Source organism: Cyclopterus lumpus, chromosome 14 (assembly GCF_009769545.1).
Source record: "Cyclopterus lumpus isolate fCycLum1 chromosome 14, fCycLum1.pri, whole genome shotgun sequence".
Taxonomy (NCBI): Eukaryota; Metazoa; Chordata; class Actinopteri; order Perciformes; family Cyclopteridae; genus Cyclopterus; species Cyclopterus lumpus.
In genome coordinates this window covers 11,492,980-11,565,068 of record NC_046979.1, presented here as the reverse complement: position 1 = coordinate 11,565,068, position 72,089 = coordinate 11,492,980, and the positions used below count along the sequence as shown (strand labels likewise).

The following is a 72,089-nucleotide window of genomic DNA, read 5'->3' as shown; positions in this document are numbered from 1 at the left end:
TATCTTACAACTAAAGATGATATATTTTGTCCTTGTTTTCTGGCATTTCAAAATACTGAATGGCCTAATGGTGTTCAAATAAAAGGTCAATTTATTTGACTTTCAAAGGCCATTGCTGCTACACCAACAGCCTGGTTTACACCATGATGACAGATGTTTGTTAATTATTGTGTGTGTGTGTGTGTGTGTGTGGAAGGTGGGAAGCTGATGCTTATTCTTCCCGTGAATCAATGAGACTTCTATTTTGTTCAGTTGTGTACTCCGTCTTCAACTCTGTCTTTGCCGTGACGTGTCAGCGTTATAATCCTTTATCTGTTTAATTTCCAGGAGGAAACCCGCGGGGCGTGTTTGGCCTGGCTCTTGTGCAGGCAGAGTGGAAGGTTTACGTGAGCGGTCTGCTGGATCGGGAGCAGCAGGACTGGTATCTGCTCAACATCACAGCCAGCGATGGCCTATATGTCGCTCGCACTGCAGTGGAAGTTACCGTCATCGATGCCAACGACAACAGTCCCATCTGCAACCAGGTCAGGGATACAGACACATTGAGATGTGCTAAGCAAACAAATATGGATTAGACTGGAATTTAGGACGATGAATTATTATTTCTCCTGTTTATGATTCATGATGACTAATTGCCCGCTTTATCCGCTGTTTGTGTCCAGGCTAACCACATTCCACTTCAAGTTTTGTCTAAAAATAGAAAGAAAACATCCCTTTTGATTAAATGGCATGATAACAGTCAATGTGTAGTAAAAAGGTGTAGTAGTGAAAAGGGTAAAAATTAAAAACATTTTGTGATTTACCGTATCTTGCAAAAAATGAGGGCAACAAACAGCAACTGCACATTTTTAAATACTGTTATAATGTTTACATTTGCAAAGTACAGCCTAAATCTGAAACCGTAGCTATAAAATATTGATTCTCTGTTCTCCAGTATACCAAAGTGCAAACTCAACATGGATTGGTTTAAACTAAGTATCCTTCAACTATATGTCAGGGAATGTACTGGGATTTGAGAATAACTGGGTTTTACATAGCTTTTATATAGCATATGATATGATTAGATCTTTTGAAATACCCCAAAAATAATGATCCTAAAATTAAATAAATGACACAAATGAATGAATCAGTGAAAGAAACATTTGCTCAATGTGCCAATTTCTACCTCATAACTTTAAGACTCGTACTAAAATGAGTCTATTGTGGCAAAAGCTGATCTATAAAGGAAATCTTCTTGGTAAATCCCTCCTCATTTAGTAATACTTTTGCAATTCTTAAATTTCACATAATTAGTTGATGACTTTTCTTTCTCCCTCTAAACTCCTAGTTCTCTTTAAAATCTCCCGTCTCCCTGTTCTCTTCTTATATCTTTGTTCCGAGACAAGTTAGGCCTGTGTAACTACAACGTGGTTAGTCTGGCGAGGAGCACCATCAAATCTATCAAAAGACAAAGATTCACACACTGTACTGTAACATTGTTATCATGTTTTTTTTTGGTATTGTAACAAATGCTTGTAGTATTAGTAGAAGTAGAGGTTGCAGTGATAGTAGTACCTGTTTATCTCGTAGTAACAATCGAAGCAATAGCATTTCTACTTTCTACTAGTGATGGTAACAGTCAGTTGTAAAAGTGGAAGTAGCAATAATGGCAGTAAAAATACACGTCTGCTACTACCTGTAGTGTTAGGCATGCAGCACAGGAACTATTATAGATCTTTATATTGGTAATAGGAGGACTAATATTGGTGGTAGCCATAGTAGTTCCAATAGTTAGTTTGAAGCAGTATTTTCAGCAATTGCAGCAGTAATTGTTTGATGACCATTATTTTATTAGCAACTCAAGGGTATTGATTATTTTCATCCTCAATTAATCCCGGCAGTTTTTTATTTTGTTTTGCTTAAATGATTATAAATCACAATAGTCCGATTTTCTGTTGATTAAATGATCTGTTAATTGACTTGTCATTTCAGCTCTAAGTATGCAGCACAAAAGCAGCAGGGCAGGATATACTGCAGTAGTTTTCCCATTGTGCTGGTCTGTCATCGGTGAAGTAGTGAGGTCACAAAGTTATTTTCTAGAGGCAAAGTGAAGGCAGTGTCAGAAAAAGGGCATTAAACTCGTTTGTGCTCTCTCTATCACCAGGAATAATGGATGCAGCGCCCAACAGTTGAATGAGCTTTTTGATGTGTTCAGCAGAACTTTTGTTTTGTTTTTCAGCCACTCTGGTTTTACTTTGTTCTTGTATATCTGTGTGCGCTGTGCCAGGCGGTGTATAGTGCCTCTTTTCCTGAGGACATTGCCACTAACAAGGGCATTCTGACGGTGGGTGCAACAGATGCTGACTCAGGCTCCAGCGCTGAGATCCAATATTCACTATTTGGCATTGGTGTAGAAGATTTCTACATGGATGCAAACACTGGTACATTCAATTATTATTTTCCTTTAGTTTTTTTTGTCAAAACAACATCAGCTTGACAGATAAAACATCCCTTCTCCAGCTTTTATACCCCTCTCTATTTGTGTTGTAAGGTGAGCTGCGTACGTCCACAGTCATGGACCGAGAAATGACGGCCACCTACAAACTCATTGCCCAGGCAACTGATGGAGGAGGGCTGTTCTGCCGCTCTGATATTTCTCTCAAAGTGTTGGACGTAAATGACAATGCCCCGTCTTTCTCCTCTACTCATTACCTGGCCAGTGTATATGAAAACGCCGCCCCCAAGGCTTTGCTTACCCGGTTGCAAGCCAGTGACCCTGATGAAGGTGGGTCAATATGATGTTATAAGCTGGATTTTTAACATGTTACACTGAATGCAGGTTTAATTATTCTTACCAAAGAGATTTCCTGTTTAAGGAAAAGAGACAACATCATATGTGATTATGTAATACAAAAAAAGATTACCCGATTGGGAAATATTTGCTTTCTATTCTCTCCAGGTCTTAATCGTACAGTAGTCTATTCTCTCGTGGACTCAGTCAACGGATTATTTTCCATTGACCCGATATCTGGGATGGTAATTCTGGAGAAATCTCTGGACAGAGAGAGCCGAGACTCCTATCGTGTGCGTGTCCAGGCCACTGACCAAGTTGGGCAACAGGGGGCACTGTCCTCACAGGTTGGTGGTTCTAGTGACACAATCAATCCAGTTGTATTAGTTTGACATGCAATCTATGTCCACTAAACCTAACTATTATGATTAAGTATTATTCCCAAAAAAGTTCACAATACCCCCCAAAAAACTGGTACTCACCCTGAAATAATTTCTAGCTGGGAAAAAACAGTACTTGTATTTATATTTCAGGAGATATAATCATTGTTTTCTAAGTAATTAAATCAGATATGGAGTAATAAAGACAGAGTTATGCACCAATTACATATCAATTACATATTAATTGCATACCAATTATTTCAAACAACACAAATAGATATTATTTTGTGAGTAAACCATTTACCACAATCATACAATTATAATTGACAAATTAGAAGGTGCATAAATCAGCTATGGAGTCATCTATCTTGGGATGTGCAATCTGTATTTCTTTCCATACACATGACTAAGAAAATGCAATGAATAAAAACATGTTGTTTTCTGAAGAGATCAGATAAGGAACCTATTAGATTTAATCAAGATAAATCGTCATCAGATTGGGCAGTGCGGGGATGGGAAAGACAGGGAAGGTGATAGTTGTAAACCAAAGGCAATGCAGCAAAACACTCACTAGGTTTCTCTTTTCTTTGGTTAACAAGCCAATAGCTGAATATAAATGCCAGGCAAAAGTGAGGTCAGATGTGGTTGTTTTGGACGCATTTTGTAGCAGTTGGCATCATTACCACTGCTAATACAAAAATAAATAGTTTTAGCTGTAATAGCAATTGTAGTGATATTAGTGATTTCAGGAGTTGGAGCCATATCTGCACCAGGCTCATTAATATAATAGCAGTAATACTTTGGCTTCCCTTGCAGTAAGTGGACCTGGGCTTAAGTCTTAAGTCTTCTCTTCTATGACTCAGTACCATATGCTGCTTGTGGATGCCAGGAAAGACGAGTGGGGCAGATATGATGAAGGTCTTATGACGAGACTAATGCAGATAGAAAGCAGCAGGTCCTGTTATCCATCTCAGCAATTTTCCATTGAACCATTCCTTAGATCAGCCAATTCATATTTCTAACTATAAATAGAGTTAACCATCTGAAGAAATACTAAGATGTAACCATTTTTTGCCTCGAAGAAAACAACCACAACAAATGCACACACACACACATACATCAAAAGACACTTTATTATAAGGTAATATAACTTTGTTTTAGCTTTGTTTTTCGCACCTCCCTCCAAAAAAGCAAAAACAAAATGACCGTACCAGAAAACGTTAAGACGGGAGCAATGCAGATAATCGAGTTGGTGTCTTCCTCAGGTTGATTTGACCATTCTGGTGCTGGATGTGAATGACAACGCCCCAGTCTTCCAGAGGAGGAACTATGCTGTCACTGTCCCCGAGGATGTAGCCGGGGGAACCGAGGTGCTGCGAGTGTTGGCGACAAGCGTTGACATTGGACCGAATGCTGAGATCACCTACAAAATCCGGTCGGGCAACGAGTTAAGAAAATTCACCATAGACAGAAACCTGGGTGAGCAGAGGTCCTTGAATGTTGTTACTTTCAGGCCTAAATGCAAAACTAAAAGCAGAACGTCTTAAATTGAATCCTATATAAATGCCGTACTATGTGTATGTTTTAGGCTCTATTTCTGTGGCTGATGATTTGGACTTTGAGGTGTGTAAGGACTACTACCTCACCATTGAGGCCTGGGACAGCGGGAATCCTCCTCTCAGCACAGCTACCATGGTGACCATTGAACTCATGGATGTCAACGACAACGCTCCAGCCTTCAGTCAGGGCATCTACAATGTGTTGGTCAGCGAGGATACGTCTTTTGGGCAGACAATTACAAGGGTAAAATTCAATTTCTTCCCTATCTTTATATATTACCTTCAGTTTTTCCTTTAAGTTTTCCTTCACTTTGTGTTCGTTTTCTAGGTATTAGCAGAAGACCTGGACAGCCAGGTGAACGGGCGAATCACCTACTCTATCTTGAAAGGTGACCGTAGCAACCACTTCTGGATTGACCCTGTTACAGGACTTCTTAAAGTCAATAAGCGGCTCGACAGAGAACTCGTAAGGATGCATCCATAAGTACAATATCTCATAAACAATCAATAGTAATGTTCTGGTTCATGAGCACAGAAAATGCGAAGCCCGCTCAAGGTCAACACTTAATGAAGTCTCATATAATGCAAGCATACCAGTGCATGTCACATTGCCTGATACATACAGATGCTATGGCACTCTCCCCCTCCTGCTCCAGGTATCCAGGTACACTCTGTCGGTGCAGGCGTTTGACAGTGGCTCTCCTGCCATGTCCTCCACTGTCACCCTTAACATCGACATATCCGACGTTAACGACAACCCTCCTGTCTTCACTCCTCCCAACTCTAGTGCAGTCATACAGGTAACAGTCTCTGTGTGTTTGTATACATTCATGTGTTTTCGTGCAAGGGTCATCTCAACTCCTCTCTCCCCATACTTCCAGCTAAACCAAGCTGCTGGCACCACCCTGCTGAAGCTGTCAATCAGCGATAAAGACTCCCCTAGAAATGGCCCTCCCTTTGAGTTCCGCATCGTGTCAGGAAATGAGAGAAATTTCTTCTCCCTGGACCAGACTGGAACTCTGAGGTCCAACCGTGTGTTTGGCCCTGAAGCCCCCAGAGAGTTCACTCTTGAAATCCAGGTTAGCAACAGGTGTTTTTGTTGAACCATTATGTATGTAGGAAACCTTGACGGATAAATACATTGTGTTAGCATGGTTACACACAGTCAGCATGAGGAGCCGCCCATTACTCTCGGGCTATTACAGTCTTGGGTTTTAAAGTGACCTTATATAAACTCATTTACACAATGGAGACACTATTTACACCACTAATATGGTGACATTGAAGGGGGTGCTGTGCTTTCATTTTTTCAGTTCCAGCTACATGACCCAGGTTTTCTTTATTTTTATTGTTTGGTTATATGGCTGCCAGAAGTGTCTGAGTGTAAGCCTTGTAAAATGACCTTATTTTAACTATCTTTACGCTACAACCATCTTTTCACCTTTTCCTCTGTAAGAAATTCTACCCAAATGCACCCAATAGTAATTATTTATTTTGTAATCTCCGTTTTCTATTTTAATCAGAGTTAATTAATATTTTACTGTATTTTTGTTTTTGTCTCTTAGGCAAGTGACTCCGGTAAGCCAAGTCTTACCTCTTCCTCCTGGATATTTATGAGAGTCATCGGGAACAGTCAGTACAAACCCACCGTCTCCCCCCTGGAAATATTCATCGTCATGGTAACGGATACCTTCCAGGGAGGCCCAATTGGTCAGATCTATGCAACCGACCGTGACCCCAACGACGTGCTGTCATTTACCCAGAAGCCTCAGCGCATGTTTAAGATAAACAGACAGGATGGCAGCGTTGTGGCTCTACCGGGCCTGGAACCTGGCAGGTACACACCAAACAGACACACAACTCACCCTCGAGCACACACACAGAACTGTTTGATATGTAAACCATAACTTTTGTCAAAACAAAACACATTTATTTTGCTCTCTCAGATACCAAATGAATGCCACAGTGAGTGACGGACGTTTTGCTGTGATAGCGGATGTGTCCGTCCAGGTCGAACAGGTGACAGATGTGCTGCTGCGTAGCGCCGTGACCTTACGTTTCAACTCCCTGTCCCCGGAAGACCTGCTTGGTCGCTACCTGAACCAGATCAAACTAATGTTGCGGGGACTAGCCGGCTGGAATTGGTCACCAGGACAACAGGATCCCCTCCACTTACTCAGTGTACAGCCAGTTATGGGGACATCTGATGTGAATTTGCTTCTAGCTATGGAGATGCCAGAGATATCAGGCAGCGGAAGGATGGGTGGGATCTACTCCCAGCAGGAGTTGTCTGCAAAGCTGGAGGAAGCTGCAGCAAGGGGCCATATTCGAGGGGTCCTTGCTGGGGCAGTGGTGGTGAGCAACACTTGTTCTGGGGAGCTGGAGTGTGGGGACAAGGTGTGCGAACAGAGACTGGTGATGGAGGGTGACTCACCTTTCACTTACAGCACAGAGAGGGTCAGCTTGGTGTCACCAAGGTTCAGCCCGACAGAGACCTGCACCTGCCCTGGTGAGCACTCCACTCATTGACGCACTTGCAATCAAATGTAGACCAGCTCACATAGATAGTGTCCTGTATATCTATCACAGCTGCTTGTTATGTATGTGCCTCTTTCCAAACAGGAGGGACATGCCCCACTCCTGTCGTGCTTTGTGAAGGTCAGTCCTGTCCAGCAGACATGCAGTGTGTCCGTTCTGGTCCTGCAGCGCCCTCTGCCTGCCAGTGTCAGACTGAGAGACTAGACGAGTGTGCAGGTATGATTTCATCCTTCTTTATGCTTGAAGTTTGGACCTGTGTATAAGATCCAGGTAGCCACATTTTAAATATTTGATTATGTAAATTGCCTTTCTAACTTTATCCTGTATGTATATCCGTGTTATGTGAATATGCAGGCCAAACCTCTCTAAGTTTCTCTGGAAACAGTTACATTAAGTACAGAGTGACAGAGAGTGGCCAAAGTGGAGAAATGAGGCTCGGCCTGAGGATCAGAACCCTTCAGAGAAGAGGAGTCATTATGTTCACCCGTGTTAACCCCTGCACCATGCTGAAGGTAAACACATTAACATCCCAATGGTACACTTTTCCCCGTTGTTTCCCAATGCCAGATGTGCTCATAAAAGCGTGTGCTGTATTTGAGTGGTTATTCCTTTTCCTTCCATAGATTGAAGGGGGTCGACTCTGGTTCCAGTTGGACTGTGACAACACCCTTGGCATTATGGGTATCTCTGGCAGACCAATAAACGACGGCCTCTGGCATGCTGTTGTCTTGGAGCTGACTAGGAACTACACCCTCCTGTCATTGGATGACAGCTATGTAGAGCGTCGGCGAGCAGCCCGAGCCCCTGTCCGCCTTTGGCCTCTGGCCCCAGATTCATCCTTTTTTTTCGGGGCCCAAGTAAGGCTACCGAGCGGGCAGGACGAGAGGCCAAGCCCAGGGCCATGGAGAGGCCAGGGAGGGCAAGAAACCGGGGACCGTGGATCGAAGGCCCCGCCAAGAGCCCAGGATGGCTTCCAGGGATGCCTGGGCTCACTGATGCTGAACGGTAACGAGCTCCCACTACAGAATAAGAGGAGCCGTTATGCTGAGATAGCCGGGCTGAGCGAGGTCAAGTTGGGCTGCGTGCTTTATCCAGATCCATGCGTCAGTCAGCCCTGCCTCAACGGAGCCATCTGCAGCAGCCTGTCCTCTGGAGGTCTGTGTAGATGTCAGTGTGAATGAGTGTGGGTTAGTCGTCTTGTTGTATAAATAAGTTACATAAATAACTTCCTTATGAAAGTAGATTTACTCCGTTTTTTATAGCTTAAGTGTCAGTTTCAGAGTTTTTGTTTTTGCCTCATTTTAATTTGATGGCTTGTTTGTCCAGTATTGACGATTGGTTATATTGTTGTTGCATTGTATTGTTGCACTACATGATATTAAGGGGAGACACAAACAAAAAATACTTATAGATATCACCGTGAAACTTTCACAGTTTACTTAAATTAAGACAATTATTTAAGGTATAACAAGTTTTATGAAAATATATCTTTAATATATGCAAATTAGGCATTGTATTATTAAATGTGCGCTAATTTGCATATACTCCCAGAACAGGGAAATCTAAACTTTGGATAAGCCAGGTTCAAAATTATTGTCAACATTTTTTACTGAAGGACTTTTCGATACCTACTCCATAAATCAGAAATGACAACAGCCATAAAAAAACATTTTCCCCATGTGTTTTGAAATACAATATGATATAAATAAGGCTATGAATGATTTATGAGCAAGCCCCTCTTTAAAAACCTTTTGGTTTGGCGTATGTGAGTTCTACTGAAGTGGAGATTTATGGCTTCTGGAGTACAGTTTTCTTTTAAAGAAAGATTTTGAGAAAATGCCCTTTAAAAATATGTAAAAATCCATACATTTTGCAAGATACTACAGGGCAATAGGGTAACAACAATGTATATACTGTATATATCACCATGAAACATCCCCAGTTGATTACTTACATATTTCAGAAATGTTGTGTGTAAATATGCAAATTAGGCATTATCTGCTAACTTTGATTAATTTAGGAGAAAACTACAAATGCAAAAAGACAACGTGGATTGAAAGACACACCTAAATGTGTATTTTGGATATTGTGTGTTACTATTTATGGTTATGCACATTATTTATTGACACATTTTTTAATCTGTCTCCAACAGGCTTCTCGTGCAGTTGCAGTGCTGGCTTCACTGGGGGGCGATGTGAAATGGAACTGACATCCTGCATGCCGAACCCATGCCAGAATGGTGCGGCCTGTAAGCCTGTCGGCAGCGCATTCCTCTGTGGCTGTCCTCGAGGACTCGGGGGACTTATGTAAGATAAAAGAGTCTGCACCCACCCTCTTAGACCTTTAAGACACGATTACAGACTATGAAAACAGTGTTGTATGTCCTCAATGACAGTCATGGTCGTGTTAATAGAGACACACTCAAACATGAAATAATGTGTGTGGGTGTGTGTGACTCAGCAAACACACACACAGTCTCACTCATTAGCCCACATTAGCACCCACTATGTTGTTTTAGTTGTTATTACGTGAGATAAATGGGTGTTTCTAATTTAATTCAATATCATTTTGGTTGAAAAGCCTGTAATCATTCTCTAGCTGGCTTTTTAATTACAGCTCAGTAATTGCCTTTGAAATAACCTCCCTGCTTACGTGGTTGTTCAAGGAGCCGCCACCAGAGAGCAGTTTCCCCTCATTGGAGAAAATGTCTCTGCTCTTTTATGATTTTTACAAAAATGTAACATTGTTTTTGTTCAAGTTGAATTAAATTAAATTTACCTGAATATGAAAATCTAGGTGTTTTCTAGATGTTTTCTTCAGGCAGCAGATTGTTATGATCATCAACATTTAATAATAAATATAGATTGAAACCATAAAGCAAATTATATATTTGGCTACAAATAAGTGTTTAATTGACAAAAAAAATATATAACCATTTAAATAATAGTTAAATATAGTACATTCAAATAAAAAATTGCCTGAAAACAGGGAAATATCCCTTTAAAAGCTGAATCATTGACTCAGAAATACAAGTAAGCTTGCGGAATTCTTGAAGTTTGTAAAGGGTATAGGGTATTCAGTATTCATGAGCAGATATCACTGGCCGATATATCCAGGCCTCGTTGGGTAAACTATCTATCGTTCCAAGCAAAACGTTGCTTAGTTTTACAAGAAAGCTCCCAAAAAATACTCAGAAATGCTTTTTCTTATATCAGACCCACTTTTGTAAAGTCTTTTTAAAATCTCATCTATAAAAAGTAATTGAAAAGAAAAAATACGTGTTTTTCTATCTCCATCACAGCAGGGCACAATGTTTGAAATGTCAAGATTCACAACTAAGTGTGTGGAGGAAAATGTATTGTGTGACGTTCAGTTGTAATTGACGTCACACAATATTTTGATGTGTGTGTGTGTGTGTGTGTGTGTGTGGAGAGTATGGAGATTGCATTCAAACCATATTTCTTTAAGTCAGAACCATATAAGTGAGGATAATAGAAAATCCGTAAAGATAATCCCTTGATTGAGCAAAAGAGACGCCCTCTCAAAAGATGATTTCCAAAGTATTTATTTTCTCTTTTCATGCTTTCATCTTTGATTCTTCTCTTTCACTTTGATACGGCACATCTTCACCACTCCCATGCATAGTAATTTCTTTGTGTCTCTGCTTCTGCAGATGTGATGGGGATGTCAATGAGTGCGACCAGGAAGGGTGTGGAAATGCAGGAGAGTGTGTCAACACGTTTGGGTCCTTCTACTGTAACTGTTCAGAGGGCTACGAGGGTCAGTTTTGTGATGATCAGGCACCGGGGGATGATACGCAGGTATAGTATGAGCAACGCTGACTTTATGTCAGAGTAAACCTTACAGAATATACTGTTATCCAAAAGATTCTGCACTTTTAGTTTACTTCTTATTGGACTTGGCATACTCAGTGAAGTAGTATTGTAGAATTGTGCATGGGACCCCCTGGGGGTTCGTTCACCAGCTTGGTATCTTCGCAGTAGATGAATGAAAGTGTTTATAATGGGGAAATCATAGTTTCCATTTGAAGTTGTCACACTATTGACTTTATACCTTGTATTAACACTGTAAGCGCAATTAATGTTTCAAGTTGCTTTCATTATTTTCTAGAATACTGTCATTAGCAGAGAGGCAACCCCAGTCGACAAAACCTATTAGGCTGCTTTCACAACAAATTGATACTTAGCTTAGTTTGTTGTGTTTAAGGACATTTAAACGGGTAGGAAAATAAAGCCTTTACTCCTGGAGCTTACTCCTACTATATCCAATTAAAACACACATCTGTAGATTGAATCATTTCCTCCATGGCTGCCTGGAGAGTTTTTACATAATTGGCACCAAGTTTTACCTTGAGACCTTTTTTTCAGATATAAATGGCATTTACTTAGGAAATGTGTGTTTGTTCTTTATCTGAATGGAAGTGTATGCTAAACAAGATAATCCCCATATTACATGTTCAAGATATACCTCATATTTATTTACATAACATTCATGATATGTAAATGTTATGTTTCCCAGGCGGAGCCCCTATCTTACGTCGGCCCAGGAGAGATAATTGGCATCGGGGTCCTTGCCTTTGTCATCATTCTCCTCCTCATACTCTTCATCGCCTTCAGGAAGAAAATCAAATTTAGGAAAGACTCGGACCCGGGCCCAGGGACTCAGGCTGTGATGGGTGTGTCAGCTATTTCCACAGAAACTAGCTACATGCTGCACAAGACTGGCATGGGGGCAGAAGGGATTGAGTTTAAGGCTGTGCGTGTGTCGGGATCTCCAGGGCCCACGAGCACCTATGGGGAGGTTGGAGGGAGCATCATGGGCCCTCCCCAGGTCATGGTGCGACCAACTGCCCACTCCCATCTACCAGGAGGACTCAGCATCCAGGGCATGAGGAGTGGAGATGGTGACAATACCACCTTTAGTGAGGGCAGTCAGGTATGCAAAAGTGTGCCTGTGTGTTAATGATGTATTCATATATATTTATTACATGTGTCTTTTGAATCATAAGATGACTTTATAGGATACAGAGACTGTGGTATGGCAGTTTTAGTTGAAATGAAGATGAGTTTTATTTCAAATAAAGAATGATTCCATATTTCCACACAATATACTTATAAGAGAATAATAACTTGCATTCAAATGGCATCTTTCTAGATTTCTGATCACTCAAACTGCTTCACACTACCACATTCACACACTGATAGCAGAGGCTGCCATGAAAGGTGTCTCCTGCCCATCAGTATATAAGCCGGTGTGCGAAATACGGGGGTCTCGGGTAATTTGAGAACCCTTAATAGACACTTGAGAATAAAGTATTAGAGATAGACTTGTCATTGGATTTGTTAGCAAAACAAAATGCGACTAGACAATAATTTTTTGCGCATTACTGTTTTCTTTTGTCGCTACAGATGAGCAGCTTCCTCTCAGACGTGTCTACTGTCCGAGGCGTGGCCAATAGGAGGGGCATCGCTGTTTGCAGCGTGGCACCCAATCTCCCTTCTGCATCAGCCTGCCGCTCAGAGCACAGTCCAGCCCACAAAGTGTCCTGGGAGGGAGAGGAAACAAGGGAGGAAGGGCTGGAGAGAGGGAGAGATGAAAGAGAGGAGGAATGGGGGCAGAGAGCTTTTGAGTTGGAGAGAACACAGAGGGATAACAGTCCACAGGGTAAGACTGCCATCATGGGCATGCACATTCACACACTCGCATGCACAAACAGTGTCTGACCACAAAGTACACAGGCCATGAACTCATTGTGTTACACCCACACCATCATCTCCACTGAGAGAGCGTATTTCACAGTGATCTATGCCTTTTGATCACACACACACACACACACATCAAAGAAAGTGTGGTTCATATTTTTTTATTTTTTTATAATGAAATTTGAGTTTTCAAAATTTACTTGCTGGGAGCCGTAAATAATAATATAACGCACTTTCCTTTTACACTGCTCAAATTGGCAATTGTGTCCTCTTCTATCTGGATAACTGTTACATCTCATGTGCACTTCTGTTTGAATGGTCAAGGTAATCAGCCAGAAGTGATCTCCTATGTTCTTGTCCTACTTTTGATCAAAGGAAGTTAAGACAAAATCAAAGTAATTAGAACACTGCCACTCAATTAAACTTTTCATGTCAAGTTTTCTACCATTTTCTTTTTCATCCAAGTGTACCTTTGTCACCTGAGAGGATCACAAACTGAGGGTGAGGGGTGAGAAGTTTGATGCTGCCAATGCTGTCAACAGCAGGAACCCAGTTCACTGTTTGTTCTCCATTAGTGAAATAACTATGTTCCATGTCTTTGCTAAGGTAGACGTCACACATTTTGATTCTCTGTCCAACTAATTGTTTAAATAATACAGCTTATGGGAACTTCCTGCCTGTTAATTATTGATTCCTTCCTGTGGGAATGGGAATTAGGTTATTTAATTTCTTCTGCTCCCCTGTTGAGTGTATGCACATTAAAAGAAAGACATATGCCCCTTGGGGTCAAAGTTACATCACAGCCCGTTAATTAAAATGTAATTTATCGAAATAATATTCATAGTATTGGTTGAATGACTATTCTACTTATTTAATTTAATTATTAACTTATATAATCAATTGGAAACAGATTGGCAATTTATTTTCACCACGGCAACCACAAACAAGTATATTCATTAATATTTAATATTTAATTAATAAAAAGATGGGCATAAATCAATACCTGGGGAAACATATCGGTTGTTTTTCTGTCACTACTTGCTGCTCATGAATAAATTAAATGTCATAAATAATGAAATAACTGGAAAATAAGTGAACAAATCAGTTTCAATGTTGCTCAGTTTTAGTTTTTTGTGCCCTCAAGTATAGGATGTCTAGGAATAATCATGTTGATCTTCATTATGTTTTAAAAGAAAATAGTTTTATTTAAAAAGGTTAATGATTTAATGACTTTGACAACTAAGGCCTCACAGAAACACCATAACACCAGTTCCTCTTATAATGTGTAGATGGAGGAAACTACTGAGGCTTTTCAGTCAAAATGCTACAACTATTACTGTATGACAGGACACATTACAAGACATTTGTGAAGATGTTTTTGTTTAGTTCAAATTATTTATATTATATTCAAGCTTATTAGCGGTAATACATATTTCCAATAAAAAATAATGTAAACTGATGTGAATGGAAACATCTGAAAATAATGGAATTAGTGAGCCTAATGGCTCTTACAATTGAGAAAACTGTCAGGGATTTTAAAAGTTTGGCGCCGGGATGAGAACCTGGTTTGGCTACTGCTTGCAGTAGGATTAGAGCAGGGGTCGGGTCCGTAACTTCATACATGGCTGCCAAGGTTGGCACATGGCAGGGGAGTCACTGGCACAATATCAAAGGAATAATAAGAACTGGATTATGTTGAGAGGTGTCCCATCACCTGCATTAGACCAGCAGTCGTGATGCCTTCCTCATTTAGTTTGATTGATGGTGCTTCCTTACTGCTCACATTCCCACAGGAGCATTTGACTTGTTCCGTACGCACTGGACCATGACCGCCTAGCTCGGGCTCAGAGAGGTGATGTCCAGACCTCTTGGCCCTCATGGACAGAGTTTTGATTGTAAGTCCTGACTGTCCATAAAACACGATTTTGAAATAGACAAGGACAAAAAGCAAATACCAAACCCAAAGCCTCTTAAAACAATCCAAGGTAAATTAACCGATTGTTTTTTGCTTTGCCAAAAAGGAAAAGTGGTTTACTAATGGATTTTATAAAAAAAGTTGAAAGAGCCGGAAACCACAGCAGTTCAAACCAGCAGGACAGCACTTTCTTTCCATTTCACAAAATATGGCAAATGTCTCAATGCATAAGTATATACCGCTGTCTTCATATAAGCAGCTGAACAGAGAACTTATAACCATGATTCATATGAGGAAATATTTGATCAAGACTAAGAATCCCGAGGATTCATTGCCAATTCATTGCCAAAGTTGATACTTGTGGTGTATCGTAGTGGATACCCACGGAAACATTATAAAAATAAGGACAAAATACTAACTAATAAACTTCTTTCAGGATCTGCTTTCACAACCCATAAGGCACTAAGTGGTGAGACTCTCAATGTACCATGTGCCTGGTCAAACTCACGTTAGACTTGTGGTCACTCTCAAATCCACAATGTTTTATGACCCCCATCTTTCTGGTTACGAACACACACATTCCTGAGGACACAGAGACGCATTTCAGTTGTAATACACGACTATAAGAAATTTCTATTTGATATGCTAGTCCTAATTTAAGTAATCCTTGTATTTCATATTTTCAATGTACCTCTGAGTAACAAACTCCATGTAATTGTAAACCATTCAAAAATGGACTCTTTTCCCTGTTTGTTTGCATCTGTTCTTATCTTGTTATGTCGTCAAACTCATCTTACCTTACAGACTCACCATACATATTGTGTGTCTTCATAATTATTCATTAATTGTGCAATCTCGAAGTTGACCAAATCTCCAAATTTGAAACATCTAAGGGGGGGGGGGGGGGGGGGGGGGGGGGGTCCTTTGTCCTTTGGTTTCTCCCTTGTCCTTTGTGTCTCTCACCCAGGATACTAATTTATGCTGGAATGTTGAGTTTAAGCCTATCCCTTAATGTATTATGCATGTACACAAGTATAGCTGTGTCATGATAACAATGTCTATCTATGTTGTGTAATTGTTGTGTAATTCATTCAATCTTCAATTGATCAGGTTTTATTCAGTGATTTATATCAAATTATTTGGGATAATTTTGCAGCTGAGATAGCATTTCGTTCAAATATGGAAGAATTAAAACAACTTTGTAAGTAACTAGTATTCATTCTGTAAAGTTAGGTTGAATTAAATAATCAAGACAGTTTTGCTGCTGTTCCCGTCATAAATCAGAGCTCTTCTCTTCTACACGGCACTTCGACTCTGGAACATCTCTGAGAAGACATCCAGCCGACCTGAGTAGCCACAAGCTGAAGAAGTGCCTTCCTTCGCCTGGTTTCTGATAGTTACAACCATGATCAATAGCTTAGAATCCTGCACACCAGATTTCTCCCTCGTGGCTTGTTGGTTCCGCCTCTTCTCTAACTTTGTGTTCCTGACCTGTAAACTACGGCCGTCCCGTGCCGTCTAATGTGCTGTGCAGCTCCGACCGGCGATGCACCAATGTGCTGAAAGACATTTTAAACTGGCAAAAGAGCCAAAATGTCCCCCGCTGCTCCGAAGGGGGGTGATAACATGACTCAGCATCCTGCTGATAGAGATGGAGAGGAGGAAGAACGGTTTAAGCCAAACCTCAACGAAGAAGACGAACGATTCCCGAAGATAGATTTCCCAAAGGAAGATGAGCCAACTGATGTAGTTTGAGAGATGGAAGAATGTGATTCAACCAACTACGATCATTCAATAACTTTCAAGATGAAGAGATATCCACAGAGGAACAACACTGCATACTTAACCTCCCATCTGCCCATCAGAGCCGTCAGGTGAAACAATACCATTTTCAAATGTAAATTAGTTTGATTTTCTTATAGGCCAAATAAATTTAAGTCACATGAAGAAATGGTAAATATCTAAATTAAATTTAGATAGAAACTAAGATAAAAGTTGTCTCACAATCTTCCTTGCTTCTCAAAACTAAGCTGCTGAACGGTGCATAAATGGTTTGAGCTAAATTTAAGATATGAACATCAAACGACAGATTTAATTGATAGACATCCATCAATGATATAAGTCACTGATTCTACCTGGTCACATGTAATCCTTTTCATTCAGTTGTGGTTTATTGCTATTCGATGTACTGTACATAGTATTATTCATTCTATTTATTTTGTTAATTCATTTATTTGCTGTTAGTCCAATAAATATTTTATTTATAAAGAACTTGATCATTTGATTTGTGTGTATATGAAATAATGGGTCCCTGTACACCTTGAGAAGAACTCCCTAGCAACCCTGAGATGAAGATTTCCATATTTTTCCAAAATTGGATGGCGTTTGAATCTTATGTTAAATTCTGCTCGTTAAACTTATGGTGGCATATGCTGTAGGCTCAGTACCATCATTATTTTATACTAATTAATGGGTTTAAAAATCATAATTGAATCATTAAAAAGTTACGTATCTTGATATTCATTAAACATAATGTATTAAATCTGCTACCAGCAACAATGCTACAGTATTTCAGAGATTCAGCAGAGGACGCTGTGAAAAGTGTTTTCTCTTTGCTCTTTCCTATTCGTTCCACACATCAACATAAAGCCTCTTTAGTTTTGCCAACAGTTACTTTTAATCACATCAGCAGAGCTGTCAGGTCTTATTTAAAAGAAGTTTTGTATTCCAAATAGATTTGTTTTCAAAGCCCATACCTGTGATTTCTGCTCTGTTGGTCTTGCGTATCGCTTTCCCAATTTCAACACCAATGTGAAACCAGGCGTTTTATTGCTGCTAAATTAGAGCACCTGGCCGAGCTGCATACCTGTCTCTTGGCTTAACAGACAGTCTTCACAGGAAAGTGCCATTGGGACAAATAGGTACCTGTTCTGCCCCTCTGGCAGTTGTTTGAAAATCAAATCACTCAAAGCCAATTTTGACCCCAAAATAACAGCTCCACGGAGGAAAACTGTGTCAGGAATCATGCCGACTTGTATTTATTTGAAATGTTGCCTCCAAAGTCATGCAGGTTATGGCTAACCGGAGACCCCTTAGGCTGGCAGCTTTCTCCAAATGAAATATAGTCTGACTTGTTCGCACGGACAAAATGTCAGGTTTGAGACTGTGACTCTTTGATTACTGCAGTGTGAGCGGACTGGCCACGCTAACTTTTGTATGTAATTGGTTGTATTTTTCCAATGTACTGTACCTGCTGTTTAGAAGTTTTTCACATTGTCTACATCAAACTACACCAGCACGAGTAACTCTGTGTCTCCAACTCCCAATGACACCTCCAGCTGGATGAAAATGCTGTTCTGAGGCAGTGCTTGAGAAGAGACCTGAATACATTTTGAGTGCACTGCAATTTAAGTTGTCTATATGTGTGGATAGTTTGTATTTGTCCATGTCTGGAGGACACATAATCAATACCATGATGCACATATATACATTGCAGTGGGTTTTGATTACTGTAACAATGATCCTGTTCATCCTGAAGACATCCCTTCGGTGTAAGAGATGGGAAAATCTACAGCTCTCACTTGGTGCAGAAATGCCTGCCCACTTGATTTGGCTTACTCAGTCTGCATAGTGGAGTCATGCCAAGAAGGGATCTCTTCATGGCCAGCATGGACAAAAACAATGATTACAGCATTCAATAGCTCTGTAAATGTACATGCATGTTGGTATTGTAAGATAGCCTTTACATGTTGAATTTATATTGGCTTACTAGATTTGATTTGATTTTGACTGAGACATGTTGATTTGGCTCTTTGGTTATAAAGAAAAATGCTTACAGGAAATGAACATGCACCTGTGTTTTTTGTGTGTTACATTAGAAGAGTCAGAGCTGTTGGACGAGGTGGCATGTCTCTCAGACTCCACCTCTGACGAACACTCCCTCAGTTCCTACACTTCTGAGTCCTTTGATGACAACGGTAAGACTTTAATGCTTAAACAAACCGACAAACATTGCACTATAATAGTTTACCTCAGATTTTTAGGCTTCTAACACATACTCCAAATAAGAGCAAATTGGTCTCAAAGTAGACGTTACTACACTTTTAGGAGTCCAATGCATAAAAGGCTCAGAAGCACTACTGTCCATAACATTCTCTGAATGTAAGAATGGTCTACTTTTTAACTTTTATTCTAGTGCATTAGCTGTATTAACATATATAAGTTACCTTAATGCAACCAAATCCATATGTACAAATGCATTAAACGATTAATGCACAGGTCCTCAGTAAAAAGGAAAATGGTGACCTTAATGAACATGTGTGTGGGGGGGGTTTCAGATTAGGAACCCATGTTGATGCCTTTGTTTCCTGTCCACTTACTGTAGCTGCAAAGACCTTGTGTTTCTCCCACTCAAGTATTAGACATGCAATAGGCACACAAGACAAACATGTCTCCTCTGTTCTCAACAAGTATTCACACACACACTTATGCACATTTTCCATCTCACCTCAGTTACTCCCATCATGTGAAACCGTACCCCTATTCACAAATGCACTGACATTGTCTCTGTTCTTCTTCTTCTGTATTCTGCCTAGCCTCCATAGTGACAGTCATACGTCTAGTCAATGATGCTGTTGATAATATTGAAAGTGAAGGTATGAAAAATATCTTCTGTTAACTCCTCTCCTCCTTTTCTGTCTGTCTTCTGATGCCAACGTGTTTGTTCGGTGGTGTAGCTCTGAGATATAATGTTCTGAAAGCAGCCAAGCCTCAATTGTTCAATCCCCTTTCTATTCAGAATAAAACATCATGCGTAGATTTCCAAATTCTGTTGTCAGTTTCTGACACTGGATCTCTCTGTGTTTAAATTTCCCCCCTTTGGTTTTTGTGTTGTTTCTCTCGGTCTTTCTCTGACTCAGTCTCTCTCTCTCCCTTTGTAGTGTCAAACATGGATAGTGAACAGCAGCGGAACAGCCCTGGTGAGTGAGGTGAAAAGCAACTGAAAAACATCTTTTTAACTTTCCATCCCTTTGGCCTTTTTTTCAAGCTGTGATTCCCAAACCCAGCCTTGTGTGTTCTTCACATTCTTTCCTCTGAATATGTTGATCATACCCTGTGCCGCACAGATTACCATTTCTGTTTATGCACATGTTTTTCTCCCCAGACTTGAATGTAAATGTAGGCTCCCAGTTTCTTCCTACAAGGATTGGTTTAAGAACAAAATATCAGTGGATCCTCATCAAGGATGTCAGTTTATATTTTGGTTTTAGGTTAAAAAATGGCACTATTCACAGATTTAAATCATCAATATCAGCATTGCCTTAAAAAAATGCTGGATCAGTTGGGCTCGCTATACTTCCCACTTTCAAACGCCGCTTAATTAATAAGTAACAAAACTTCTCCAGTGAAACATCAGTGTTCTCCCATATATGTTCATAAACATATCAATATTAATAGTTACCCCATTACACATATTCAAAAGTTTGTCAAATATATAAATGTACATTTCATGTTCATATCAGCTCTAGATTTTAGCTACAGGTTGGCATTGATATCAATATTATTAATTACTAATTAAGCTTCCACTAAAAGACTGTTTCGTCTTTCCTTGCCAATAAAAACTGATAAATATCTTAATTGAATCTTGTAGTTATTTATGTATTGTGGCTTGATCAGAGATTTGAAAAGGATTCAGATTGGGTAAGTGTATTTGATACTGAATTCAGATCCTGCAGCACATTTTCATTATAAAACAGCTTTTCTACGATCAAATGAAAACATAAAAGGCATGATCCAGTTGCACCTGATGTTCTTGTCAGTTGATTGTGCTACAGTCTTAAAACCAGTGTTAACTGGCTCATAGTTACCAAGTCTGTTTGTTCTCAGTTGCATGTAATTAACTGGGTCCACAAAGCACTGCATGACTTACCCAGAGAAAGACTGTGTTCATGCCGCTGCCAGCAGAGTGAAGCACAAGAAGCTTTATTTCAGACAGCGAGAATTAATTTATGAATGGAATTGTTGTTCAGTCCTTCGTTCCAAATCACCCACTGGGTCCAGGGTACAAACACATGTCTTCCAATGTTGTGCTCATGAGTTTGTGCTCATGTCAAAGTGACATGCCAAACATCGCTGACTGCAGAAACAACTGTATGTAAAGGACAAATAGGCCAATATGATGAGAGAAAAGGATGGTATTTATGTTTGTTATGCTTCATTTGACATATCATTAATCCTGCTTGCATGAGATAACGTGTCTGTATGTACAGGTATAGTGTCCATGTGCACGTAGGTGTGTATATTACGTGTTATGAATTTGTTTTGTCTGTACATTTGTCTGTTTACATGTATCTGCGATGTGCTAAATGGCCCTCTGCTGGCCTCCCTCTCCCGTTATCCAGTTGTGTTGTCTTCCTGTCATAATTCACCGTGTCTTCCTGCATTCATTTCTATGAGAGAGCATTTCATCATCAAAGGCTTCTTGTCCCATAAGATATTTGTTTTGTTTTACGCTTCACTGACAGCAAGCCGCCACCTGCAGAGCAAAGATGAGATTTGTGTAGAGTTCGTCAGAGAGTACATTGTGGATTGTAAGAACATTCATTCATATCATATTATTTTTTCTTTTATTGTCCCGTTTACCTTTCTTTTGAACATATTTCAGCAGCATGGCTTGCAGTAAGAACTCCCACATGGTTTGTGATGTGTTGGCAGGCCAGTCGATTAAATATCTCTGTCCACACGTGTCATGCATTATATACCAGGAGCTGGCACAGCTTATGAAGTGTCCCACACAGAGGATAACCCCCCTGGCTTTGCTCTCTTCATCAATATGATATTTCTTCACTCACTGCTCATTAACCTAACCATGAATTATGCAACCTGCATGCTGTAGTTTGTAGGAAGTCGCGGATTAGTGGAGGGGGGTTGTGTGTCAGTCCAGTTAACAGCATGAACTCAGCTGTAAGAAAAAAAATGTAATTTTGTTGACTGATTTTATTTGCACATTAATAAATTCTAAATGAGAAGTTGATGATGAGAAGCAATTACACAACGTAAACACGCAGTCCCACACAACACTTAATAAACTCCATAGTGACACAGTAAGAAATAAAGATACTCACAAGTCTCCTCATAGACGGAACTAACAACACATTTCTATGAAAATAAAAAGAGATCAAAGGAGTAGATAATGAGCAGAGAAAAGGGAAAAGAGGACACAACAAGCCAGAATATATGCACAAGCTATTCATTAATGTTGGGAACATTGTCAGATTTTTTCTTCCTCTTAAAAGGCAGAATGAGTAGGATTTGTCTGTTTCGGTTTGTGAACAAGTCAAAGTTGGCCCCTCCTCCCCAGCTTTTATATTGGAACAAGCGTTGTCCTCTTCGTGCTTCATCTCACGATATTTGCGTCTTTGCTTACAGTTTCTTCCTTTTCATAAAGCGTGATGCACAGACACGTCGGGCAGAGATGGAATCTGAGTAGTTTCAGTAATTGTGAACATCTTCAGAACCTTTAGTAACTGAAAGCATATTTTCTGCTGTCACCTTGCCCACTTCCTGAAGATAAGATTGCCATGATACTGTTGTTTTAGAAGTGATTTATTGATATGTCACCTTTCGCAGGCTGATCCTATGAGATAGATGATCTCATTCCTTGCTCACACTTTGCATTGCAGAAAGGTTGTTTGTAACGTAACACACACATTCAAGAGAGAACTACATACTTACAGTGATTTGGCAGCAGCAGTTTGTTCAGGGAATAAAGCTGCAGGCTCCTAATACAGTATGTTAACTAAAAAAAGTATTTTCTTAAGTAGGTCGCCTCTACTTGTTTTTCCATTCAAAAACGTGCTCCAAACTATTCAAAAAGGTTTATTTGTCCTTTCCTTTTCAGCATACCGATGGGAGTCTTCCAGTCAGACTTCGAGCTTGTTGTCACCATCACGCCTCCGTCCAACAGAGGTGGGATCCCATTACAACCTCAGCGAGACCCACCAAAACATCAGACGAGGAGGCAGCACACGGTCCCTCCAGCTGGACTACAAAGTGGTGGGCTACGGCGGTGACAGGGGCCGAGAGCGGGGACGGGAGAGCGGGAGGAGGACCTTCCAGTGGGAGAGGAATCAGTCGGGCGAGTGGGAGAGGAAACGCATCCTGGAAAGAGAAGAAAAAAGAAGGAACAACGGGGAAGGAACGGACACAGGCAACACGAGCAGAGACATGGGGGCCTTACAGGACCAGCAGCAGGTACATGGCCATGACAGCTGTGAAGACAGCTCCTCGCCTGTTTACGAGGAATACCAAGAGTCCAGCCATGGCCCAGAGCAAGGTGAAGACACAGAGAGCCTTTATGACACTCTACCCCCAAGCCGACGAGCCTACGAAGGATACCCGTTAAGCCCCCCGGGCATCAACCTGCACCCGGCTCAACTTCTGCCCCCCCTAAGAGCGTGGGACTCACAGACAGGGGAGTGGAGGGGGTCGCAAGAGGATCGCGGTGGGCTTGACTCCAGCAGTCTGGCAGGTTCTGGGGATGAGCTGGAGAGACTACTGAACCTGGTGTCCCTTAGAGCCCGGAGAGCCACACGAATAAACAGAGCCTCGACCCAATCTGAGCCCACAACAGAATGGGATGGATTTAAGTGAGCACATATGACTGTTTAAAACAAATAGATTTAATATTCCTTTATAAATGAAAGAGAAGCAATGACCCACTCTGATTATACTTGACATTTATATTATTACACTGTTGGTCCACAACCCTAAAAATAATTAAAAAGGTGAATATTACCATTTATACTTTTATCATCCTGCCTCATTATCCTGCTGCAAGCAAACACTAATCCAGCACCGATCCCCTGGCTCATTTATAAGCTGGAGGAACAAGAAGAAATATATGTGTTCACCTGTGCTGCAGGAGAGTTAGCAGAGATTGCCTGTGAATCAATGCCATTACATTTATTATTTATTGCACTTATTGGAGCAGAGCATTTATCAACATAAAAAACCCGCCTGACTGATTTAAGATGATACCAACGTATGTACATATGCTGTCGTGTTTTTCATACTTCCTTCTTTTAAATCACACACACAATCATTTTGTTTGCTCAACCGTGTAGTTAATTGCATTTATTATTTTACTGGCACATGCTGGGTGGGGGTTGTTTTGAAGAGAACTATTCGCACACATCCCAGACGTAGCCTGAGAGATGTTATTAAGATTACCAGACGTTGATACCAGGAGATCTTTATTTAATCATTTCATTGTTCTATATTTATTTAATAATAACACTAGTCATGCGTTTGGTTGCTTGGGACCCTCTTCATGAACACAAGCGTCAGGCGTATATAGCTATGAATAAATACAGCACTTTATGTAATGTTACAATTTTATTTTATTTTTTATAGTTTTACAACCACAGTACCTCTGTGGTTGTGAAAGACAGTAAGTGGAAATATACAGATTGCCTGATGCACACAGATTTGTATGTACACTAAGCACCATATTTATATTACCAAAGCTGAACTTTTAACAGAATATAAAATTAATCTCACTTTACTCCTGGTATTAACATGTGATATGAATTTTCAGACTTTGTGCAATAAGGCTTAGAGAATTATGTGGAAATGCATCCGTGAAGTACAGAATCACTCACCCAGAACATGCACACATGGTTGCCTCACTGATACATGCTGCTGTGTTCCCATTTTACACACACACACACACACACACACACACACCAAAAACGAATGTAAACTAGGTAAACTGGGAATATTATTATAACATAATTAACACGATTAACATAATGACAGTTCAGGACCGCTGCACTAATCTGCCTTCATCTCACACGTCAGATATATCCTCATGTTAAACATGACTCTCATGTTTGATTTGAAAAGAGGGGGAAATTTTATAAATGCTTTTGTTATTAAAAGTGTTTTCTGTTATTAAAGTGAAACATGGATTGCTTTGTTAATGCTAGAATGTAGTTTTTCAGAATTTTTCAGAATAACTCAACTAAATTTTAGAAAATGATAGAATAACTCTTTGAAAGTACTGTAACAACCAACACTAAAACATACACACTGGCAGCTCTTAATATGATCAGGCTTAGTGTCACCTAATGTATTCATGCCTCACAGTATGGTGTCTGTTCATCCATCCATCTTTGCATTCATCCATCCAGACTAGCACAACAAAAGAAAAAACAACATTCACACCTGTGGGCACTTTACAGTTTCCAGTTCACCTGTCCTACATGTCTGTGGAAGGGAACTGGAGCACTGAAAGGAAACCCACAGGAATACTGAGAGAACGTGCAGACTGCAGCATAAGAAAAACCTAGAACCTCAATGCTGGGAATCAACACTGCTAACAAGTGTAACAAGATCGACCTTTGCTGTCATGTTTAACTACTCTATTGACATCCATTACGGTTGAATCATCTCGCAAATGACCTGTCAAGACGGCGGGATCTTCAGTTATTCCTCCAGGTGGTTGATGTGCTCACAATGTTTATGTACCAGTGTGGATGTTCAAGGACTTGAAGAATATGCTCCAGTCAAGCAGATTCAAAACTTAACTTGTTAGAAAATGTCACCTGTCTTAAGGGTGAATATGTTCCTAGTGTGCTGTGGCAGGTGAGCTATATCTCACTGCAGACTACATGAGATAAATAACCCCCATAAAATATTTAATCGTATCAAGTCAGTGTTGTCACGCCTCATATACGTTTTTCTCTTTTTCCGACTTCCGACTGGGCAGATTAGCAGAGCTTAAAGTCATCCGTGTGCTGGGAAGACATCAAGGAATATTTTCTGGAAGGTTAAGTTCTTACACTGTATAATAAGAAAAACAATACATCTTATTTTGAAATCATTTGAGATTATTGGAAAAGTGTGTTATGATCATGGCTAAGATTGATTTGGCTGTCTCCGCTGTCAACAGTGTTATCTTCTCATTATGCGCTTTTGTTTCCCTCAGGAACGTGTTTCTTTGCCGACATGAGTAGATGTATCCGGCTTATTTTGTGGCACTCTTTGTTCCCTTGAGTTTATTTCTATACCGACCCAGTGCTATGGTCAAATTATGCAGAGCATGCATCTCTAAAAAACACCTGTATGTGCTGAAAATTGGTTATGAGTTTGTTATCAGGCCCACATGAAAAATGCAAACCGCATTCCACAGGCTCACTATTTATTTGTTTGATAGCAACTACATCTCTGCTCATAATCCAGAATTACTGCTGTAACTGTGTGCTACAGGCATGTAAAGAGACATTTCGTAAACTTTATGTAAATCATTAAGGTGACTAGTCATTATTTCTTTATTGGTGACAAAAGGTTGAAGGAAGGCACCGGCCAGTTTGCTCCGAGTCTACACTCAGCACTCACTCTGTGTTCAGCGAGGAAACCCACCTAGGAACCATTTTTCTTTTTTATTATTATTGCAGCCCTGTGGAGTTGACACACAAACTTTGTCCTTGTTATCATCCAACACTCCTCGTATAAACACCACTAGGCTGACTGTCTGCCAGAAAACATTCCCATGGCAACCAGACATTCCCCTGATCATGTTTGTTTTTCGTTTTCCCTGTCACACACACACACACACAGACACACTTTGGCCAATTAAGCTGCGAGGAGGTGAATATGTGCGTTTGAACTATACGTGTGTCAATGTGTGTGCTGAAGTACAGATGTTTGTCTCTGCGAGCTGCTCAACATGCCAGCTCCCGAAAATACTGTACTGGCGGGGCGGGGGACGACGACACTAGAATAAGCCCTCACCCATTCCTGAACATATTATCTGAATGTATTGTGTATGCATGCACTACGTTAAGTCAGGATTCAGTGGTAGAATGCATGCCTGAAGATCTTAGGTTAGAAGAATAAAGGAATCTTTCAATGATTTAGAAACATTTCTGAAATGTGTCATATCCTCTTTCATACACTGTTTGCAAAGTGTACATTTTAAAAAAAAGCCAGCAGCTGCAGCAATAGCTGTATTTTCATGGCAGCAATCACTTTGTCAGAGTAAGTGTTACATTTTTTGAACAGTGGATATCACTTTTGAGTGAAACACTTCATATATCTTTTAGTGCATGCCAGTTTGTGTCAGTGCACTAGATAGAAATAGCTCATAGTCAACTGTCAGCTGGCTTGTTCCAGTTCTTTTCTCTCTCCCTGCAGGAACCATAAACCACAAAAAGACTCACACAAGGCAGGTACAGGGCAGAACCTGGAAGGAGATGAATCCGAAGCCCAGGAAGAACAAAAAATCGTGCCGTTTTGTGTCAAATTCACATAGAACTTGATGAAACTTGTCATCGCAGGAGACTAAAACTAAAACTCATTCTGACTTTATAGGCAAAACGTAATCAGGCTGCTTTGATCCCCAATGTGATCACAACACCTAACTATGTTTCCTCTATTACCTCTCCCTGTCACAACAAGAAAAGAATATTTGATTTGTTTATCCAATTAGCATAATATGCTAAAGATGTCTTGGTTGATAACGAAAGCCTCTAAAAAAAGGTGCAGGTGGCACGTCGGCTTTCTTTGAATCCACCTATTGATTCATTCATTCATTCAATGTTTTCTTGTGTTTATCCTGCCTTCATTTTAAGTCTTTAGAGGGAGAAAAAGATGAGTCGTTACCAACAAATCATGCATCCTTACCGGCAAAACCTTACATAACATCCACCTCCAGCCGTATGTGGTACACACAGAATCAACAACAGTGTAAACACACCACAGGTAGAAATAGTCCTGCTGTCTGGTCAGGAGGATGAACAAAAAAAACTTTATTTATTGTATTATTCGCACAATGATTATGCAACATGTGACAATAAGTTACATGCGCTCTCTGGCAAACCATCCTGCTTCTTTAATATATTCGTTAGTGTTTTTAATGCTGGCTGTTCTAGTGACAGGCACAAGGTCAAACCAAAGGCAAATACAAGGGTGTGTGAGGGGAAATAGAAACAGACAGCAAGAGTAGAGAAAGAGAGAGAGTGAGAGACAAAGTGACAAAGTGTTATGTGTATTCATCATGCCAGTCCCTGTAGTTCTGCTGGCTTTTCATTGGACCATCTGGCATCTACACCATATCGTCAGCTAAGCTACCTCAACCCTCTTTCTACCCCCATACCCCACCTTTCATTCTTCTCTGCTTGTCTCACCATGACATTCCTGCAGATCTGGCCGGATGGATGGGAAAGGATTGACAGAAGGTTGAATGGATGTTACATAAAAGGAGTTGGCAAATTAAGGATAGATGATGTAAGAAAGGTGTGAGCTATATAGAAAAGTGGAAAAAGTATGAGATACTACCATTCCCCAGTTTCTGCTTATTGAGGGGTAGCTGTGTGGATGATTATAAAAGCATGCTGTTCTCAGTAACACCAGGATTACACACCCTGCCAGACCTAATCTATGTGCCCAACATCTGCTTCTGAAGACACACACACACACACACACACACACACACACACACACGTACAACACTCACATGACCATAATGGTCACAAAAAATGTTTCTGAAGCAATTTCATCACATGTATTATTCATGAACAATGTAATCATACGAGTATAATCAGACGCAACATGGCTATGCTACAATGGCAGGGGGTGGGGGGTAATAGCGATGGGGTCATGACTGCTCTGACTGAGCTGCTCTTAGTGGTGTTTGATTGAGCAGAGGAAGCTGTGTATCAGCCCCACTTCATCAACCCCCTGCCCCCTGAGGTTGTACCAGATGTATTACCTTCGCCAAAGAGGTTATGTTTTTGGTTCGATTTGTTTGTTTTTTTGTCAGCAAGATTACAAAACAAACTCCTGCACCTTTTTTCACGGAACATGGTAGGGTGTAGCATTACATTTTTGGAGGGGAATGCAGGGTTTGCGCTCTTTGAATACCTATCTATATATGTCTGCAAAATGACGCAGCATACTTTTATTGGGTTTTCATGTGTCATGGAAATGCATAACTGTCATTGGATTATACCAAACCTCTCAACATTATCACATTTATATCACAGATATAGAAGATTATTTATTTCACATTTTCTTTGGATGGAAAGATGTTTTTCCCCCCATCATGGCACCCTTTTGCAAACTACACAAACATTGTAGAGATATGTTTATGTGACCCTCCATAACTCTTGACTTGTACTTTGATATTCTGATTTGACAAGGTGATACGCCATTGGACGTGATTACAACTATCCCCTTTTGATCTGATCTTGTAAAGAAATGCTGCCTTAAACAGAGGTGAGGCAGAGGGATGGATCAAAAATGCTGCTAAAATATTTGTCTGCATCGTGGTTCTCAGGGTCCAGCTTGTTATCTGCTCTAGCTCTGAGGAATCGGTACACTGTTGCCCTCGAGGTTGCTGAGACCTGATTTTGGTAAGAAGGTCTGCTCTATATTGTGCTTTGATCATCACAGGTTTTTACCTCAACAGCAGCTTTATTATCTGGATTTGCTGAAGTTGCAACAACTGTACCATTTTTATAAGGTTTTGTTGAACTGTGTAATTGTGAAATGCCTGTGGGAGGAGCCTTCACAGTCCATTTGATTACTCAAATGTAAGGACAATTATAACGCAGAAAACACACTTAGAGTGCAACATGAGAGTACAGAACTTTATCAATAAATAATTATTGCGGTTCCATCCAAAGACACTTTTCCAAACACTACCATTTTTCAATTTGAAATTATTTATTGACACTGAGGACAGACTGCTGCATTAAAAAAGGTTCTACCTCTGCAGATTGGTGCACCAAATTTTATGAGCTGACAGACCAATATACATGGACAACAAAACCAAGTTCAGTCTAGTTTTGTCTCAAATTACGGTATACCTTTCTGTGCCCTTCATAAAAAGGTGGATACATTTTTTAACAAATCATATTTTCTGCAAATATTTAGTGATTATTATTGAGAAAGGGTCAAAGGTTTCTTATAATAATAAGCCATCTGCTAAAAGTTGGTGTGTAATCTACAAATATTAATGTTTTAACATTATTCAAATATATAGTTAATGATGGAACAAGTTATTTAACCCATTTAGTATCATAGCTTTCATCTTAAAAGCCCAGAAAACACACCCTCCTTATGCTGAGCAGACATTCCTCACGTTCACAAACCTTTGATACATATTTTGATAATCACATGGGGTATCCATATGTGACTCAAGACTGCAACATATTTCTCCTCCGAACCCGTCCTCTCAGTCAGTGTTTTTCAAAGTGTTGCTTTTATGCATAATTAACAAATACATGCATGATAACAAATACGGTTACACTTGTTACATTACTTCAAATATACTGTCAAAAATGGAAATATATACCTCCAGTATAATATTGCCAGCCTATTTTGGATTTCTGTTCTTGCATACTCAGACATTTGTTTTGGTTGCACCATCTGGTAATTCAACAAAACACTGGCTCTGAAAAATCCTGCTGTCCTGTAGAAAACAGCACCAATAACACGGCCATAAGGGGCAGGTACACTACGAGTTCTTGTGATGCCCATTCATTGTGGCCAGCTCATCTGTATATCATTCATCCACTTCCCTGTTTCTGCTTGAATACCAACAACAATATGCATCACTGCCATGAGTGAGTGCTTAAGATTATTGAAGGTTCTTTCAGAGCGGGGAACCACAGTAATCCCATTGGTTATACATTCCACCATACTCATATAGCACCGCATTATCAGGGCAGTTTTCATTTAGCAGATTGACATTTTGTTCATTGGTTATCTTGATGTTTGACATTGTGATATTGTTTGGCCCAGCACCCGCTATTGACTTTGTCACCATATTCAAAGTGTATAAATGTGTGCCAATCTGGCTGACCTCACAGCCACAGCTGTCTGTCGCTTGGTCATCACATCACCCTACTTTGAGGCTGACACTGGGCCGCTCTAATCTGTGCCTGCTGCTGCTGCTGCTGCTGCTGTGCTTGAGGGCATCCGCTGCGGCCAGTCGCTCAGTATTGAGGAGTTAAACAAGTCAATGGCGCTCGCCTCAATGTGTCGCCGCCGGCACTGACAGTATCGATGACATATTAATCTACTGGATCGGATTGAGAGTTTGACTGCACTGTTGCCACCAGTTATATAAATGGGATTAGTCTGCCATCTCCACTTGCTCTGAGTGCAAGCAAATGCACCCTGGTGGATGCCTGTATTTGTTAAATGATATTGGTTAAGAAAAAAGGGTAGCCTATCATGCTGGCAAAAACAATTGAAATTGACTTGGTAGTATTTTTATATTATTGCCATTCTGTGTGTTTTATTGTTGAACATGTTATTGTGTTAACTCGTGTTTTAATAATCCTAATCAATTAAAAAAAGAAGAAGACCGGCAGCAAACACATTGCCTAATTGCATGTAATGTCTAAGTTTCAAAATGGTCTCGCGCTCATCTGTCAAACATAAGTCACAGCGTGCTGATTGGACATCCCGCGTGCAGACCCGCCGCTGTGTGTACACTTAAGGCACTGTGATGAGACCAAAGTCACATTCTGGGAAGTCACGTCGGGAATGGGCAGAGGAACATGAGTCGGATCTATTGATTGGACGCACACCTTGGTGTTAGGGTTAGGGTCTGATGAGAGAGAGTGAGAGAGGGAGAGAGAGGGAGAGGGGAGAGGGGGGGACGCGCATGAAGCCGGCTCGGAGGTGAACGTGTGTGTGATACGGTCTTCGTCCTCCCTCAGTGGATTTCTCCACATCCTGCTGTGCGCCTGACTGAGGGGCTTCTCCGTGATATTTACCACTCGCGTCGTAGTGTGGCGCATGGCAAGGGCATCATAAATGGTTAGAGAAGACAATGTGTTCCCTTCGTTTGTTCAGACAATAGCGAATTAAATCAGAAGGACTCCCGAGGCGGAACAATGGTTTGACATTTTAGAAAGGAATAGCTTTCTTTCTTTTTTTCCCCCAACGTGGGCGCACGCATAGTCAGAGATGGCAGGCTGCAAGCCAGAGGCACTTGAAGAGGATGAAGACTTGAAATATGAGTGGACTGGACCTTCTTTTATGAAATATTATCCAAAGGACAACTAATTTATATATGTTCTCAAGTGTGGCACCGCCGACTTGAGTGCGAAAATACGGAAAGGTAAAAGCCCATGTAACTTTATATAGGTCACATGTGAGTACCACATATTACAACTCGTATCGCCTTTAAAAAGAGACTTGACGTGCGCTCTCGTGGAACTCGGGGAGGCATTCAGGTGCGCTCCATGTTTCGTTTAGGACACACTGATACCGGCGGTACCTGCAGGACATAAAGAGCAGACTTGAAAGCAGTTGGGCTGTTGGCCAGTGATGCCGGACACATTCACAATCATAAAGAACCGGACGGAGCCACGGCTGGGGCAGCTAGAGCGCACACTGGCCACGGAGGGGAGCGCCCGCCCCGCCTGGGTCATAGCAATCCTGGCCAGCGTCTTGATCTTCACCACGGTGGTGGACGTGCTGGGGAATCTGCTGGTGATCATCTCGGTGTTCAGGAACCGCAAATTGAGGAACTCTGGTAAGATATTTCGTCCCTTGCAATGGTTTTATATTATCACAAAGGGTTACGTGATCACATCTCCACGAACACAATTGTTGGGGGAAAGTCGTCGAACTTTTTACTGTGGTAATTAGCATAATAATGTGGGTTATGTATGCGTGTGAATTCCGTAGACCTGAACAATTCTGGGTAAAGTATTTTTTCCTCGTGTTCTTTTCCCCAGGCCTCATGTTTTGACCCAAAGACCTCTGAGTGCACTTTGTCCCAAAATATCAGTCATAAGTCACCCCGGTGCCAAAACTATTACAAGAAAAATTGGTGCATTTCATATAGTTTAACAACAAAGTACACATTTAACTGAATTCACAGAATGATTACATATTTTTAACAAAATGCCTCCTTTTGGATTAGGGTGTCAACCTACTTCTGTCAGCATGCTTGCACCTAAATCCAAAGGCTACAGCTTCCAGTTAATAACATTATCCAGAGTACCATTCATTTCGGGCTGAAGTGCATCTGTACAGGAAACATGGTGGCTAATAGACACAGCAAGGACTGCTGGGATTTAACCATGTGCATTTCAAAATTAATATATAGTGCGTCAAAGACATGATTGTCAATTATGTCTTCACAACTAACAGCGTGGTCTCTCTCTTGCTTCGCTCCTCTACTTTTTACCAGTGAAGTTCAAAGGTAGTCCGACATAAGATGAGCAAGTTAATTAGCCCGGGTGACTACACTAGTGTTGATAAACCTTTTCTGATATGAATAGTTAACTTCCCCAGGAGGCCTCATGCGGCTACAGTGAAGCATGATAAATCATACAGCATGGAAGTGCGCATTAACTGAACCCTCGCTCCAGGTAAAATGAACCCTAGAGGTTGTAATTCAACTCTTTTGTGATGATGAATCCCTTTCAATAGTTTTACTGAATCAGTCACAGTATGTTCTATTCCTAAAACCAGTATCACACCCAAGAATGCAGTGATTTTGAAACTTATTCCGTCATTTCTCCCATTGAAGGCAGACAAAAAGCCTCTTCAATTTTATGAAATCCTTCTTTGATAATAATGTGTATAACAAGGATTTCAATGAAAATGAACCAATAAACCAATAAAGCCTTCCGGCTTTAGGTTATTGTTAGGCAAGCACAGACTCTTAGCTCTAACGCCCTAATGCAGGTAACCTAGTGAAAAGGTGTTCTTTAATATTCATTCCTGCTCAGTTTCAGAATGTTCAAAATCACCCTCAATCAGAAAAGACAGCCAAGAAGTCTCAAAGGGGTTCAAAGATCAGAAATTCTGCCTGAATCAGCTAAAATTAGATCTGCATTAAGTCCAGGAAGGATCAGATTGCCCTGGGTGTGCAATTTCCCACCTCTCTTAAGCCCCAAAGAAAAAGGCGTCCTCCCCCCCTGATTGGCCAAGAGGGGAAATGCACCAAGCTGCTCTCAGTTCCTAATTAGCTGCCATTCCTCACACCCTAGGCAACATATAATCCCAATAACCATCCAATCAACTCAGGGGAATTTTGACATTCATCTAAAATGAATAAGTACAGCGGAAATTACAGAAGTACCGATGAATGAAGACATTTTCAGACATAAAATACACAATGGTCTCTTATCATCTCCTCTGCATTCACCATGAACCCAAAAGCAGAATAGGCTGTGTCATATTTTAGACTTGTTTTTGTTTAATTGGAGTCAGCTGAGCCTATTGTCTTCTTTGTATTGGAAACATAGCTTGTTATCCCCATCAAATATCTGTCCATCCTTTAAAACTGCATACTACCTTTTTATTTTCGCTTATTTTCTTCTCAGTCAGATTGATGCATGACATGATACAGGAGTATTTGAAGGCAACCCTGTCTTCAGAGAAAGACTCACACATTCTGCACTTCAGCATGTTTTGTTTTTTTAAACTATGGTTTATGGCTTATTCATAGCTTTGAATTGCCAATCACCTAGGCTCATTTTTTATTCAAGCTCAAGAAATGGAACTTGAGACCATTTGTAAAACAGGAGCAATATATCAAGTGTGATTGAATTAGTGTCTAACGTAACCTATAACTTCTTTTTAGTCATTATCTTATTAAACTTAAACGCACAGTGAAAGGCTTAAAAATAATAGTAATGCATTTCTACATTTTCTTCCAACACCAAATGGAAATAATATTGATTTAAAATGTTGGCGCACCACCGCCCTCACCCCAAGATACTATATTCACCATCATTCAACATACCGTAGTATTGAGCAATGACTTTAGACTTTTTGTCAGTTAAAAAAAAAGCTTTTCTACTGTTTAATGGTGAGTGGACCTGTCGTCAGTACCCAGTTGAAGTTAGCAAGAACAAGGCAGCTTTCACATTACTGTAACGAACACTGATATATATTCATATACAGTGTACATTGAAATGTCACTGTGCAAGACATGCCCCCCAAAACAGCGCGATTCAGACTTGAAACTTGCCATCTAGCCTGTGTGGCCAATGCTATTTAGCCAGATAGTGTCTAACCTATTTCATTTTAGTAATGACGCATTACATAAAAAGACAAAGTTACAAAGTTAGTCTAATAGCTGTTTTGATGGGTCTACCTCTTGATTCACAATACATGTGACACCCCCGAGTGTGACACTCCTGCTTTAATGATATCAAACGAAACTCTTCCCAATTCTTGAATGAAGAAGACCGCGATTATGTCTTATTAAAAAGTGAGTTGGTGATAACCATAACGCCTTTTAAATCTGCTGCTTTTGTAATTTTTTACTTATGACTATATATAAACCTTTTTAATGTATAATACCTTGAATCTTGGGAGGACACTAACCTAAATTGAGAGCATAGAGTCAGATCTGAGTCAGATTTATACAACAACTGTGGGAGGTTTTGACCCACACAAATCTCACACAGCTCACGTCAATTGTATTCCATCAAATAATCATGTCGAATAAGATTATTTTTCTGCACTGGTATCACATTTACCCTTTTGCAAAACATGCTTATCTGTCCCAGAGCCGGACTCAAGTGCCACTGCTGACTTTTAAGAGAGAGAGTGCATGTGGCTTGGATATTATAAGGAAAAGGGTTGATTATGTAGAATTTCTTTGCTCAATAAAGATCATTTCACTACAGGGCAATTCAGTAAATCTCGTTGCAGCACACCTGTCCATTTCATCCACAATTTCAAAAAAACAATCCCCTGCATGGAGAACACATATGTTTCAGTTTACCGGCTTAATTAAAAAATTAATTGTTTCTTTTCAGGTTATTCTTGGATGTTTTTAGGTTATCCCCCCCCCCCCCCCCCCTCCCCCCCCCCCCCCCCCCCCCCCCCCCCCACCCCCCTGATTTCTAGGTTACCTACCAGCCTTGCATAAAAAGTGCTGTAAAATTATATATTCATAGTGGGGTTTGCCACTCATATGGTGCATTTCTGCCTTAAAACCTGATCTCTCTCAAGTCAAACAGCCCACTCAGCAGTTGAGAAACCGCCATGGACTCGTAGCACGGCCGCTATAGATTCAAACAAACCCACTCAAGGGTTTTAAATGGGAAAACACCTGACTTAACAGCATACACACAGTCACAGCTGACGCAGAGGCTGGCATATGATTTACCCACTACGGCCTGTCATTATTTGCATAAGTCCTTGCTGTGGACAGAGTTAACAAAGTAAACTAATCGCTGAGTGTTGGAGCACAATATTTCATCAGATGCTAGGTTGGTGATGGATGACTAACTCTGCGTCGTTCTCACCTACCCTTACTGTTTTGAGTTGTTTTTTTTGCGATTGCTGGAACATTTATTGCACTTTTTTTTAAATTAAAACAATTTTTTTTTTGTTGAATTTTCTTTCAAATTGCTAATACGTGTTAAAATAGACTGTAATAGGTTGTAAACAGGGATTCACCTCATACTGTATTATTTATTAAATTACAGGCTCATTATTATTCTTAAGTGGCATTAAACAATTGTATTCTCACAGATCAAAACTCTGATGCTTTTTGGTCATTTAACAAGCTACCATAAGGACAAGTTTGAGCCACAGAAACACAATCACCACACAATCATGAGCTATTAGAGCCATTTGTCCTCTGAAATGTGTCTTTTGAAGCACAGAAGCTTTGACTCAGACACAAGGACTCCAACATACTCCATGCAAAAGAACATGAGGCGTATTCAGGACTATGCAGTATAGTAAGTCTACACATCTGATTGTGATGCATTGTATGAATGTGTGTGTGAGCATGTGAAAGGTGTTTTGTACAGTTGTGCAGGGCAGAGGTTTTTTGTCCCCCCGTGATTTGTCTTTAAAAAAAGAGCTTAGTTGTAGCACAACTTCAAAGATAGTTAGACAGGATCACACATTAGAGAGACTCTCTTCACAGAGACTTTATTTACATCATATCTCCCCACCTCCTTCTCATTTATTTTCTCCAAAGCTCTCTGCCTCTACAAATACAATGCTTAAAATATTTCTTAGTTAAGACTGAGGCTTGGGAGAAAAAAAGCACTCTACTACCCAGTGCAGCGTTTCACACGCTGCAACTCTGTCTGCCGCTATCCATGGTGCTGAAACCATGAAAACCAGTCTCTTCATCTGTCTCTCTCCATGATGCTGAAAAAACCATATATATATGTATGAGGAAAAACATAGGGTTGTAGATATACTTGAGAGTGAAGATTGCTGCTGCATTTCACAATCCAACCTCAATCAAGTTGATGGCTCCAAAAAAAAAACTATTTTAGTCTTTTGGTCTCCACAAAAAGCCTGTTATCGAAGCTTTGACTTGACGTATTTTGTCCAAGAAATGTTGCACATTTGTGTTGAAATGTAGCCTAATCACTGGAGCCCAGCTGAGCTGGAGCAACTCTTGAAAACCCAGGCACTTTTGATGATTGTGTGGTTTCTGACAGCTGGCCCTAAAAGCTGAAAAAGGCTGCTTTCTCCTGGTTAAGATGATTTGGTTAGAAATGGGTTCTAAATTACTGTAGGTGTGCGGTTAGTCCCCATGAATGTGTGCAAGTCAATCATTTATCCTCAAAAGTTTGTGTTGGTAGTTTATTGGACAGTCCCTAAATCTATATTTTACATCTTTACGTTCTAGGCAATCCGCCGACATACTAATCCAGAGTTTCTCCCAGTTAATAAGTATGGTGGATGTCTGTGTCTTGCTCACAGTCATTTTGACAGGACATACGGCTGCTTGCAGACGATTGCCAGTGATCTCTCTGGACACATCATCCCGCTGCCCTGTCCATGCCGGCAAATGTTAGAAAATGTAAATCAAGTGCCAACTTAAGCCACGGGCTACTTACCAATCAGACATACACATGCTTTAAAGCTAATCAAGACAGACAGTTCTCCTCTTTGTACAAGGAGAAAAAAGTAATTCAGTTTAACATATTGACATGTTTGACAGCTATAACTAAGCCTAACAGAGATATATCAAGTCATTGGTTCATTCCCCTATACATAAATTTGTATTCATAATCTTTCTTCCAATTCACTTTAACATAAATTATGGTATCTTGCAAATGTTTAATCACAATTTGCTTTATTATTCAGAAATAACATTACTTCCACATAAAAAAAATATTTTAAACTGCGTACGAGTGAGACTTCTTTTACTTCATTTGTAATTTCATCCTTGAAGACTGCATGGTGCCATTTTCAGATTCATTAGGAAATTGGGAACCAAGTTTGCAAGAGTTGAGCACACAGAAATAGGAATCATAATGTTTCTGAGTAATGCTGTTGCTGTCAGGTGGGGGCAAAAAAGACAACAGGGCATGGACCCAAACGCAGATAGACAGAGAAGCATTTTAAGAAAAAAGAAATGTCCAACACAAACAAAACTAACAGAGCAGGGGAGTCCAAAAATGAGTAACACAAAGAAAAAAAACAGAAACAAGCGAACTTACTAATGGACCAAGGAAATCAGCCAAAAGCACAAGAGATACATACAGTATGCAGAGGATCACAGGGTTTAAATACACTGGGGATATGCAGGTGATTAGACACAGAAGGATTCAATCAGGTGCGGGGCAGACAATCGCAAAGGTGGGAAAGCATACAAAGGCAGGAAGTGAACGGGACACAAGAGGCAGGGCAATTCAAATTAAAACAGGAAACAAACTCAATCAAAACCAATATTGTCACAGTTGTTAAATGTGACTTATCTTATTGTTCCATGGTTTATTTCCTCCTCCATTGGAATTTTTTTGTAGTAAACCTTAGTGATGCGACGGATAATAGAACTCACAGGTCAGATTCACAGATCGGATCAGCCCAAAAGAAAAAAGGGAGCAAATCTTTATTAGCAGATGCAAATCCTTTTGTTGTTAGATTAGAAGCTGGTCTCCAAGGCTCCAGACAATTTTATTTATTTTTTTTGCCACCGTACCAAAAGTAATTTAAACCGCTCTATAGTCTTTCTGTTCTTCGTAAAAACACAGAATTCAACTGATTAGGAAATAAAAGATTGTATGTTTATGGATTAAGACACATCTTGTCATTAGTAGTTTGAATTATGTACTATAAGCTGCTGTGTAATTAATCCACGGTTCACATGCGTGTTGAACCGCGAGGTGGTCGACGATGGTCCGTTACACCACTAGTCATTCTACATAAAAGGATAATTAGAAGCAAATCAGAAAACCATCAAACACATCAAATATGCTAGAGTTAAAACAAAAACGGATAACACAAGTTGTAAAACACAGTATATAAAGTATGCAGTAGTAACTTCTTAATACATTCATGTTGCTCTTTTCAATACAAAGCACTTTGTAACCCTGGTTTCAATGTTTCAAAAGGTTCTGATACACCTTGCAACACTAATATATTGTTATTCCTGCAAGATTTTGGCAAGGTAAAAATCTCTTCTCAAGTCTTCTGTTTAGAATGTAATTTAATATTTAATATACTCATCGTAATCACACCCTTTATTTCCACTATAACCCAGTAGGAACCCTCAGATACTTTCTCTTTTTGGTTTCTACAATAATTGATGCCCCCGACCAAGGTTTCTTTTTGCCACGGGAAAACTTTAGCGTTTGATTTGAATTCATTAGAATCAAAACAGAAGATCAGACAGCTGAAGAGGTTGTCAGATTGAAGAGATGTTCTTTCATGCTGATGAGCTTTCTTACTTTCTGTTGCACAGTAAAAAAAAAAAAAATCTGGTTTGATTTGAATTAATCCATGATTTGGAATCACACATGTAAATTGCATTTGACATCCCATTTTACATCCCTTTGTGACACATATTATGTAGTTTCATGTAGAATCCATAGGGGAGCTGAGTTGTCACTGATCTATAATGCATGTGAGGGGAGTGTCTGCGGGGCTTTTCGATGTGTTGAGGCTTTGCAATATAATTCTTTCATCAACTTGTTTTACTGTTTTTGTCTTACTCGTGAGTATTTAGGCGGAAGTGAAGATTGGGCATGACTGCTGGGGATGTTTTCAGCAGCTTTAAGTGCTCTGGGAGTCTCCTTCTGCCTGAGCTGTGCCCAGACACTGTCCTGTATCTGTGGGTGAAGCATGACTTCTGTAATTCCCTTTGCACACAGACAGCTGGATAAAGGAAGCAGGAGGAGACGAGACCAGCTAGATGGAGAGGATGAAGTCTAGAGAGCGAGAGAGATGCAAAAGGAAGGTTTGGAAACAGCTTGAAAACTGAAGAATGACAAGGACACAGGCTACAAAATAGAGAAAGACAGCCCAACATTTAGATAGGAGAGCAAAAGGACTGAAATTCTCGCTATGAAAAGTAGAAGAGTGATGCTTTTTTATGAAGGCAAGAGGGACAGCCGAGACAATAGAAGAACTGCTGTCATGTGTCATAACAATCACCCAGTTGTTATCAGTAATTTACTGCTGAGATGGGAATGACTCAATAGCACAAGTTTGCACATATGCGCGCACACACACAGCTACTGATAGAACAATTTCCTTTCATCTCAATAACTATGAACACGATAGATTGACCCATTTAATCTGCAAAGCAACTAATCACTAATTTCAGTCCTTAATTCTTTATCAAATCCGGTAATGCCTGCTGTACATCCCCCATATCTACAATAATTGCTTTGTGATAAATTGAAGTGAATTATGTAACAGTTACTCAAAACCCGCAGGCAACAGTGGGTGAAGAGGTGGAAGAAGCAAGGGATTTACTGCAAGGAAAGGAGAGAGGGAGAGAGAATGAAAGGAGGGAGGAGAAATTAAGGGCAATCTAGGATGAAAAAATGAGAATAGGATATAGGAGGGAGGGAGCTGTCACAGGAATGTGCAGAACTGTATTCATGCAAACAAGACAGACAAACAGAATGTTTGCTTCAGAGATGCTGCGAGAGAGAGCGAAGCAGGATGGAAGCTCCTTCCCAATCTGGATGCAGAGATTTAGATAAATACTTCAAATGTACATCAAGGTTTAGAAGCCAAATGTTACAAGTATTATGATGCATCTTATTTTAAATTAGATTAATGCAGGGAGTTTTTTATTCAGATATGGGACTGATCATTTTTTCGATAATCTGAAATTGCTCACAGCACAACTGATTTATCCTTAAGCCAAACCAATCATAGCAAAATGCTTAAATGTGCAGCTGTATCACCACAAGATTCAGAGCTACACTTTGATGCCTTACATCCCATTTAAATCATTCAAATGTTGTGTTGTTCCAGTGGTATTTGGTTGAAAGGAAATTACAAGATGGAAAGTGTTTAGTTTTTAGTCAATTACTTTTCTATTCAGTAAACCCTAAAGTCATGTTAAATACAGCACAGCCATTTAGATCAATCTTATTAAGATAGACATTAAATCAGTCTCCTCCTAAATGAAACCACTGATTAAAGACTCTCACATGGCTATGTGTATCTGCATCTGTTGATTGGAAATAAGCCTGAATTCAATACGTAATCAAATATTATTGACATACATAGCCTGGTCTTTCAAACTCAAGTTGAAGATACTTAAGGCTCCAGAGTCAAAATGTACTTGTTTCCTACATGAATTAATTTCCCTCACTATTACGCCTATTGAACGTTTTTATTTTTATTTCCTTTTTTATATTTTAGCAAGTAAGTTTTTTCAGTGAATTAGAATGAATTGGAATTGTCCATTAAAACAAGTTTAACAATTATGGAATTAATTTGGTAAGGCTCACTGTTCTCAGGACCTATCTACTAAAAATACCATACAGGCAAGACTTAAAGACACTATACTGTATATAATGTTTAGAGAATCCTTATTATGAATGACCAGTGTCCGTAAAGTGTGCTGCTCACTTAGCTAGTTGGCCACTCCTGCCTTGCACCTCTCTTATAGACCTTGCTTTGTAACGTTTCATTATTTTTTGTTATTAAATGTTGTGTTGTTATAAAACACCTTTTTCCGTCATATAGAAGTTAGTATCATGATTACGTTAGCTGGTTACATCATTTGAAAAGCTAGCCAATCTATTTATATTGTATTTTGCAACAACGGGATATGTAAATTGTGATATAGTAGTTTATCTTAAAATCCACAGGAGGGCTATTTGTGAGTAAATACAGATATAAAACAATCAAAGTTATTTTTCTCTACTCTGTGCTCCATGTCCTTTGGTTTCTGTTTGTCTCACAACTCCCGAGCTCCTGTTTGCAGCCCTGATATAAGTTGGCAGCCAGGACAGAGCACTCAAATACTGTGCATCCAAAATGCCAAGTTTTCTGATCAAACACAGAATGGCCAGATAAATGACAACCCTTCAAAGGTTGCAGTGAGTCAACTGACTGTGAGTTGTGATGATGTGAAAAGCCAAGTCAAATAGTATACGTAATGAATGCTTTAATCTTGACTTTTATTTTCCCGATGTTCACTGGTATATGAGTGAAGACAGCTTTCTGATTTAATCATCTGCTTTGCTTTTCAGTTCAGTGTGCACTTCAAAGGTCAATCTCGCAGGACTAACCAGACTGAATGTCTGCCTGCTGCACTCAGTAGAAAAGCCAGTAATCCAAAACATCACAGTAGCATGCAAGTCCAATGTGTAAATATACCAAATCACACATATAGTGTAATATATCCCTCAGAATCTACTGTGCACAAGCATAACCTGATCTCCACATCATAGGAATATGTCGACCTGCTTTGCACCAGCTTTCCTTAGCAGACATTGAACTGTTGAAAATACCGTGTGAGTTATTAGACAGACAGAAGTGTGTGTGCTGTTAAACCTCACAGCCAGCATGTGCCGCCAGACTGAGCAGGATGGCATTTTTAATGTGAAGGAAAAGAAGAGAAACGGACAAGGGACGGTGTGGTGCATTCTTAATGTTGGGGGGGGGGGGGGGTTACAGAAGGTTTGGCTTGCCTGAGGCAAAGTGTCCACAGAGTGCATTTTGAATGTGAATTGTCCTGACCTAAGTTCATCTCAACTGCAAACAAAAGCTTACCACCAGATGACAACTTAATCAAGTGCACGCATCAATTGTGATGCACACACATAGCTTCTCATATGTTAGTAACTGTACCAGATATTCAGTAATATTTCATCTGCTTTGAGAGGCAGCTTGAGGTGGATTAACAGCCTTGCAAAAGATAAAAAGTTAATAGCATTATCTCTGTTTTCCTTGGAGCTTCTTAAACTCTTATCAATAAAGTGCTACGATTATTTAGCAAAATGTTCAGCCATTTCCTAGTCCTTGTACAACTCTCTAGAGGAAACTATTAGCCCGCTAAACTTACTGAAACTCCCTGTAGTCACATGTGCATCTGTAACAAGAGTATAGGCTCACACAATACCGAGAATGCTCAGGGGATCCTTTTGTCATCTTTTGTATAATGTGGACATTACTTTCCCATAATAAAAAGGCTCTCAGACAGCAGTGGACGTTGAATGAGAGCTGTTCATCCAGTAAAAAAAACAGGCTGTTTCCTCTGAGAAAGTAAATAGCAATAACAACAAAAAAACATACAGAGATAAAATAGTTTTTTTTCTGTTTAATCATACAGACATTTTAAAAATCCATATATAGTGTTTGGGTTATATATACATATTTATTTGCCCCGGTAAGTACTTTGTAACATATCTATGAGCTAACGTTGCTCACCAATCAAATGGTAAATGCAAGTACCTCAGTTTAAGAAGTCTGGGGATAAATAACAAGACACTTAAATTACGACAACAAGATTAGGTGCTGCCACACACACACACACACATACTATATGTGGCACCTCTGCATGTTGGGGAGACAGGAAGTGGAATCACGCCTGATAGAAAAACAACTGTGTACCTACACATCTGGCACTAATACATATTAACAGACCTGAACATTTTTTGTTGTGCTTTGTTGATTCATGTGCACTCACAACACCAGGCAAGAAAACAAGTGCATCGCTAATGTGTATGCATTAAAGATACACACCGAGAGACGCTGACAACGGACAGGAAAACGTGACATAAACCATTTATGGGGCCTATGGAAATTTGGATAATTGAAGAAGTTGGAGCAGCAATGAAAATAAATATGATTAACAGTGATCATATATCATTTAAACTTGGTGGAAAACCTTACAAATTTCAGGCCGTCAGATTCTATCATTGTGATTCAGGTGTAGCTTTCCCATTTAATCTTTTCCCTTTTAATCTTTTCCACTTTAATCTTTTCCACCTTCTTTCCATGTATAAGTCAAACTGGTGAAGAGTTGATAAAGAGTCCACACAGAAAATGAAACAAAATGACTTTAACAATCTTGTCTGATTTTCACCTTTTACAAATATAAAGTGTCTTTGGGTTTCTTTTGTTGTGATTTAAAGCAGCTGTGAATGGATGCTAATATGTAACTGCTGGATGTTTAAATACACAAAGTCTGCTAACAAGCTTTTGAAACTGTTCGACTTTTGCATTTACTGTTAAGGAGGAAACAGTAGAACATATTTTTACAATGTTAATTTTGCTGGTATTTTAAGTATTATTATTCCTTTGGTCTTTTTGCATATTGCAATTGGACAACCTTAAATACATATCAACTGTCCTGTACACTGGTCTGTTAGTTTTAGATCACATTTCTAATGGGGTTTGTATCTTTCCTTTAGTTTTTATGTCACTGGCTTTTTCATAACTATAAATATCAATTTGGTGTGTGCAGTTGAATGTGCAGGTCCCATCCATGAAGTATACCAGTGTCCTTTTTTGTGTAGCCAGCTGTTTCGACCAAGTTAAGTAACATCTTCCAACGGAATACAGTATTCTGTCATCAATGAATGGCAGCAGCACACCAGGCTGGGGCGTCTGTCGGTTCCTTACTGAAGAGTACTTCAAATGTCATTGAGACTTTTTGTGAGCCAGATTCCTCTGCTAAAGAAAAGCATTACGGAGAGGCAGAAGAAGCCGGATGCAGCTGATGTGGCTGCAGCACAGTTGGATAGCAGCTAGCCTGGCTGGTGAGCGGCCTACTGGCCAGCAGCAACATCCTCACCTTCAGCCAAAGTGGTGAGGCCTGAACAGGCAGAGCTGACTGGCAGTATTTGCGCAGCAGTTGCCCACTGTTGCCAACTGAAGCTACAGCAAATTACTACACTGCTGTGGGTTTCACCACGGCTGTTATTTTTCATTGGACTGCGTTGCTGACACCAGCACTGAGAGGAAAGTGTCGACCTGTGACAGGAGGAGATTTGAAACTTTCCTTAAAGTGTAACGAGAGTAACAAGAGTCAACCTTCGAGCAGGAACCGTTGTCGGAGCATGTTTTCATGGCACAATAGCCATGTGTGTGTTTAACGCTTAACAGCAGTTGTTAGCATCCTAACATGCTCGGCTAAGATGATGAACATGGTCAGCATTATACCTGATAAACATCTGCCTGTCAGCATGCTGACATTGTGTACAGTTCCAGTCAGATGAAGAAAGGATGCATGTTTATTGTTAACAGATGATATGAAATGATGAAGTCTCGGAGTCTTTGGCGCTTGGACTCTACGGGGAGATTTGAAATAGAGGGCCGACTGCCCGGATCAGCAACGAGATAGATCCCCGCCCATGGAGTCCAGACCTGGTGGTGCTGATGAGCTGATAGAATGATGAGTTGATGAAGCTGATGGATCCATGAAGACTGGGTGGAGATGGGGAGGTGGAGGGGTGTGTAACAGCAACATGAATGAACTGAAGGTAGAGAGACAGTCATATTTAAAGACACAGCAGCACGATGATTGGCTAACCGTGTCATTGGTAACATTGACATGGTTAGCCAATGTATGCTTATTGGATAGAGGTGACCAGCTAATCTACGCAGCTGGTGTCATGATTGACGGCGCAGAACAATGACAGCGAGTAAACAATGAATAGGCATGTGTGAGAAATGATCGTCAGGCATATGAGGAATTAATGGCGGGCTTGACGGGTATGGTCTTCCTGTCTGAATTTGTGCTCTAGCTTCACTTTTCACTTGTATGGTGCCACTAGCATGGCTGTAGATTCTTACTTAATGCTAAGACCTCTTTCTCTTGTTTAGACACACAAATGTACAATGCAGTTATTTTGATAAAGCATGAATTGTACTAAAAGCTATAGTGTATGTTCTTTTGTTCATGATACAGTGTATGTTGAGTAAAGCAGCCTCCGGAAACATCTGTACATTGTGAGGGTTTCGGAGTGAATCCACAAAGCGCGTGATTTTGACACGGAAGATCGCTGCTCATGTCCACAGTTCAATCGAGCGATGTTTCCCTGACTGTATCCACTCCCAGAGCTTCCCTCAAACCGTAACCACGTCGTTGGCGAGTGTTCTGTTTGTTTTGTCATGAGGACTGTGTATGCATTTTTTGACATAGTCATATGCAGATGGGAATACTTTTTAACTCTCCCTTGATTTAAATGCAATGCAGTGTGTATCACCAGCTGCTCATATTACCTGCCTGGTGAGCCCCAGAGACCTGCTTTAATCTGCGATCCTTTGATATCATCGCAGCGCAGTCCTCCATCACTAAGGAGCAAGCGGTGCGGACATGTTAGAGAGAGAGCTGGAGATAAACCTAAGCTTCCCATTTGGCCTGTGTGTTGGATGAATTTGAACCTTGAAACGCTAAGTCCTTGAAACTTCTGATGTTTCTTCGCTGATTGCTCTGATCGATACCACACTTTAACTTCCCTGACGCCTCTTAACTCCTGGATTTAGATGTTTTCTAATTATTCTTGAGATCTCGAGAACTCCCTATCTCTTTCTCTCCCTCGCTATGAAGATCTCCACATTCAGTTCAAACACACACAGTTCTATTACAATAAATGAAAAGAATGTTTCCGCTGTTGTCAATCACAATTTTAATTTGTCCTTGTTACTCCAATAACCTGCAGAACACGCACGCTGTCACTAGTTTTCATGCGTCAGACTTAAGTAAACTGGAGTTCCAATGAAAGGTTTGCAGCAAAGTGAGGTTTAGGTGAGAATTTATTATCCCTTTATCAAAATATATTATATATAATATTTATCTAAATATATTTCTATATTTGTAATTGAGTTCTGGTTTATTTTGTCACATCTTGGGCTTCAGTTACACAACGGATTTTTTTGGGGATTCACAATACCTGACAAAAGACAAAATATTCAGGAATACTAAAACGTTATTTTTCCAACTCCACTCACTAGGATTGTATATAATACATTTATTTGTGTTTTCTTGGTATTGATATATATATATATATATATATATATATATATATAAACCAATTATTAACGAATGTAAGTAGTAACCGTTTTGCAATGATCTTCCTCTGCTTCTAATAGTACACACAAAGAAAGAAAAATAAAAACAGTTCAGAGTTGCTTGTATGCTCAAAACCAATTCAGCGCCATGAAGCGTGGACATAATACAGAAAATATATTTTCCAAGACAGTTCCTGAGGGTTTTGGAAGGTTTCTGCATGTGGAATAAAACCACCAGCTGTAAAATCCTTGACTTATCGCTTCACTTGACAAGCTTTTTATCACATCACAACACTGATCTGCAATCCCAACAATGTTGTGAAAATGCTGACTTTCCCTCGTGGGACAAGGCCCATGACATGGGCCCCATGTTGGCCAAACCAAGAAAAGCCCCAAAGTACGAGCTCCAACACAAAACGCTGATGAACGCTGTTTCTTTCCATTGTGTGTTGAAACTTTTAAACCAGCGAGCAATTTTTCCAAACTGCAGTGATAGAATAGATGTTTTGATTTAACAAAGTCACACAGTCCAGATCTCAAAACTGGAAGATTTTACATTCAGACCTTTTCTTTGATGTAAGTCCAACTCTGTGCCCTCATGTATATGATAATTGAGTTAGATGATCTGCTCATCATGTGATAATGAACCATCTGTCTGCTCAATGCGTCACTTAGTGTAATGTTCCTGAAGTTGTCTGTGTTCTTCTGAAGCTGTATTGTGTCAGATCTATTTGCTAAACACTCTGTTCTACTGATAATTATGTAAATACTGAAACCAGAAACTATGAGTAAATAGCCCACAGCCAGGGCAATATGTAATTATATCCAGATCATTAAACGCTCTCTCTCTGTGGAACAATTGCGCTCAAGATTTTCAATGAGTTTGTCATTTCCTTTTGTCATGGAGTTCCTGCATGGTAAAAATCAATTTAGTACAGACATTTGGAGAGATATCTCAGAGGACTGTGGTCCAAAACAAATAACGGTCTATGCCAAAAAGAGTCTCTTTTTACCATCCAACGCATAGCAGATAACAAGTTGAAAAAATGGGTTTAGCATTATTTGCACAAGTGCACACAATTACCTCAGCTGTACAAACGCACACATATGCAAAATGATGCGCACATTGGCACAGCATGTATAGCAGAAACTGTTATTGAAATGAATGTAGGGTCAGTAAGATAAATATTAACACAAGCAGCCCTTACTGATGCACAAACAAGCTAGAAGATTAATTACTTTGCCATTCATCCAGCATAACTATTGATTGTAGTTTAATATGCAAATTGTCTGTGTGTGGAGGGCCAAACAGATAATTTAATTGCATATTAGGATATGTATCCATATATATGTATTGTTTTGTAAAATATACAAGACTCACTTGTATACCAGTGTATCTTTACCATAGTGTCACACCAAAGTTGAACAAAGTTAGCATTATAAACTTATCATAAATACTATAATTGCCACTGCTGCTGCTGTTGTTCTTGAGAACTTTTTAATGATGCGTCATTTTATGGTGGCCATTGTTTTCATTCAGTGCTTCAGCTGAGGAGGAACTTTGCCTCTTTTCCATCTACACCCTCTTTCTTTCTTTATGCCTGACTGATCATGATTTAAGTTGTTCTTTATTATTATGGTTACAGTCGGTGTGCACGCTTATACTCCATGACGGTTGCTTCATTTCTTCTCAGTTGAGCATGGGGGTTGTGTTTGTTTTTGCGGTCAGTGTGTTGTATTTTCTATAAAACCTTGCAAGCTTAATGGTAAAGAGTGCAATACTAACAAATAACTTTTTCCAGAAATACACTTTGCATACAAACTTCAATAGAGGAAAAAGCAGCAACTTCCCAAAAGTAACGAGGACCGAGGGATTTCCCTTTTCTTTCTGTAAGTTACTGAGTGGCATCAATGCTCCTACTGTGTAATCTCATATATCATCATGTTGCAATAGATTTATTGGAGCTGGTCGCTTAATACTGGTAACCATTGGCAAGTTAATGTGATTCATAGATGAAGCATCATATTGGGTGATGCATATTGTTTACACTGTAAACAATCTGACAGTGCCCTCTAAAGAGAGGCGACGGAGGCAGAGAGAGAGAGAGAGACCTGAGGGAGGCCGCTGAAGGAAAAGCTGCTTTGCAAAGCCGGATTCAAAGCAACAGCCAACCAACGTCTGAATCATATTTACAACAATATTTAGCACCTCCTACACACTTCCCTCCAATGAGTTTGTATGACTTTGGAGCTCTTGTTAAAGACTAACTTAGGGTATGCAATTACATTTTTTGTTGTATTTGTTGAAATTCTGTTTACATCCTGACAGCAATCAATAAAACAAATACAAAAAGATCGGGTAACTGTGGCTGTTGCCTGTTATAAGCCCGTCAAATCATTAAATTCGGCCCACATCAAAAAGTTGGATGGCCTACCTGCCAGTCTACCTGCCAACTGCCGACCAGCATGCACTCTGCCGGTGCACTCATTGCACGTGACCAGAGTTTTCCACAAGGATAAGCAGACAGAATGTTGATTGCTTGACAGCTGTGATTACTCACAATAGTCATGTCTGTCGTTTATTTTAATTATGATAATGTTTTCTTAGACATGAGGTACCTGACTAGGGTTAGCAGTGACATTGATGCGCTCCTTTCCCCAACGCTCGCTCGTGGACTCTTCCTCCAGCAGTGAGCTTTCATGTGTTTTGGGGGAGTGTCTTCGGAGAAATGACTGAGGGGAGGGGCTGAAATTTCTTAGAAAATATAGCTGGTGAAAGGAGACTTTGGCCAATCACAGGACATTTCAAAAATACCTGTTGGCTGCTCTATAAATGCTGAAGCATTTCCCTTTAGATGTTGAACATCTGATTCAGTAGTTCAAAATCCTGCAGAAAAAGTTGCTGTTCCAGCATTGGCAACAGGTGCCTACACTGCAAAGCAACCCCCCAACAAGGAAGATGGTCTTCTCAAAAAGAGTCCTCAAGAAAGTATGAAAATAAAACGTGTCAATATTTTCAAAGTGTTTCAGAGATAGCAAAAAAAGAGTTGATAATAGTTAAGCCTCCTGCTGACCGTAGCTAAAGGCTCATTACTGTCCAAGTTTGCACAGAAAACTTGATATTAATTCTCATAGCAAAGGCTCTGTTTCATGTATTTGATCAAGTTATAGTCAAGCATGGAGTCACATCTTTTACTGGATAAATTGCTTCACAATTAAAATGTTACCCCAGGGATGTTTATACCAATTAACCCAACCAGGATTTTTACCTTCAGCACTTCAGACATAATTTACTGGTTGGTTATATAAATGGGGATGCTAGGCCAAATATGTTGGAATAGGGTAGTAGTCATTTATTTATGGTGATTTTGTGGATTTATCTTAATCAGAGATTTATTCCACTTCTTGGACTCTTATATTTTGTTATGTGGATGGCAAATATTGGGAACCTTCCAACTTGTTAACCTTTCAAATCACTGATCAAGATAGTTGCTTTGCCCACATGTTGGCTGTGGCTTTTTTTCCCCTGAAAAAGAAAAAAACTAGACACTTATAAATGTGTATCTACTGCAGGCTGTGTCTTTGCTTCAGTAGAAAGCGTATAAGAGTGTAAAGTTGAACTCAGGCAAACATACTTTTCAGTTACAGCATGTATTACATTTGATCTATGTTCAAGAACAGAACTTTGAAGGTCAATTTCTTCACTTAGTAGTTGTTGGACCTGCTCCCGATCCTTTTCAGACTGGCAACACGGCATGGTCCTCCACTTTGCAGTGTGTGCTTTGTGTTTTTATGTCTGGGAGAAACACAGAAAACAAGGCGCCAAAGAGAAAAAGCCGGATCATTAAGGAGCAAGGATGGAGGGTTATTGGGTCGTATCGTTCAAAACTAGCACTCCTTTGTTGAGGAACAGCTAAGTGAATAGACAAAATAAAAAACACACATTGGTGGAAGTGGTAGAAAGGTTTGCCTTCCTTTCCCCTGTGAGGTCAGCTGTGTATGACCACGCGGTCGGCCGGGCAGTGGAGTGAGGAAGCTGCTGGCATGCTGAGGAAAGGGCTCTGATGCATAATAGTGATGACAAGATTGTTTATTGTTTTGCCTACAAAACTATGAGAAAATTTACTACTCTTTTATCTTGTCTTATATGTCATCTACTTATTCTTCCTTATCATCTTCCACTGTTGCTGCTAACAATCCAATTCTCTATTGACCTTTAACCTCCTTTTGTTTTTTTGCCATCTTCCTAATTCCCATTTTCCTGTTGACAGCTTTGTTCATTCATCACTGCAGATTGAGTCAGACATTGCCTCCATTTTGTCTTGGTAATGTTCTTTCATTTAACAGACTGAAGAAATGACCTGAGCTGACAGCCTCATTATAAAATAACAAGGTTGTTAATTGTCTAGATCATGTCTTGTGGGGATTGTATTTTTTACCCCCACTTAAATGAGATTGACTCCCCACTTTTAACACAGCCTTTCCACTTGAAAGTGCAGCTTTTATCATGCCTGACCACTTTTCCCTCTGCATTACTCTTTTCTGAATTCAGTCCCCATTCCTGTCACCATTCCCTTGCCATCTTTTTTTTTCTTCTTCTTTTTTGGCCCCACTCCTTCACTGAAAACAAATTTAAATGCTAACAAGGCAAATCTGCCTAGCATGTCCTCCCACAGGATAGACGTGAAAAAAAAGCAAATGAGAAGAAAATCTTTGCAATATCTTCCCTTGGGGAATGTCTTACAAACATTGAGGGAAGATACACAAAATATTGTTTTGGTTCTAATATTGTTTATTACAGTAATCATCCATGCATGCCTTTGACAAAGGAGATTAAGTTTCAGTCAGCATTTTCATATGCAATTATGTCCATGTGAATAACCTTGTATAGAGCTGCACCAACTTCAATGATTCGATCCACATATTAGGCATAAAAAGGGGGGATAAACAAAATTCAGTTTATTATTCATGTTTGTTCATTTTCTCTTTGATTGGTGCAGCCAAATAAGTTGCTACTGCAAATTAAACTCAACATCTCTGAACAGTAGCTTGTTTAAATTACTCCCTATTCCCAGGGGCTACTGGGTAAAGCTAGTCTACATTGTTTTTTCTGCTTAGAATCTCAACTGTGATTCATTATGAAATGTGATCACCATCCATGGCATAGTGAACAGATGGTTAGAAATCCTCACAGGTGTTGCTATGCGCGCTCCCCACATTTGAAACCCTTGTTCACTGCTTCTATCCGACTGAACGGGGCAAACATGAAGCGGCCATTAACTGCGTGCTCTCTCTCACACACACACACACACACACACACACACACACACACACACACACACACAGAGACACACTTCCTGGATCTGTGCCAGAGCAATGCAGTGGCAATGGCTGCCTAACCAGTCATGATGCATTAACAGCATTGCTTGTTCAGAGAAGTCATTAACAGCTATTGCAGAAAGGATTTTTATAATTACAACCATCTTCTAGCTAATATGTGTTCATAGATGTGTGTGAGTAGAAACAACTGTTCACTCTATTACCTCCTTTTCATTGCCTATTTAAATGTTACACCAGCTTTAATCTGTTACATCATCCCATCTCATAGTAGTTACTCATGCACTTTTACATCATGTTACCTGTTTTCCTACTTATTACCTCTCAAACCAAATGAACTACTCTCACACTCATCAATACCATAACTGCTGGTCCATGTATGTCTCTTCTAACCAATGCTAAAACACACACAATGAAACAGACAATAACAAAGTACCTGCAATTGTATTTAGCATACAATTATGCTTCAACAAGCGGTGCATGACAGCTGTGCAGCCATACCAGAGTTTATGTAACGCTTGTTATTTCTCATGTATTGTTACGCCATGGCAGTGCAGTGGAACAGCAGGTCATCTAGGTCGGACATTTCACTGTTTCGCCTTGTTGGTGATTGCCTTTCAAAAAGAAAATATGTTTCTGACAGTTGTGTGATCATTTTCTGAATATTTTAAAGATTGAGTAGCTGAACATTGAATGGTCTATGCTGCACTCTTTGTTGTGTTGGAGGTGACTCAGTTCAACATGTAAATTGAAAATCTAAATTCCCATAATTATCATAAAACCTCACCTCAGTCTGCAGTCATTTGATTGCACAGAGAACCCTTTTATGGTTTATATATACAGTAAATTGTATTTCTGTGCCTGTCTTTGAACATTAACTTTGATTGCAATTAGATATTGTAGACTTAAACACTTAAACGGTTTTACTGTCTCATCTTACAATGCCATAACGACCGTGCTTAAAAGGATCTCATTCTCCTGGCAGGCTGCTCGCTGCACAGCATGTTTCAAAGTAGGCCTCGAGTACCAAGTGCAGTTGTTGGAGCAAAAGTCTGCAGTTAAATTTAACAAGGTCTATTATCTATATACTTTCTCAAATGTATATTGTTCCTACAGCGCATGAAGGCATATGTATGTGGGGAAAAAACAACCACTTCATGTTGCAAAAAGAGGAAGAAAGTCAAGATGTTTCAAGGAACTAGTAGAATTGTGTTTTGTTGAATATGGAAGTTGAATTTCCATATGCAAGGAGTCTCAAAACCCTCCCTTGAAAAGACAGTTGTAGCCTCAAACTGAGACTAAAGCAAAAGAAGTCAGATTTCTTTTGCATGTCTGCACAGGTTATACCTCGTCTTTCTTCATTGTATTTATTTTTTTAATTGAAGACGAACACACATGCGCAATACATACAAGCACACACACACACACACACACACACACACACAAGCACACACACACACACACGCACACACAAAGCAGTTCATAATGAACAACAATCTATCCATCAATTCCAATCTATCAATGTCTGCCTTATTGCTTTTAAGGAGGTCTGTAATGAAAATACTCATGTTAAGGTAAAAAAACTTGAAATAAAGCATTAAAAAAGGATACGCTACATTTCATTCTACAATATGCTTTTTCTCCCTGATGCACACGTCCAATTTAAATTCAAATACACTGGAAATAAGTTTCATACGGTTATAATTGAAGATGCATAGTGCATTTGCTATAATCCCATACATTTAGAAATATGTCCTGTACAACGTATTTTCTTGCTCGGAATTGAAGCATCTATGGTTAGCTATGTTATCAAATGTATTTTTTACCTCTTGATATCAGGAGGTCTTTTTAAAGTTATCCAATGCCATTTCATTTTTTATCAGGCTGATGCTGGAATTCCCTGGTGAATATGAGTTTATATCAATCTGTGTTCGTCCTGTGGTCATTGTACTAAAACTAAAACTTTAAATTTGCTGATATTTCATGCAAATATTTACTCTTAATTTACATTTTAAGAGGAAAGTGCAATTAGTTAGTGCATTGTTTTCAGTGTCTGTGTATTTGAAGCCGACTGTTTCCATTGTGTACGTTTTTAGGATGGCAATGCTGCTCTGAAATTTGGTACAATTATTCATGGTCCTCAAATGACAAACCCCTCTGACTTTGATGAATCTCTGACTTCTCTGCTAGAGCCACCATGAGATTCAGAGTCATAACTTTTGTGAAATGTCCCAACAACTATTGGATGGATTGCCATGAAATGTGGTCAACACATTCATGTCCCCAATATAATTCATTATAGTTATGTCTGTAACCCCTTAACTTTTCATCAGGAGCACTTATCTTGTCTCAATTTCAATTTGTCCAATATGTGTATGTATAGTGTTAAGTGCTCCTTAGCATAGTGTAATAGCTAATGTATTAGCCTATACGATTGATGTATTTGTTGATCCTAATCAGACATTTTCATTGAAAATACAATACCTTATATTTGAAGACAAGCTCACTCTATTAACAGTTTTTTTGTGTCTATTCCAGAATTAAATTCAGGGGGTGAAACCCAAAATGAGTTTCTGAGTTTGCTATATCGACTTTGTGCATCATAGAGCATAGTGACAGTTCTAGGTTGACAGACGCATATCAAAGTCACATATGCATATACTGTAGTTACAAAAATAAGTGCAGCAGTTGCTTTGCAAAGCTATAAATAGAGCTCTTGTGCACTTTGCACTAATTACTTTTGACACAATTCGAGCATGTGGATTATTCAAGTATCTTTAATCCCAGAGAGAGGTCTGAGAATATGACACACAGTCCCTCATCTAACACCCCCACCGCCAAGGTCTCGGATTCCCTCTTGTACTTGAGGTCCCTCGACAAATTTGTGAACAAAAAAACATGAGGCCAGCTGTGGCACTGATAGTTGCTGTTTTGTATAAAAATACGATTGGATGCTACTAGTCAGCTTGTGGCCTAGGTATTGCAATGTATCAAATGCAACTACAATGGTCCGCCTGAACGAAAGCAATGCTTAATTCATGTGACATACCATTTAGATTTGAAAAACAAGAGACCAGAGACCACAGTTTGGATTAGTTGAGGGGATCAGATAGATTACAAAGGACCTGCGTGCCCCAGTGCCACTGAAGCTCAATGCCATGTCCACAATCTTGTCCCTCTACTCTGTCAAAACAGAGTGGCTCTGCCATTCCTGATAAAACGTTGTCTGGGGTGAAGCAACTGGCTGTGACATTGGCTAGAAACCTTTGGTATGTAATCTCGGCCCTCACTCCTAACAATCTTGCCAAGCTGCTGAAATAGGCTACTCGACCATTAGGTTATTATCAGAGAAAGAATATTTGAATCAAGGAATGTTAAACAATGTTAGTTGCCAGCTTTAAATATGACTGTACTGTAAAAAAATGAATGTGAATACTGGTGGAATGGTCTGACATTGTAACATAATATAATACCATAATATGAATGCAGTTTTATATGCAAAACATGTGAGCACTTTAAATGTAAAGGCATCAAAAGTGCTACGCCTTATGCCTTCTATCAGAATGAGCTGACGGGGTGGAATGTACTTATCCTGATTTTCTGAGCACATGCAGGAAAAATGAATTGTGCTGAGATGAGAACATGAGGTACCAAGCCATTATAGTCACATTAGAGGGTGAATCCAGTGTTTCCTGCATAATAAAGCAATGTGACTCATCCCACAATCGGAGAGAATGTTACTTAGACTGTCTCTCTGTGTCTTCCTCTCCAGGTAATGTATTTGTGGTGAGTTTGGCCTTTGCTGATCTTGTGGTAGCCTTCTACCCCTACCCCTTGGTTCTCTATGCTCTCTTCCATGACGGATGGGCACTGGGAAACACACAATGCATGGTAAGACCCCATCAGCTAAAGTGTCAGTTAACTCCCAGTACAACACCAGTAAACTACTCCCAACACACTGACACAAAAACAAACTCTTTCTTTCTTGCTTTCTTTCTTTCTGTTCAGGTCAGCGGTTTCCTGATGGGGCTGAGTGTCATCGGTTCCATTTTCAACATCACTGGGATCGCGGTGAACAGATACTGCTACATCTGTCATTCATTCTCCTACAGTCGGCTGTACAGCTTTCGCAACACTCTGATGTTTGTTGCCCTAATTTGGGTGCTCACAGTGGTGGCCATTATCCCCAATTTCTTCGTTGGCTCCCTGCGCTACGACCCGAGGGTCTACTCCTGCACCTTCGCCCAGAATGTCAGTAGTTCATACACAGTGGCAGTGGTTGTGATTCACTTCTTGGTTCCAATTGCCGTGGTTACCTTCTGTTATCTACGCATCTGGGTACTTGTGATTCAGGTCAGTCTACTGCTTCTCCACATGGTTATTTACATCTTTACAGGCACACAGATGGTATCAACCTGTAAACACGCAATCAGATGTAAACAACACAGGCAAACCTTGGGCCAAATAAAAACCATCAGTCTTCCAGAGTTCATCCAAATTGGACCTGCAATGTAGAAAACAAAATTAGTGTATTAGTGTAATTTTCTAAATGCCAGGACATACTGACAAAATACATCATCCAATCATTGAAATATTTGTTTCCATGTAACATTTTAGTTGAGCATTTGATCTTTATCTACCAGTAAATGTGGGTTTAAACAACAATAGAAACACAATTATTTCAAGAAGTCAGTGCCTGTGATTTCAGCTGGGATATTGTGTTTGACAGGCAGATAGATGGATGAGATACATGTACTGTATGTGTGCATATCTGTGTGGGTTTATGTCTGGTTGTTTCAATGTGTGTCATATAGAGAGGCAGAGCGGAACATCATTGCACCCGTGGCATCATTAACTTTAGATCATTCTTATCATATCTTATCTTTTCATCCAGGTGCGACGTAAAGTGAAGACAGAGGAGAGCCCTCGCCTCAGACCAAGTGACTTGCGGAATTTCATCACAATGTTTGTGGTCTTTGTGCTGTTTGCCATCTGCTGGGCTCCACTTAACCTGATTGGCTTGGCGGTGGCCATAGATCCGTCTCGTGTGGCTCCCCTTATCCCCGAGTGGCTTTTTGTGGTCAGCTACTTCATGGCCTACTTCAATAGCTGTCTGAATGCCATCATCTATGGCTTACTCAACAGGAATTTCAGGAACGAATACAAACGCATTGTCACTTCTGTCTGGGTGAATCGGCTTTTTGTGACAGAGACTTCGCGACCTGCCACGGACGGCAGGAGCATGAGGAGCAAGCATTCGCTGCCTCCGCCGCTCAACAACAACGAGTCGGTCAGAGATCGTTCAAACAAAGAATGACATCTTTTATCCTTGAGCCTGTTAAATAGTCATTCCTGTTGTGTGTCATCCAGTCAGTTGTGCAGCTAAAGAGTATCGAGTAACAAATGAAACTAAAATACATGGCTGAGTTTTCCATTGGCTGACATGGATCAGACCAGGGTGGAGGTAAACATGTTTACGTCTGAAGAAGTTTTTTCTAAGTTGTAAAAAAATATATAATAATACAAGTTCTTGTAAGTTTATCATTTGGAGGATTCACTCAACAACTTTGCTGAAGTGCTAAATAGGCAGTGTCCTCTTTGATTTGGATATGGTTTTATATCTTGGGAGAACAAAGCCATGCATTGCAGTTTCATTTAGCTGGTACTTTAAAAACAATCTGAATGGTACATTAATATATTATAAAAATGTAATATCCTTTAAGGTCTGCTGCCGTAGTCTTGAACGCAGGCTACACCTCTCCTTAGTAACTTCAAAAGCCTCAAATAGTACAACTCGCCTCACCTGAATGCTAGATTTGTAAAGAGGAGATAATGTCTAAGATTAGTCTGATGGAGTTTGGCGTGGGGACATTAATGTGGCGTTAGCATATCCTTCATGCTGCCTGGTTTGACCCTCTTGCACTGCAAAACACAAATAAAAACTTAGTAATGAACTTAATACAATAATTCAGGAAATCAACACAAAGCAAGTCACTAGCCCCACAACATGTAAGATGAACCAGCTATCAAACAAAACCAAAACAAGTGGTGCATGTGGTGTAGTGGGCCGAGGAGACATATTGTTTCTATTATTGCTGCTGTAACTGTATCGTTTATTGGTCACTGTGGGCTGCAAGTAACGCCTCCCTCGATACTCCTGTTGGAATAAAAATGTTTTCTTACAATGAGCCCAAACAATATGAGAACAAAATGTTGATTTCATATTACACTAGCAAAGTTATTCCTAAAAAATCTTTTTTTTCCCTCGCAAAATATTCCATTCATTTCAATTTAATAATGTTGACTCATACGTTTCTCATATTCTGCAATGAGAGTGCGACATGAGTTTTATACAGGGTACAAAAAACATCCTAACCATCCTAACATACAGTAAACTGTACCACTCTCCGTGGATGCTTCGTCACATAGAAATAGCATAATTTGATTATGGCAATTATTATTGTGGCAATTAGATGGACATTTGAAGAAATATATTTTATTTATCTTTTTATCACAGTTTATTACCAAAAGTATAAAACTGTAGAGATAGGGTTACCCAGACAAGAAGATCAAATAAATATTAATTCACTGTGAAACCTACAATGGAGGGCACAATTTGATTGCGAGAACTGGTGCAACATTTGTACTGTAAGTATAATTTTGAGGTACTTGTACTGAAGTGCTTCAAGTATATTTAGATGATGATACTTTCATTCTTTTACTTAAGTACTTCTTCCACCAGTGGAGAACACCCAGAGTGCAGGTCAGCATGACTCAAAAAGCGAGAGCACAAGTCCATTTTAATATAATAGGTTGTTCAACAAAGAAAAAGTGCAATTGTATAATGTATAATTCTTTATGCACACTAACATTTTGTTATGCAATTCGAAACAGTGGTTGTCAATTGCCAATATCAGCTGCTTGTAAATATCATATCCAGCTAACTGAGATAGTCACCTTCTCACCTTCTTATTACATCCATATATCCTAAACCGCTTCACTGTATAACCATGGTGCTCCCGAGGGCACACAGCAGGCTAACAAAAGGACGACGACACAAGTTCTGGATGTTCTCTGGCCTTCTATGATAGATAGCCTCTAGCCGCTGGAAAAAAAAAGGGAATAAATAATTTGACTGAAAGTGCAGCAAGCATTATAGAATGGGCCGATGCTCCTCTGCCTCCTACATCACATGCAGGATGTGGTAGTCTTATGCAGTGGTGATTCTCATTCTGCATTCTGAAATACTTATGCAAAATGTTAGCATTTCATCTCACAGGTAATGTATCTTTGTTATTCATTTATTTTTTATTATAATTATTGAAAACCTTATTCACCAGGGACACATTTTGATGCTTAAACTGACATGAATTGCCTCTTAACTGAATAAGGTGTCAAGAGATGTAGATTGTTGAGAAGATACAGATCAAATCTACATTCCCATCTCAGGGTGCCTACCGAACATTTTCTTATGCCACACTGTTTGCAGTTCATTAGCTGCCATATAAGGGACATTTCAAAGGGACATTTAGTAAATTACTGTGAGTGTGGTTTTTGTGGTATCTTGTTATTGGAAATGTATTCAACATGTGTGTGTGATTAACAAAGTATATATATTTGTGTGTATATATATATATATATATATATATATATATATATATATATATATGTATATATATATATTTATATGAAGCTTAATAAGCCCATACAACTAAGATTTTTATTACCAAATAAGGCTTAACCTCTCTTTCAATTAACTCCAATACAGTTGCAAAGTGCATCTTGCATGTACATTGCATAACAACAAATACATTTGTTTTTTCAACGTAAAGTGATGGAATCAACTTCTAATTGCAGAAATCAAATATCCATAACAAGTTCCTCAAAAAAATGTTAAATGATGTTACATTTATTTCATGTATAGCACATGTGTGTGTGTTCTTATACAGAGTAAAATGTGCAAAGCCATAGATTAAGAATGGTAACCGATGGAAAGCTCAAAGTCGGATTATAAATATTCATAGGCCAGGACAAATAAAGAGCTTTACAATCAGAGGAGGAATATTTCGAAGAAATTAGGGGTATACAAAGTTTTGTTGAAGAGATGTAATTTAGATAAATGAAGAGTGACTATGCTGTCTTGACAAGAGAGGTGAGAAGGTCATTCCACCACTGGAGAAGCAGGAGTGGTGTTCAGATCGGTGCAGGGAAGGGAGAGATGAACAGCAACAAAAAACTCAAAACAGGGATTGTTGTTATGAGAGAAAACTAATACTCAAATGTCGGCCGAGTGTTTCCGATGCACTTGGAGGGAAGCTGATACTTTTAAACAATGTAAACCAAAGAAAAGGGAAGAGCTGAAGGGCGCTAGGTGTGCCCACTTTGACGAGTTATTGCTGGTAGAAATCTTTGAAACACCTTGGGTCCTTTAAGGTTTTTTATTAATTTAAAAGCACTGCCTTACAGTTAATAAAATAGTGTCAAATTTGAGAGATTATGGCAAGTGCCATATTTTCTATTAAAACAAATCTATTCAGCAAACCTAGCTCTCATCCGTACTCCTTCTTTTTATGTATTCATGACGGTTGTCTGTAGAAAGTTCTTTCTTCAGCATCACGAAGGCTGGAACATAAAACCTCATAATATCTTTTTTCCTTTGTGTTTTCTTTCTGTATGAAATATTATGTAACTATGTTCCCCATGCTCACAGTCGGCACACTCACTTTGGGCCTTTTTCTCCATGCGACCTTGCTGGTCAGCTTTACAGCACAAACTCACAGCTTGAGTTTTTAAAACTAGTAACTCTGCCGCAATTACTCGCTGGGCTTTAACACAGAATAATAGGGCAATTATGTTGTCTTCCAAATCCTATGATGAAACTTGTTTTTAAAATTGTCAAGCTGGTAAAAAACAACAATATTTATTGTTTTTTTATTAACTGGAATGAAAAAAGGAAAGAAAAAACGTCTGTTTGCAAAAGGTGAGATGATGCACCAGAGTGTTTGAAAAAATCACATACAGCGTATTAATGTTGTAAATACAATTCTGGCTTTAAAAGAAATTGAAAGAGTGAAGGTCATCACAATGTTTTTCAGTTAAAGATGACAGCTTGTAGCTTCTATGTGCTACCAATCCTTTTGAGTGATGTGCTCAATGAGGCAACACACTCTCACATTTCTGCATTATGCTGCTGAAGTCCCTCATGCACCCTCCCTAACATCCGTGCACAATATTAATAATGCACGTTGACATTTTCCTAACAGAGGCATTTATCTCCAAAGTTTTATTTCTAACTTTTGCTTTCCTACCTGATCCTTCTGAGAGAAAGTATCATCATTATTGAAGCAGACAGTGTGCATTTGAGAATGCTTGTATTCAGTAGCTGTTATGAACACAGTTATGACTCATACCTTTATTTTTACGGCTGCAGTTTGTAATTACAGGTCATACAGATCACAAGATATTCCCAAATCATAGAAACTTGATTACAAACAGTGATGTGCTAATTAAGGCTGGTGCTGATCAAGGCTTTGATGATTTAAAAAAACAAACATATTTTTCTGATCAGTGTTACTGTCAACGAAGCAGAAACCTGGCAGCACGAAGCAGGTAAAAGAGATAATTCAGACAAACTCCTCTGGGGAAACCCACTCGGAGCTACATGCCTGCATGGTACACTATCTTTCCTTAAACCTCGCTGTTCTCTACCATTATTTTCATCTGGACATACTCACCATAGAGTAGCAATTTGTGTGTGTTAATAATGGGTTATGTAACAGCATGACAACATCAGCTCACAGCTAAAGGCAGAAAAGGATGCAACACTGATCAAATTATGTGCAAGGTACCTTCACTCAGAGGAAAATATAACGACAAGCTTTGGGAACATAACTGAATGCATTTACAGTTTACAGTCACAGGATATGCCATGAAACCACAGAAACGTATCTGTGTATACACGTCCGAGTTTACAGAGAGGAAACCAATTCACACAATTAAAACTGTGATTACGAAAACATGAATGAAACAGCTAAAACATTGTTTGCAAAGCACAAGTCCTTTTTTTGTTATTTTTACCAGATACATATTGGCACTCACTGGCAACTTCATTGGCTGCTTTTAGACATAGGTAGGATCTCTGTGTGCCCGCAGACGGAATTCTTTGAGGCATGTTACACAAGAATTTCTAAGCAAGCTGTAATGTTGTTTTTTTTATGTTAGGTTTTTTTTAGGTGTAAAGTGGCACAAGACAATTTAAAATGCCTTATTAGAACAGGAGCGAGGTTGGAAATTGGTGACTGAAGTTTCAGGCATTGAGCCAGTCGACTACTCGTGACCTCTGTTCCAGAGGCTGTGTGAATGTGCATGCTTGTCTGATGTTATTTATGAGGTGCTCATTGACAATAATTCACGAACAGGCGCCCGGAGGAAGGTCTGAGTAACCGAAGGGAAATCTGTGGAATGTAATGGAGTTTGAAATTTCAAGACTCAAAAGGCTTGGTTGTGAGACTGAGTCTCATTAAAAAAAGGAACTGTGTGTAAAAAGATATGCATTATGTTATGTGTACAGTGCTACTGAATTCAGATGTGACGGACAATAAAATTGATATATTATATCATACTTTGTGATATTTGCTCATAAATGGATTTGTCAAATCAGCACGCTCAACAATGCGTGTTGCTCTCTTTTTCAACATTGTGTATTGCATATTTCTTCGGTAGTAGCTTGTTAAAAGTTTCTTTAAAAAATATATTTCACTAAAACCACACATTTTTCATTGTAGAGCAGGATGCCAGACTTTTTAAGATTTGTTTTTACTGAAAGTTTCTGCAGATATCCCCTTAAAGCTCAGAATTAAGTTGAATTAGAGGAGAGAAAGCTTTTGCCAGCTTGTGGTACATACCTTGAACTCCCTTATGCACTTGCAGGCTCTTCTTTTAAATAGAGAGGAGAGATGGATAAATAAGTATATTGCTTGGTTGGTGAACAGGAGGTACGGAATGGGGAAAGCAACATGCAGGATTAAAAGGTACAGTATAAATTGGGTCACATTGCGCATGCTTGCAGAAGTTATACTTTTGATTCTTAATGTTTTATTTTGTACTCTTGTTTATCCATAAAACTTACATTTAAAAAAAATCACTTAAAAAGAGTCAAATTACCAGCCCATGATAATGTTTTGAGCAGTTCCTTTAAAATCACTCATGGTCACACAATGCACATCAGACCACTCCTCGGTGTGTGTGAGAGAGTGAGAATGAGGCGTTAGGAGAAGTAAATGTAGATTTGATTAGAGCAGACGGTAGGACATGTACAAGTGGTGGTGATCCCTCACCAGAGGCAAGGATTATGATTAAGAAAGTGGAATGTGATTAATAGAAAATACTGCTTGCTCATAATGAATAATTGGAGGTTATATCCAGATGGTGGTCTTGACTCATCCCCATGATAAAACTCAATGCTCACTTCAGCGCTGTAATGAGAAGATAAAATACAATCAGTCACTTCAAGAGAATATATTCAACAATTTATGTCTTTGTTATACTTAATTATTTGCCTAAAATAGAACTGTAATTATAACCCAACTAAAACATACGCCTCCTCCAGCTGCAGTATCGGTTGAAAACAAGTTCAACAGCTCAACAAATAGTAATATATCATATTAAGGCTTAACTGACTGGTTGTAATTGCCTATAATAATTCTGATTAATATTCAATGTGTAAAAGGACACTTTAATTGCACCTAATGCATGGATTATCTTTGTTAATCCATGCTTTAGATTAATTTTGTTCATCTATTCATTCATTTCACGCAGAAACAATATCATACAATGTATTTCACTTTAGAGCAGAGATTAGAGGGCACTCTCATGATTAACTTATCATAGTAACAGATATCATTAAGTACATATTGTACAGGTTTAATGAGAGCTTTATTTAGAAAGTTTGAATTACTTTCAATTGAAGCATTTCAATCAGAGATAGCAGTTATACACACAGTGATGTGTATGCTCTAAACCTGTGTGCCCTATGACACATGGACCCCTTCACATGTAAGACAGAAGAACAACATGCCAGATACTTCCCTTCTGAGCAGAAAGCAGCAGGCTTTTAGAGAGGAATGGGATGAAAGGACTCATGCTATTTTGTATTGTGTGATACATTTGAAAAATATATATTGTCTGTGGTTGGTTTATATAATATTCCTCCCATTTTTTGTCTGATATCTTTGATACGTTGGGACCTCTCCTTTGAAATCAAGTTTTGAGGGTTGCAATGTCTAGTTTGAAATGACTGACGCACCAGTAAACTGCAGCTTGTTAAAGGTTTAGCCAGCTCTGATTCATTCTGTTCTGTTGCTACCTCTTCTCCAGCCACTCCTTTCTGCCCTGCAATAAGCCCTTTCTCGCCATTCCCATCACCTGACCTTCCCCGCCCAGCGCCTACTCAGTCACTTGCTTACCATTTCCAACATCATCCTTGTAGTTTATACACTATATCGGCCCATCTCCGCTCATTTCCTGTTAGTTTGCATCCACCCAAGCCTTCCTTTGTTCTGCTGATCCACAATTTGATTATTCTCCGCCTGCCACCATTTTGGATAACTTTGCTTGCTCTGACAGCTTCTGATCTTTGGTTGTTTCGTGACTGAACTGTGAGGTGTGCTTTTGAGTGAACCTTGTGGTTTTTCTGAGCTGTTACACATAATTTAATAGGTATAACAATAAGTTAAAATACAATTTTAAGTGGCATAGCCTTTTCTTTACACCAGCAAAAGATGACTATAATTACTATCAATCCGTTTTTAGATAGAAAATTGATTTATCTGTCAGAAAACTTGCTTTCAAACACCTTGTCGCCTCTTGACTTTATAAGTCTCAACAGCCGGAGCTGACCACAAGCATTGCCAGCAGTAAAAAAACACATCCCAAACTACTGTCTTATCCAGAGCTTTTGTCTCTCTGCCAACAAGCTCCTCTTTTACTGATCAATAATGGCATCCCCACTCTACTTCAAAACGTTCAATTACTGTACTCTGCAACTGGTAGAAGTACTAGCTGCTAAAGGAGTCTGCTCTTTGCTGAGGACCAAAGGAGCCTGAGCAGTGCCGTAACGGAAACACATGAGGCCCCCCTGCAGAATAACCCTGAGAGCCCCCCCCCATATGTAATAGATAATGTATTGTCCGGCGGTCATTATCCAAAGATAAACGAACAGGACCCAAGCTTTTCTTTTGAGGGAAATTTATTCAATCAGAAAAAACAGCTCAAACAGAGAACAAATGTATTCCAACAGAAAAAAAACATATGCTAGGGCCTATCAAACAGCTCAAACAGAACATATGTTACAACAACATAACAAATATGCCTACATATAGTCGCTACACCGGTAGGCTACTTTCTACAGGTTTAGCAAATCTGTGTGCAAAGTCTTTAACCACGCTCTTTACATCTAAACTGCACGCACGTTTATTCTCTATGCTAAGGATGGCCAGACCTGACAGCCTCTCTTGTGACATGGAGCTTCTGAGATATGTTTTGATCAGTTTTAGCTTGGAAAATGACCTTTCTTACTTAACGGTTACTTTTATTATTTGGTACAGAGCCGTTGTCTTCTCAAAAGGGTTGCAGTGTTGTACAACGTGAAATGAAGTTAAACAACGATGTGGTTGTGGAGATAATTAAGGAAACGTTAAAAAAACGTTTTTTTTTTTTCCCGTGTCTGATAATGGGCGCAGGGGGTATAGTGAGAGCATAGGTTTAATAAGGTTAATGTATTTTTAAGCATAACACATAGACAGAGCAGTACAGCTGTCAAAGTATAATGTTAGCTACGTGGTAATGTTAGCTATAGCAAACAGTACAATACCCGTCTCTTCTGGCAGATGAGTGCATCCTTCACCAGCTGGTCGAAAAAGACTTGTAATTTTGGGAAGTTTGGCATTTAATTCAGAAATTTTCTGTTTTGAATGCCGCTTTTGGGCACCACTTTTAAATGTGCGTTTAATTTTTCCTCAAGAGAAATTTCCTCGTAGTTCTCCCAGAATACACCGCGGCCCAACAACCAGTCCGCGTAGCAGGAGGCCCTAGTGGTTGCCTGTTACGATTGCCTTTACAACTATTATTTAAAACTTATAAAGCCAGTTTAAAATACTTTTTTTTATTGTGTAGCTTTATATGAGAGAGACAACTTTGAGGGATATCTTAATGTTATTACGTAATGTAATATTATTTATTTATTACATTATTCAGCCCAGATTCGGCAGCCATCATCGGCCAGAGTCGATGATGGCTACCGATAAACCGGTTGCCATGTCTCAGACAGAATCTGCCCATGTCCGTAACAGCTACACCTGGGCCAGACATGGCAACAGTGAAATGTGCCAAAGGTGGCTCACATTTGGCCGCATCGAGCCGGAACACAGCCGAGTCAGCCGACACTTAGCCGCAATACGGCCGAGTCTGCTGGCTAGTGTTGGAATTAAAAAAAAGCCTGAGCCTGAAGACGTCGATAGCTAAGACCTCCAGGGTTTCCCTTTGGTTGGCATAACAACATAGGCTGCAGACACCAGCCCAGTGTCTGCAGCCCTATGCAAACAGAAACTGTAAGCAGCCAAGCTGTCATGTTCCTCTGCATTTGGCTGAGTTCTCACTGGAGAAGATTAGGTATTCCAAAGAGCATTTTCTTTTCAGTCTGCAACATAAAGTAACACTAAACGTCAGTGGTCTCAGCTGCCATCCAATGAAACAATGCTACTGCTGGACAAAGGTCACTGAAATGACCTTTTCTATTTAAATTGAGAAGGCAGGACACTTTTAGTTATAGATATTACTATTTATCATTGACCCCATACTAATGTCCATTTCTAAAATACAATCCCTTTCAGAATCAGAATACAGTAACTTGCAACTATCATTAAACGCTTTCCTCATAAGCCTGTGTTATAGTTTGTATGGTGGCAAAGTGGTTGGTGCTGATGATGTCTGCATGTTGTCCCTGCCTCTGTATGGGTTTCCAGCAGGTGCACCCTCTCCCGAACACTTACCACTGACTCGCAGGTCAGGGGAAGTGGGAGCTCTTAAATGTAGGCGTGATTGTGAGTGTGAATGTATTGTTCCGTGATGGACTTGAAACCATGCATCCATTGAGATGTGTTACACTCTCGCCCAATTGTGATGGGCTGTTGCCTCGGTGACCCTGAACAGGATGGATGACTCGATGGTGTGTGTGAAAACAGTGTCCAAATCAGTGTAAAAATCCTTGTTTGAATGTTCACAATGCACCACACACTCCAACTAATGTTTCCAAAATTAATTTCCTCCCCGCCCACATAGAGTGTTGTTTCTCTACCGACTTCTCTACTTTACCCACTGTAAGATGAAAATGTGTCTCTTTGAGAATCACTTCAACCCCCCCCCAACCTATCAAGCCCTAAGTGCTTATCTTCTACTTCTAATATGCACTTTTCATAAAGTAAAGAAAGTCATTTCTACCTATCCCGTTTTGTTTTTCGTGCATAGGAGGATAATTGCCTCTACATTCATACTGAGGTCACAGGAATATTGCGTTACATTGATCTTCATCTCACACTATTGCGGTTATGCAAGCACATATTAGTATTTAGTATTTTAACAGTATATTCTCTTCAAGGATGAGAATAATTTTAAGGGAGATCTGACCCAGCAGACTGGAATAAGTCAGCTAGTTAATGATTACATTGTGCAGCAGTGTTTACTTTAATGCTCAATAAATCCCCTATACAGTATACAAAAGCAGTAAGAAAATATATAACATGTTCTATGGTTTATTTATTGATTGGAACTGGTATATATCGTGGGTAATAGTTAACTCTAGCTAATGTAACTGTTACATAATAACCTATTTAAATGTATGTATTCGTAACCCTTCTTTTTATATAACTATTACCGTTCCATCTTGTGATATTTTCAGGGTAAACAATTACATTCTCTAAATGATTGCTACTGCTCCTTATCCTATTTATACGAGTTATTAAATATGTATTTACTAGTGCCAGTGGGATGTATGCAGATTTACAGAATGACACAATCTATCATCGGAATGGCCAGCCTTAGAAAATCCTTGTGAAAACGATAATGTATTTCCCCCCATTCTGTTTGTATCACAGATAAACTGTGAGCTTCTTGATGCATTTCAATTTCAAACATGACAGAAGTTCAGCATAGCTCCCACTTTATTAACATGTTTGAAAATGGCATACAGTCTCAAAGTAACAAAACTGCAATTCATGGTGCTTCACAGATAATGTCGTTCAGTTAATCGGCTATTTCCTGAATGCATTCACTGTGCTGATTGGCAGGCAGTCCCAGCTCTCTTGATCCAAATCTGCTCAGCAGAGGAAGTCCAGAAGGTTCTCGGTTGCCTCACTGGAAGGATTAAAGACGGCATCAAACAGTAATCTGAGATCTGTTCATCACAGCTCCTCTGATAAAATGGAAATATGGATGGGAGTTATGCAAGTTGAACAGAGTCTTAGAACTGTCGAGGCAGACAAAATGAGAATCACTGAGTTGCAATACATTACCTAAAAGAGTTTAGATCAATAAATAATAAACAATCATTCTAACTCACTTAGTGTAACTAACTTATTGATTACATGACACTCTGACCTGTTTATGTTTATATGACCTGGCCATCAAAATAATTTAATTCCATTGTTTTATGATTAGTTCAGTGCATATTGTGAAAAAAGCCATTCTGGTAATGACAAAAGCTGAATATGTTTCATATTACATCATCTTACCTCCAGTCAAGCACATTATAATGTCTGATTGTTAATCATGGTTTTTTGGCTTCTAACATGTATCACCTGTCTTCATAATGTATGACTTTGCTTTATCAGCAAGAATTTAAGCCAGTCAGTAATTTACTCCATATTCTAAATATAGGTATCAATTAACCTCATAGTGTAAATTAATTATAGACTTCAGCTAAAAGACACTGACTTGGTTGGATACTTGTAGAGGCATGTTCACGTGATCTGGATTCCAGTGAATATAACAGCGGTGGCAGAACGTAATTACATCCCTCACATTGTCTTTTTGTCCGAGCAATATATAATAGATTTGTCTTTCACGAATACAAACAGAAATGAGACAGTACTAATAATATATAATAATAATAATAATGTAATTATTGTGAAATGATTATGCTGACAGGATCTGCCAAAAGACTAAAGAATTGACTTTGACACAACAATGTTTTTTGCTCATGTGGAGTTGGTTTTACAATCAAAATATTCAAGTGGCTCATCGGATAAAATTAGATGCCTGTATCAATATTTTGTTGAATTTCAAATGACCTTTAAGTCATCCATATTGCACTCACGTCTTCAGAATCTCTTTAATGCTCAACTTTATTTAGTCAACGTCGACTGGTCCACAGCCATTGTCACAGTATTTGCCAATGGCAAACACTGTGAATGGGCTTGTTGGACAATGTTGATTCTATGTTGTTTATGCAGAGTGCCAACTCCCTGATGATGGTTGATTGCTTATTGTTTATCTGTAAAATATCTTGGCCGTGTCTTAATACCATATGTTGATTAGTTCCAGAATAACCTGAGCCGAGCGCAGTACAGTCCATCTGCAGGCTCGAAGGCCCACTGAGAGCATAAACATCTCTACAGGCTGAGAAGACATTCAGCCGACCTGAGAAGCAAGAACCTGAAGAAGTACCTTCCTCCAGCTGGTTTCTAAAATACCCCAAATATGACTGATAACTTTGAAACTGGCACGCCGGATCTCACCCTTGTGAATCTGCCGGTTCCTGACCCGTCAACTATGGCCACCCTGTGCCGTCTAATGTGCCATGCAGCTCCTGCCTGCGATGCACTAAAGTGCTAAAGATTTATTTCAGGATCTATTGAGAGCAAGAGACTCTAAAAGAAAAGACTTTAAAATGAAAGACTATTTGAAATTGGCATAGGTGCCATAATGTCCCCCGCTGCGAGCAGCATCCTGCTGAGAGGAGACGAAGAAGAACGGTTCAAACCAAAACACCAACGAAGAAGACAACCAAGTTCCGAAGATATCAATACATATAGCATATAGCCAACTGCCAATTTAAGTCACATAATCTTAGAGAGAAATATCTTAGACCTAAATATTAGATTTTAACTAATGTAAAAAAGTGAAAGAAGAAAGTCATCATGGTTACTGACTCAGAAAGGAGGTCAGGCTCATGGGGCCACTGGCAGTAAAGAATTGCCTAAGCAGAGTCATTAACTTTTCTTTAAAAACATGTGCACATGTTCACAAGAAACACCGATCCTGACTCTTTATTGGTGTGCAAGAAATATGTGTTTTGTGTCCTCATATAACTGGTTTATGTCTTGAAGCACTTTCAGCATTGTGTCCTCAATTGGCTTTTCAATATATGGCCACACATGTACTTAGTGTTTAAAGTGTAGTCGCAGTCTAGAGAGTGGTGAACCAATCTCCCAGCTCAACCAGTTGCAGCGCTATAAACTTCTTTGTTTAGGCTGTGGAGATCCAAAATGGGTCTGAACACTCCTGTCTTTCCACAAGTATGAAGAGTGAGACAAACCCCTCGGTTTGTCCTGGTTGGGGACGACAGACACAGCTTGTTTCCAAAACAGGGCCCGGATCTCTGCTCAGAGGTATCCATCTTCTCTCGGGAAGATAGATTCACCTCCTTGACTCTTGAAGTGGAGCCCCACTTGTGCTCAGCTGAATCCCTTTCAAGGCCAAGAAGTAGAGGCGGCCTTCAGTCGTAGGGAGATGCCAGCGAAATATCTAACCCACCAAAATTGTTAGCTGCAGATAGCTGCACTCCTGGTTGAAATATTTGTGTCAAAACATTCTCCCTGACACTCCCTGTCAGCAGCTGCCGAGGCGTCCTGCTCTCAGCCGGTTGACTGTGCAAGCAGCTGAGCAGTGAGGTCCTCATCGAGTGGGGGCACGCCAGGATAAGATGTCTCTGGCACTTAGCTCATCTGCAGACAAAGCTGGTGTCTCAGCAGGGATGATGACCATTGGCAGCGGCAGAACTACCTCCACCGCACTGATTAAATATGGCTAGACTTATTTTCCTATTCTCCAAATACTCTGAGGTGTTGACAGGACAGGAGACCCAAGCGTAATGTGTGGCACCGAGCTAGTTAATTTGCTTTCGATAGATTTGTTAAGGGGAAGAATGACACACAAAAAAATCACACCTTTCAAATTGAAATGAAAAGCAAAAGTCATATTTTAAGTTTCCTCCATTTGTGTCTGTAAATTATACCACCTCCGATCGTGTTGTTCATGCAAATGTGTTCCTGATGTGTGTGTCTGTAACCAAAGCTTTTTGTGTATTCTGCTCCCCCAGTGCAATTAAACAACTCAGACATGAAACATGCGTCAACAGACGTCATATATCTGACTTGCTAGAAGCACGCTATCGGCCGTAGACGGCTAGAGGCATTTGAGAATTTATTTACTCTGCTTTTGCTTGGCTGGTTCTCTTTTTTTTAATTCAAGAATATAATTCCGCTATCTTGATCTCGGGTTTTGCATATGTTTATAATATTGATTGCGCCTTGGAGTCAAAGAAATGCTGTTTTTACAGCATCTTGCATAAATTGAGAA

General features: G+C 39.6%; 2 protein-coding genes across 2 annotated transcripts in view; both read left to right on the top strand.

Moving 5' to 3' along the window:
• LOC117743118 (protocadherin Fat 3) overlaps positions 1 to 17,073 on the top strand; it is a 52,047-nt gene extending 34,974 nt beyond the window's left edge. The window contains exons 30-48 of the mRNA XM_034550905.1: positions 328 to 524; positions 2,267 to 2,420; positions 2,531 to 2,764; positions 2,939 to 3,117; positions 4,416 to 4,629; positions 4,739 to 4,953; positions 5,038 to 5,175; positions 5,366 to 5,509; positions 5,591 to 5,788; positions 6,275 to 6,546; positions 6,656 to 7,218; positions 7,332 to 7,463; positions 7,602 to 7,759; positions 7,871 to 8,402; positions 9,400 to 9,553; positions 10,921 to 11,068; positions 11,787 to 12,203; positions 12,677 to 12,932; positions 16,170 to 17,073. Of these exons, the coding sequence (XP_034406796.1) occupies positions 328 to 524; positions 2,267 to 2,420; positions 2,531 to 2,764; positions 2,939 to 3,117; positions 4,416 to 4,629; positions 4,739 to 4,953; positions 5,038 to 5,175; positions 5,366 to 5,509; positions 5,591 to 5,788; positions 6,275 to 6,546; positions 6,656 to 7,218; positions 7,332 to 7,463; positions 7,602 to 7,759; positions 7,871 to 8,402; positions 9,400 to 9,553; positions 10,921 to 11,068; positions 11,787 to 12,203; positions 12,677 to 12,932; positions 16,170 to 16,279 (4,415 nt within the window). The 3' untranslated portion in view covers positions 16,280 to 17,073. The remainder of the gene's footprint in view (positions 1 to 327; positions 525 to 2,266; positions 2,421 to 2,530; positions 2,765 to 2,938; positions 3,118 to 4,415; positions 4,630 to 4,738; positions 4,954 to 5,037; positions 5,176 to 5,365; positions 5,510 to 5,590; positions 5,789 to 6,274; positions 6,547 to 6,655; positions 7,219 to 7,331; positions 7,464 to 7,601; positions 7,760 to 7,870; positions 8,403 to 9,399; positions 9,554 to 10,920; positions 11,069 to 11,786; positions 12,204 to 12,676; positions 12,933 to 16,169) is intronic.
• Positions 17,074 to 32,234: 15,161 nt separating this feature from the next.
• On the top strand, positions 32,235 to 57,774 carry mtnr1bb (melatonin receptor 1Bb). The gene is made up of 4 exons (XM_034550175.1): positions 32,235 to 32,442; positions 56,230 to 56,348; positions 56,466 to 56,810; positions 57,352 to 57,774. The coding sequence occupies exons 1-4, from the start codon at positions 32,235 to 32,237 to the stop codon at positions 57,772 to 57,774; spliced, it is 1,095 nt and encodes a 364-aa protein (XP_034406066.1).
• The last annotated feature ends 14,315 nt before the right edge of the window (positions 57,775 to 72,089 follow it).

What these genes read in the sequence shown, in the direction of transcription:
- mtnr1bb (XM_034550175.1), top strand. Translation starts at nt 32,235, where the DNA reads ATGCCGGACACATTCACAATCATAAAGAACCGGACGGAGCCACGGCTG. An exon ending in TGGGAAACACACAATGCATG is followed by an intron (nt 56,349 to 56,465) that starts GTAAGACCCCAT and finishes CTTTCTGTTCAG; the next exon opens with GTCAGCGGTTTCCTGATGGG. An exon ending in TCTGGGTACTTGTGATTCAG is followed by an intron (nt 56,811 to 57,351) that starts GTCAGTCTACTG and finishes CTTTTCATCCAG; the next exon opens with GTGCGACGTAAAGTGAAGAC.